Source organism: Geotrypetes seraphini, chromosome 16 (assembly GCF_902459505.1).
Source record: "Geotrypetes seraphini chromosome 16, aGeoSer1.1, whole genome shotgun sequence".
Classification (NCBI taxonomy): Eukaryota; Metazoa; Chordata; class Amphibia; order Gymnophiona; family Dermophiidae; genus Geotrypetes; species Geotrypetes seraphini.
The window spans coordinates 40,037,694-40,108,484 of record NC_047099.1 but is presented as its reverse complement, the minus strand read 5'-3'; the positions used below and the strand labels follow the sequence as shown (position 1 = coordinate 40,108,484).

At 43.1% G+C, this 70,791-nt stretch overlaps 4 protein-coding genes across 4 annotated transcripts; 2 read left to right on the top strand and 2 right to left on the bottom strand.

Annotated features, from left to right (window-relative positions):
* Positions 1-24,110: 24,110 nt before the first annotated feature.
* PEX11B (peroxisomal biogenesis factor 11 beta) lies at positions 24,111-31,946 on the bottom strand. Its single transcript, XM_033923937.1, has 4 exons — positions 31,757-31,946; positions 28,600-28,715; positions 27,582-27,783; positions 24,111-26,342 (listed from the first exon to the last, which is right to left on the bottom strand). Exons 1-4 carry the CDS (start codon positions 31,810-31,812, stop codon positions 25,961-25,963), a joined length of 756 nt encoding a protein of 251 aa, XP_033779828.1. The 5' UTR covers positions 31,813-31,946; the 3' UTR covers positions 24,111-25,960.
* A 107-nt stretch (positions 31,947-32,053) lies between these two features.
* Positions 32,054-44,635, top strand: LIX1L (limb and CNS expressed 1 like). Its single transcript, XM_033923936.1, has 6 exons — positions 32,054-32,432; positions 35,793-35,956; positions 37,343-37,483; positions 39,063-39,158; positions 40,738-40,815; positions 41,511-44,635. The coding sequence occupies exons 1-6, from the start codon at positions 32,204-32,206 to the stop codon at positions 41,751-41,753; spliced, it is 951 nt and encodes a 316-aa protein (XP_033779827.1). The 5' UTR covers positions 32,054-32,203; the 3' UTR covers positions 41,754-44,635.
* A 1,863-nt stretch (positions 44,636-46,498) lies between these two features.
* On the top strand, positions 46,499-56,153 carry RBM8A (RNA binding motif protein 8A). Its single transcript, XM_033924870.1, has 6 exons — positions 46,499-46,671; positions 49,235-49,294; positions 50,887-50,964; positions 54,010-54,146; positions 54,254-54,390; positions 54,946-56,153. Exons 1-6 carry the CDS (start codon positions 46,605-46,607, stop codon positions 54,995-54,997), a joined length of 531 nt encoding a protein of 176 aa, XP_033780761.1. The 5' UTR covers positions 46,499-46,604; the 3' UTR covers positions 54,998-56,153.
* Positions 56,154-58,600: 2,447 nt separating this feature from the next.
* On the bottom strand, positions 58,601-64,895 carry LOC117350552 (gonadotropin-releasing hormone II receptor-like). The gene is made up of 4 exons (XM_033924869.1): positions 64,820-64,895; positions 61,519-62,647; positions 60,324-60,528; positions 58,601-60,009 (listed from the first exon to the last, which is right to left on the bottom strand). Exons 2-4 carry the CDS (start codon positions 62,083-62,085, stop codon positions 59,531-59,533), a joined length of 1,251 nt encoding a protein of 416 aa, XP_033780760.1. The 5' UTR covers positions 62,086-62,647; positions 64,820-64,895; the 3' UTR covers positions 58,601-59,530.
* Positions 64,896-70,791: the final 5,896 nt, after the last annotated feature.

Genomic DNA, 70,791 nt, shown 5'->3' with positions numbered 1-70,791 from the left:
CTTCTCTGTACTAGCTCTTCCTTATTATCTTGTCCTGGGTGATCTAGTCCCCCCACAGTGGTCCGCGCTTGGCACCCTGTGATGACTTTGGATGAGGTCCTTCCTCCACACTGAACTGCCATTCACAAGCACCAGCCACTCTCTCGCAGTGGGATCTCAAGCAAAGTGCCAGGTGAAAATGACTTAGCCTTCTACCAGGATAGTAGGAATTCTGTGTGGGTTGGGATGAACGGGAGACACAGCCAGTATGTGAGGTTTTGAGACCAGGCTCCCGTCTTCAGATGCATTTGTCAGCAGGGCTATACTAAAGAATAAGCAAGAAAAGTCAGGTTGGGCGCCCTTCTGAGTCAGTCTGGTAGTTTGCTTCCACAAGAACCCAAAAAGGAAGGGGTTGGGGCCGGGGGGGAGGGAGATGTCTAAAGCAGCCTCTGCCTAGGGTACCATGTTCTCCAGCAAATGCCTATCACTTATCAGCTGTAAATCAAGCTTTATGTCTAGATTATTGCAATACACTATAGTAAAATCTGGCAACCTTAGAGGCCTAACCTTAGAGCTAATTGAGGGGAGGCAGGGCCAAAGGTTTGCTGAGGGCCTTCAAGTTTATGTGCGACATGGACATATCAATGGGTTCCATCCCTACACCTCGAAATCCACAAAACAATAGGGCATTCGGAAAAACTGAAAGGAGACAGATTCAAGACGAATGCTAGGAAGTTCTTCTTCACTCAGAGGGTGGTGGACACCTGGAATGCGCTTCCAGGAGAGGTGATAGGACAGAGGACAATATTGGGTTTCAAAAAGGGATTGGATGACTTCCTGAAGGAGAAAGGGATTACAGGGTATAGATAGAGGGTTACTAAACAGGTTAGTTAATGATTAGGGTATAAACAATTTAGGTGGTGGAGAACTTACAGGTCATGGACAGGTCCGCCAAGGGAGCAGACTTCTGGGCACGATGGACCCCTGGTCTGACCCTGCAGAGGCAATGCTTATGTTCTTATGCTTAAATGTTGGCAGATAAAGACCAGCTGATGCATCCAGTCTGTCTAGATGATATTCCTTCTTCTTGGTTCGATGACTATATAAATTCCCATATCAAAACCAATGCACTGGGCAACTGCCCCACATGGTAAATGAACAAGCTGAATCTTAGCCTCGAGATACAGGGGACACCCCTCCATGCACCCCTCCAGATTTCGCATCTGGTAAAGGAGGACATGTGGCCCTGCCCCGTTCCGCCCTGGGGCCCGCCCCCTAGGTCCACCCCATTCCATACCCGGCCCCGCCCCATGCAAACCTCCTCTCTTCGGGCCGGGTCTGGAATGCACCTGCACATAAGCGGATGCGATGTGATGACACCGCACGCATGCGTGCATGCATATGATATCACCGTATGGCATCTGTGCATGCGCAGATTACTCGACCCCCGATCTTACCAGCTTTTCAAAACCCGGACAAAGTAAATTCGGACGTCTGGTAACCCTACTCTCAGCATCTCTCCATTGCCAGGCCTGGGAACCTCCTGAGAGGGTGCTTCTTGCCAGCCTCGGCACCTTTCAATCGAGTGAAAGTAAGGAGCCATTCTCTTCCATGCTGAATGAGTAACTATTTAACCAGGAGGAATTCAGCCATCTCCCAGGCAAGCCTGGATGATTTATACGTCACGCAGACTTCGAAATTAATAGCACAAAGAGCAATTGCCAGCTATGTAGACGCCCTAGAAATCATGTACTGTCTTTACATGATTAGCAAGTGTTGCTGGATCTATGGGGGTGTTATGAGCGAGGCACAGAACAGACTATAGGCTACACAAAATGTAAAGAAAACTCAGACCTTTTACCTGGGCCCTGCTGTTTTCAGGGAGAAGGATGGGAATAGCTGGAGGAAGCGGAAAAGCAGTGGGCAAAACTGAAAGGAGATATTTGAAGAGCAAACTCAAAATAGTGGGGAAAATTTTAACTCCCTATGCTGTGGAAAACACCGATAATAAATAATAATTATCTATTTATTTTTGTTATAAAAAAGGAGAGAAAAAAAAGGACTCAGTGGATATCTTTAATCGTAATACTAACAGACCTGACCCCTGTTGCAATCACTGGCCAAAGAAACTTCCATATCATGCAGACTTCAAGAAAACATGTCCGCGTACGAATGTTCATGTATTCTTTAAATAACAACCCCTTTCATGGTACTTTGTAGTAATCACATAAAATATAAGCAAATATCAATTCAGGCAAAAAGACAGCACTTATCTGAAAAACGCTCAGTCCTTTGGGGATCTTTGTTTCACCAAATGGCTTCTTCAAGGGAACTTGTTCAGGGGAAACTTGCAGTCCGAAAAGTCCATGCTGCAGTTTTTCACTGGCAATGGCCCATATGTCATCGTTTCTGTGAAAAAAAGAGGGAATTGTCATTCAACCAGGCTCCAGAAAAAGGAGGACGGATTGAGACATCCGGGTTTTACTTCCATTGACAGCAATGAATGTAAAACCCGGATGCCTCAGTCCGTTCTCTTTTTTTCTGGAGCTATATGGTAACCCTAAACCAGGCAACATTTAAAATGATACTACAGTGTAACCCCCGCAAATTTGCGGTTCACGATATGCGGACTCAGTCGTTCGCGGTATTTTCTGACCACCTCTTCCGGGAACTAAAGTCAGGCTACTCCAATCAGGAGCAGGACATCAGCCTTTTTTTTTTTCAGCACCCGCCACCGCCCCTGCAACCCTCTCCCGCCTCCGATCCGCTCCTAAACCGCATTTGCGGTTTTTCAAAATTCGTGGGTGCTCCTGGAATGATACCCCTGTGAATTTCGAGGGACTACTGTAATGTGCAGCAAACCAGGTCCATATATTCATAAAAACTGAATAAATTGCAAACCGTACCTTACACGGTCTCACCCAGCAATTCATATGCTGAGGGGATCCAACAAAATGGCGGTGGGTTATAAAGATGCCAAAGAAACGGTCGGTCAGTTTTGGTAGTATTACAATTAAAAATATGCACCAGACCCACTGATGCCTACCCCTCTTTTTTTAACAAAAATTCATTGATAGTTATTATCTATTATTATAAGTGTTTTCACAACATAGGGAGTTGATATTGGTTTTTAATTTATTAGGCAGTTTTTCCAACTATTTTGAGTTTGCATTCATATTAGCATTTTTTTTTAGTGGGGTTTTGACATCCTTTTTCTGATTAATTTTGATATTTTAAGAGCAACAAGCTTTTTTGTTAGGAAGACAAAGACAGTGATATCTGGAAAAGCTGGTAAGAAAATCAAAATATAACCAATATGGTAAAAGAGGGGAAAGTAAAAAATGACAAAGACGAGGGGACATTCGATGAAGTTACAGGGAAATATTTTTAAAATTAATAGGAGGAAAAAAATTTTCACTCAGAGAATAGTTAAGCTCTGGAATGTGTTGCCAGAGTTTGTGGTAAGAGCAGATAGCGTAGCTGGTTTTAAGAAAGGTTTGGACAAGTTCCTGGAGGAAAAGTCCATAGTCTGTTATTGAGAAAGACATGGGGGAAGCCACTGCTTGCCCTGGATTGGTAGCACTCCTTGGATTTTGGTCAGGTATTAGTGACCTGGATTGGCCACCATGAGAACGGGCTTCTGGGTTTGATGGACTATTGGTCTGACCCAGTAAGGCTATTCTTATGTAGTAAAGGCAAAAGTGGCAATGTGAGACTCAAGGGTGAAGGGGAGGAATATGTAACAATAATGTAGCCATATTTTAGGCATGGGGTTGCCGAAGCCTCAGCAGCCAAAGAAATGCAGTACCCGAGCTGTTCCCCCCTCCCTTGTACTGATTCTGTAATCAACATTTTATTGAAGATTTTCAAGAAATATGCAAAAAAAAAACCCAACCCATTATCATTACATTGTTAAGCTGCAAACTCATAAATCGGAGCTAAAGGAGTCAGATGGAGCTGACTTTTAAAGTCTTACAGAATGCATCCAGAGGAGCCCAAGTCCTAGAAAACTGGAGATGTTGTTTTGTTATTGAGTCTGTTATTGAGAAAGACATGGATCAGTAGCATGGAATTTTGTTACTCCTTGGGGTTCCGGAATCTTTTGTTACTCTTTGGGATTCCAGAATCTTCCTATTCTTTAGGATTCTGAATGGAATGTTGCTACTCTTTGGGATTCCAGAATCTTCCTATTCTTTAGGATTCTGAATGGAATGTTGCTACTCTTTGGGATTCCAGAATCTTCCTATTCTTTAGGATTCTGAATGGAATGTTGCTACTCTTTGGGATTCCAGAATCTTCCTATTCTTTAGAATTCTAAATGGAATGTTGCTACTCCTTGGGGTTCCGGAATCTTTTGTTACTCTTTGGGATTCCAGAATCTTGCTATTCTTTAGGGTTCCTAATGGAATGTTGTTACGCTTTGGGTTTTGGCCAAAGCGTGAGAATGGGTTTCTGGGCTTGATGGACCATTGATCTGACCCAGTGGGGCTGTTCTTATGTTCTTATCTAGGAATAATTTTGGATTCTACACTATCATTATCATATCATTCTACACTACGCTATTATTTCTTCATATTTTCTGATAACACAAAGATGATTCCACCCTTTGTGGAAGTTGAGTTTGGAGTTGTCTTTCCAATTGCAGATAATATGGTGAGTAGCTAAGGTGATCATAATATCAAAAATATTTTTAAATGGCGATAGTATAGAAATATCTGGATTTGAGGAACGCAATATGATGGACGTATATGGCATCGGCAGATTGTTGTCTAAGTGAATTATTGAGAGAATTCTTGTCCATACGTCTGACCAGTAAATTTGAAGTAAATTGTTTTTCTGCCCTTCTCCATCTTGTTTCTCAGTGCGTTCGATTGTTTGTTGCATTGTTTTTATATTATGTAAAACTACTTTGAATTTTTAAATAAACCAGAAACCTGCTGCCCATTAAGGTGTTTCATATTGTTAACAAAATTGTAAGTGTTATGTCAAACTCTACTTGTTTGTTCACTGCCTTGAGTGAATCTCTTCATACAAATGGTTAAAAAATCACAATATATTAATAAAAATGGTAGCCTAGCTAACGTTGAGAATTAGTATTTTTTTTAGCGTGTACCTATTCTGTAGAGAACGGTGCCGGAATTTCACCGGTTAACCCTTTCAGGACCATAAGGATCGTAGGCCAATTTTTGTGGTTTTGACGACATTTTTATGGTAAAAAGGGCTTGCAGATGCCAAAAAATTGATTTTTTTTGTGAAATATCATTATTTTTTTTAAAAAAAAATCACACTTTTGGCTTATGGACAGTGTGGCAAGTGAATCTTCTCGTCAATCTGGCAACGACGCTAATGAATGAATGTCGGAACCAGTTTGTTTACATAAAGGCAGTATCATATGGAATCCGTACATATCAAATTTAGAACTGTAGACTATCCCAATCAAAATTTATAGGATTTTAAAGTTATGGGACAAATATGTCCCTTGGTCCTGAAAGGGTTAAGCACAGCTCAAGACGTTTGCATTCCTGAAGAGTGACCTGCTTATTCACCCGCAAAGGCCATGTGCCCTATCTCTGTGATCACTTGGCCACTTCCAAAGCCCACCTGCCAGGAGTGCCACCGGATAGCAGGGATGTGGCACTATCTCATCTCATAGTTTCAGGACTGGAAGATAGGTAGCAGGGAGGGGAGGCTGGGAGAAGACATTGTAGTAGGAGGGGTGGAGCGACAGTCCCCCCCCCCCCTCAGAGAAATGGATCAGATCTCTTAGCCGTGATAAGAAACAGAGAGTTCCAGACTCAGTATCAGACTGGGAGATAACTGGCAGAGATGGAGGGTCCAGTCACTTGTATATTTTACCCAACCATGACAGTTTTACCATGGATGTTAGAACAGAGGATAAGTAGAGAGATGTTAACTTATACACAGAAAACAAAGGAACCCTGCCCTACTAGAAAATCTAAAGAGGACACATGATTCCCCACCTACACTCCACCCACAGCCCCCCCTCACCTTGCACCCATTTCCTTAACCCCCTTCCCATCCTCTGTACCCTTTTATTGTTTTTCTCTCTCCCTCCAACCCCCTCTCCCACAGGTGCTTCTCTCTCTCCCCCCGCCCCTGCCCAACCTCCCTCGCCTATGGGTGTTTCCTTTTTTTTTCTCTCTCTCTCTCTCTCCTTCCAACTTCCTATCCCCCCTGTGTGTGCCCCTCTCTCTCATTCCAACCTCCTCTCCTGCTGTTTCTGTCTCTCTCCTCCCATCCAGCACTACCCTAACTCCTTGCTCTTTTCTCGAGCCCTTTCTCCTTTCCATAATGCTTCTCCAGCCCTCCCTCTGTGCTGTTTCTCCAGTCCCTCCCCTCCTCTTCTGATTTTGATTCTTCAGTCCTCCCTTCTCCAACCTCAAAGCTGCTTTTTCAGCCATTTCTCCTCCCACTCAGATGCTGCTAACGTCCCCTCATCAAGTTTTATTAAAATTTTGATTCAATCGCAATATCATAATTCAAAGCGATGTACAATTAAAATGGGGAAAAACCAACATATTCTGGACACACTTAAGACAAAGACATTAACAAACCTACACACGAGGAGAGCGGGAGGAACTACAATAAGTATAAAAAAGAAAGACAAAGAAGGTCGAAAGAAAAAAAAGGGGAGAGAGGTAAATTTTCATTATTAGTTTCCATTGAGAGTGACCTCTCTCTCCAGCTCCCGACTCCCCCACTTACCTCCTCCCCGCTGCTGTAATTGAATCTTCAGGCAGCTGGCAGCAGCAATGAGATGAGCCTGCTGCTGCTGGCCTGACCCAGAAGCTACCTCTCTGCAGCAGCTTCCTGTTCCCACCTAGACAGGACCTGCAGAGGCGGCTTCTGGGGCAGACTGGCAACAGTAGGCTCACCTTGTTGCTGCCGCCTGAAGATTCAATTACAGGTGCCTTGGGGAAGGAAGGTGGGAGAGTCGGGAGAGCTGACCCTGCCAAACTGGGTAGGCTTGTGGATCGGCCCGGAGACTCACCCATAAAAAAAAGTCCAGACACCCGGACAATCATATAAAAAGAGGACATTGTCAGATAACTGTCAGCATTTTCTGTTGGTCTAATGAATGCCAGCAAAGGCCTATGGGAGATTATATCAACCATATCTGATCTTGGGAGAATGGCTAAATTACATCTAAATTATCAGTGCTTAAGAGTAACAAAATAGCTTGGCACAGCCCTGAGGTTCAACAGATATGCTAAGGTCAGGTACTTAAGATAGAGAATAGCCCCAACTGCAAGTTCTGGCACAGTTAGTGTCCATGAAGAGCCATTGTCAGAGAAAGATACTGGAAAATAGCAGTAACTCCAGTCTATGAGGGGAAGTTTCTCTTTTCTCTTCCAGTCTTTCATAGCCCACACACCTTATTTACCATTGTTTCAAACAGTTTACAGAAAGATATGCATGCTTAATCACAATAGATTCTATTTTTTAGAATAAGATTCCATCCTATGAAAGCCTCCTCTCTTCACCCCCCCCCCCCCACACTTCTCTCTTTTTCTCTGGACCCTCTAGCTTCCTCCTCCCTTGATGAATTATCTCTTTCTGCCTATTCACACCTATACACTCATCATTCAGACCTAAGACAGACACACATTCATGCAGCTAAACTGTCCGTTCCCTCTCATTTACACCCACGGAAGCAGCCTGTGAATCTAACTGTATACTCTGTACTTGAAAAGCCTGTTTCTATCTCTGTATTAGAATATTTTTCTGTACTTTAGTATCAAGCGTACAGTATACATTGCATCTCTGTTATATTAAGCCGATTTCTGCATAATATATTCTTTATGTAACCACTCTTGGCTATCATTGTCATTAATTTCACTTCCTGCTGAACCTCCTTTGAGGGCACTGAACCCAGGACCTCAAGTGGATTGTAGGGCTGCCACCTTACATTTTGGGGATTTGTCTAGTTGTGTGCCCTCATCCTTACAGACATGCCCGTGTTTTCCCAGATGTATGGTAACCCTACGAAAATCTGTTCCAGAGACCCTGCAATGTTGCTGGAAATCTCGTTTATGACTTACGTGATTCAGTGGTAATCTTGTCTCCAAAAGAAAATCCCATGGGAATTATTTAATTGAAAGCAGACTCAGGACTCTCAGCCAAGTCCACTCTCAGAAAATAAAGTACAAAAAAATAGTCCCGACTCATGGGTTCACATGTCTGCAGATTGCAACTAAGGAATATTCATTTGTGGTTAAGCTGAAAACCAGACCAGGCCTAGTGCCCCAAAGATGGAAATAGGGTGAACCTGCTGAAGTTGCTGTCCATGTTCTTATCTTGTGTGCACCTTATGCTGGCAGGGGTGAAATAGTGGAGGGGGGGGGGGGAAAGGGGAGATATATTAGAGACTTTGAAATACCTACATGATATAAATGCACATGAGTCGAGTCTCTTTTATTTGAAAGAAAGTTCCGGCATGAGAGGGCATATGATGAAGTTAAGAGGTGATAGGCTGAGGAGTAATCTAAGGAAATGTTGGGGTTTTTACAGAAAGGGGGGTAAATGCATGGAATAGTCTCCTGGTAGAGGTGGTGGAGACAAAGACTGTCTGAATTCAAGAAAATGTGGGACAGACATGTGGGATCTCTTAGGGAGAAGATTATGGAGGCTGCAAATGGGCTACTTGGCCTTTATCTGCCATCATGTTTCTAATTCTTCGCTTACGACCATATTGGAGCTGCCCTGGGGGGTTCAGAGAAGCAAAGAGAGGTGAAAACAGGGAGACAGGAAATTAACCCCCTGTTTTACAAAGCCGCACTAGAGGCTGCCATGCGGCAACGGCCCCGAAGCCCTTTAAATCTCTATGGGCTTCGGGGCCGTTACCGCAGCGTAGCCGCTAGTGCGGCTTCGTAAAATAGGCCCTAAATAGTATAAGAAACATTCTGCTTCAGGTACCCTGCTATCGTGATTTATCTCACTTATGTTACCGATCTCAGCCCTGATGGTTTCTCTCACTGACTGGGCCCCTCCCAGGAAATGAAACCGAGAGGCCACACCATCCTGGCACTCCCTCTGTGCGGGGTAAAGGGGTAGTAAAGGGGGGCAGGAAAGATACGAGTCATACTGCCTTGTGCAGCTGGCAATCTCTAGCTGCATTCCTGACTCCTGTGCTGCTGTTTACACATGCAGAGTGGAATCGGGAAGGACATTCCTAAGATGCCACAAGGACCCCCTCAGGAGCAGCGCAGGTGAGTGTGTGCGTGGGCCAGAAAAAAATGTAATTAAATCCTCTCTTTTCAAAGATGCATTTGAACAATAATCATTTTCATATCTAGTCTCCTTTCTGACATCCGTTATTGCCTCTGAAATAGTATTCCTTTTGAGGAGATTAAAATCTTATAACCTACCCTTCTCCATGTTTACTTTCCTATCATTTTGTAGTTCTACCCTTTTCCTTCTATATTTCTGAGTTTGTTCCTGTCTATGTCATTTGTTTATATACACATCTAAGTTTTGTTTTTAAAATTACATCCTTTTTTATGTAGTGTGCCTGACAGTTCAGTAACCCCAAACCTGGACTATCCATACTGTATCTTTGCTGTGCTTGGCACATGAATCACCTCATTGGGGATCACGGTCTCATCTCAAACACACTTACAAGTTAGCCACACACACTAAAACCAACATTTGGAGTCTCAGAAATAAATCCCGAGTTATGCTAGTGGGAAGCCAGTGGCGGAGCTCACATGGAAGGCTTGCTGATGTGCCATAATGAGGAACTTTTTTTTTTACCGTCTCACCAGACTCATGTGGTTGACAGGCACACAAGGGAGTTCGTTGGGGAGAACGGGATATGTAACCAGGGCTGTGGAGTCGGTAGATAAATGTTCCGACTCCGACTCCTCAGTTTTTTGTACTTCAGACTCCGACTCCAGTACCCGAAATTTCCTCCGACTCCTCGACTCCGACTCCACAGCACTGGTTAATTTTCAGATCGTTAAAATGGAATGTCAAGTTGAGAGAAATGAGCATTTTCGACACCGCCTTCTTTTTGCTTTTAATCAAGGTTCTAAGGCCGCAGAAGCTGCTCGCAACGTTTGTGCTGTGTATATAGTGGGTGCTATAGCTGAAAGAATCGCTCGTGATTGGTATGCCAAGTTCAAAAATGGAGTCGGTAGATAAATGTTCCGACTCCGACACCGACTCCTCAGTTTTTTGTACTTCTGACTCCGACTCCGACTCCAGGTACCCGAAATTTCCTCCGACACCGACTCCTCGGCTCCGACTCCACAGCCCTGTATGTAACAAAAGAAAGAGGAAGGATAGATTAGATCAATGTCTCTCTAACATTTTTTTTTTAGCTCTGGCACACTAAACGGAGCAAATGTTTTTCATGGCACATTATAATTTCAATTATAAAACTGCAAAACCAACCCAAAATTTAATTTGACAGTTATTTATTTGAAGTTCTTTAAGCTATATATGGGTAATTGTAGCAATGGCGAAACGAAAGTAGATCGAATAGAATTGCTAATCAATGCGATAGATGAGCTTGTTTTTGAGGGCAAATTAACTCAAAAAGCAGCTCAATAGTCAATAAGCAAACACGCATTTCATCACTCACCACCTGCAGTTGATCTCTTTTTTTTCGATTTAATTTCTGTCTGAGCTGAAAATCCAAGTTCGCAAAGATAAGAAGATCCAAGTGGTAACAAAGCCTTGATTGTTTTGTTGCTCAAGTTAGGATAACTACTGCATATAAAAATAAAAATGAGATTACTTGCCACTAATTTTCAAGGACCAATCACGTCAAAGAATGATGCTTATCTGGGCAGTTGCATCCTTACGCACACAGTCATAGAAACATAGAAACATAGAAAGATGACGGCAGAAAAGGGCCAAGGCCCATCAAGTCTGCCCACTATAGACCCTCCCCTTAAGATTAGCTAGTGTTTTGCCCTGACCCTCTTAGGGATCCCACATGGGCGTCCCATTTATTCTTAAAATCTGGCACGCTGCTTGCCTCGATCACCTGCACTGGAAGCCCGTTCCACCGATCAATCACTCGCTCCGTGAAGAAATACATCGTAACATTGACAGACATCTATTCTAGTGCATACTTATTAAGGGAATTTTTTTTAATTAAAGCAAAATTCTGGAATCTCTCATGGCACACCCAGAATCTCTTCAGGGCACACAGTTTGAGAGATACTGGATTAGATAGATAGATAGATAGATATGGCTCCAGATAAAAAGAGGACAGATTGAGACATCTGGGATTTACTTCTATCGAAAGTAAAGGAAGTAAAACCCGGATCTTTCAATCTGTCCTTCTTTTTCTGGAGCCATATAGTATCCCTACACACAGGACATCCCTGTTACCAGGCTTTGAGGAGCCTTTGGTTACTGTCCACCAACTGGAGAGTGTGGCGCAGTGGTTAAAGCTACAGCCTCAGCACCCTGAGGTTGTGGGTTCAAATCCCACGCTGCTCCTTGAGACCCTGGGCATGTCACTTAATCCCCCCCATTGCCCCAGGTACATTAAATCAGTGTTCTTCAACCACTGGTCCATGGACCAGTGCCGGTCCACATAAATTTCCTGCCGGTCCACAGGGCCAGCACATGCATCAGGCCCAAAACAGTGTTCTTCAACCGCTGGTCCACAGTGTGATCGATGTGGCGTTATCTTCGAGCCAGCTCCCTCTTCCTCACTGATTCAGTGCACAAAGCCACGGGCAGTGGCTCCTACGGGCATCCCGCACCTGAACCGGAAGCCTTCTCTCTGACGTTGCAATGTCAGAGGGAAGGCTTCCAGATGAGGCAAGGTGCAATTAGTACTATTATGGGGGTGGGGTCTGGGATGGAGATTGGGTAGAGATGGGCGGGATCTGGCCCATGACTTAGCCAGTGTTCTTCAACCGCCGGTCCATGGACTGATGCCGGTCCACAGAATAATTATTTTATTTCTGTTGGTCCATAGGTGTAAAAAGGTTGAAAAACACTGCATTAGATAGATTGTGAGCCCATCAGGACATACAGGGAAAAATGTTTGAGTACCTGAATAAATTCATGTAAACCATTCTGAACTTCCCAGGGAGAATGGTATTGAAAAAAAAAAATATCGATGCATTTGCTTTTTTCTGAAAGACAAGAAACCTCTTTTCAAGTGTACCCAACTTCCCCCAAAGAAACTTCCATTCACAAGTGCAGGACTGATACGGAGAATGATAACAGACTGTCCACAATGCTAGCATACAAGAAATTTTCTTATTTCAAATCGCTTAGTGGACACGCAATGAAGTTACTAAGTAATAAATTTAAAACAAACCGGAGAAAATATTTCTTTCCACAATCTGTAATTAAACTCTGGAAGGAGATAAAAGCAGTCAGCATAGTAGGATTTTAAAAGTTCTTAAAAGAAAAGTCCATAAATCATTATTGAGATGGATTTGGGGAAATCCACTGCTTATTCCTGGGATAAACAGCATAAAATCTGTTTTACTCTGTTGGGATCTTGCCAGGTACTATATTGGCCGTCATTTGAAAAAAGGATGCTGGGTTTTATGGGCTATGTTCTTATGGTTCAATTGGTTAATAGCAGCCCTAGAGGGGCTCAGATTGATGAGGGGCCACGGGATGGGTACAGAGCTAGCAGCTGTGTCCTCTAATTTCATTTTTCTTCCCACCACAACAAAGACCAGAAAGTTGGAAAAACAACAAAGTGGCATGAATTGTTTCCAGAAGCTGATCTTCATAATCTAGATTCATCTGGTCCCAGTAAAGCTCACAGCGATGATTTTTTTTCCCCCCCAGGGAAGAAGAGTAATAAAGGACTGAAGGGTGAAAGAACTCATTTAGGGACGGAGCTGCATGAATCCCCCCCCCCCAACACCATGTGAATCATAGATGGTACATGCCTCAGACCTAACAAAATTGAAAAGAGAAAACATGAGTGCAGGCATGAGACTGATGAAGGGACAAGGAAACAAGTACTCGGCTGTGAGCTGCACGAACACCTACTGGACACCTGTGCATGGCATGGGGCAGTGATTAGAGCTACAGCTGCAGCACTCGGAGGTTGTGGGTTCAAACCCCGTGCTGCTTCCTGTGACCCTGGGCAAATCACTTCATCCTCCACTGCCCCAGGTACATTAGATAGATTGTGAGCCCACCAGGACAGACGGAAAATGCTTGAAATACCTGTGGTAGTCCCTTTCCCTGTTGTCATTTAGGCAGCAACTCAATCAATTGGCACCTAGATATAAGCACCACAATGGGGTGTGTTTAGCACCAAATGGATCGTGATTTAAGGGGTCCTTAAGCTGTTATAGAATAATAGAGCAAAGCTGCATTGGTGCACCAAAGGTTAGGCAAGCTCACTTAAAACCAATCAATGGTTGGCAGACGTAGGCATGCCTAACTGTGCCATGCAACGTGCAGAACCGAAATATTCTATAAAGGTGCATGTGTTACTTATAGAATGGCATTGCGCACATAGATGAGTAACTCCCAGTCATGTGCAAAAGCGGGACTGTTGGTGCCTCCTGTAAAATTGCCTTTTTAGTTTCAAAGAATGAGGTTTTCACCCAACACCTCACCTAGTCCCCTTCCCGGTGCAAAAACCATGCTGCAAAGCTTCAAGAAAACGGAGAGGTGCAAGGAGGAAGAGCAGTTGCTGCTGAACCATTCCCACTTCTGATCAAGGTAAGGTCAACATCTGTAGTTATCACTCAGGCTCCCAGTCTCCTCTTGCTCCCCTCTCTCCCCGTCATCACTCAGGCCCTTTCAGTGTCTCCTTGCTCCTGTCTCTATGACTCAGGCTACCAGTTTCTTCAGGACTGCTCCCCTCTCTCCCAGTCACCATTCAGGCCCTACTAGTCTCTTCTTGCTCCCCTCTCTCCCCGTCATCACTCAGGCCCTTTCAGTGTCTCCTTGCTCCTGTCTCTCCCAGTCATTACTCAGGCTACCAGTCTCACCCTGCTCCCATCTCTCTCTCATTAAGGCTCCATTCTTTCATCAATCACACATTAATGCTGCCATGTCTCAGTCTGGGCAGGAAATAGCACCGATGGCACCAGGGGAAAAGGGACAACACATCCTGCACGTCCGCCAATCTACACACATGCTTTACATGGGGGAGGACAGGGTGACCACGGCCCTAGAAACGTTTTGATTCCTGGAACGAGCAGCTCCAGGGTGTACAGCTGTGCTACCACACTTAAAAGTGTTTTGTTGGAGAGAGGAGGAAGGAGATGGTGTATGCTTAGGCCACTGCATGCACAAACAGTGCCATGCATAGCTCTCAATTCTCCCATGACAGATTTGGAACTGTGTGAAGAATATCTGGAATGCCAAAGATACTCTCAATAGGGACCCTGAAGACTTCCACCCATCACCCATCAGACCAGGGGTCCATCGCACCCAGCAGTCCGCTCCCGCGGCAGCCCATCAGGTCCATGACCTGTAAGTGATCCTTTGTCTAAAACCCTTTAGTCCCTATTTTTCTTCTATCTATATTCTTCCATGATCCTATCTCTACCTCTATCTATATCCCTCCAGCCCCATATCCTTCAGGAACTTGTCCAATCCCTCTTTGAATCCCCTTAATGTACTCTGTCCTATCACACCCTCCGGAAGCGCATTCTGAGTGAAGAAAAATTTCCTAGCATTGGTTCTAAACCTGTCCCCTTTCAATTTCTCCAAGTGCCCCCTTGTTCTTGTAGTTTCTAATAGGCTGAAGAATCTGTCCCTTTCCACCTTCTCTATGCCCTTCATGATCTTGTGAGTCTCTATCATGTCTCCTCTGAGTCTTCGCTTCTCTAGGGTGAAGAGCCTCAGCCTTTCTAGCCTCTCTGTGTATGAAAGGTTTTCCATACCTTTTATCATTCTTGTTGCTCTTCTCTGAACCCTCTCAAGTATCTCCATGTCCTTCTTTAGGTACGGCGACCAATAGTGGACACAGTATTCCAGATGTGGTCGCACCATCGCGCGGTACAGCGGCATGATGACTTCCTTCGTTCTGGTTGTAATACCCTTCTTAATGATACCCAACATTCTGTTTACCCTCTTCGAGGCTGCTGCACATTGTGCCGTTGACTTCATTGTTGTGTCCACCAGTACACCCAAGTCTCTTTCAAGGTTACTTCCCTCTAGTACTAATCCCCCCATTTCGTAGCTGAACATCGGGTATTTTTTCCCTACATGCATGACCTTGCATTTCCCTACATTGAAGTTCATCTGCCATTTATTCGCCCACTCCTCAAGTTTGTTCAGGTCCCTTTGTAGGTCCTCACATTCTTCCGCAGTTCTAACCCTGCTACAGAGTTTAGTGTCATCCGCAAATTTTATTACTTCACACTTTGTCCCTGTTTCCAGGTCATTAATAAATACATTGAACCGCAGAGGTCCGAGGACCTCCGCTCGTGACCCTCCTCCAGTCCAAGTAGTGACCCTTCACTCCAACCCTCTGCCTTCTGCCTGCCAACCAGTGTTTAACCCATCTGTGTACGTCCCCTTCCACCCCATGGTTCTACAGTTTCCTAAGTAGCCGCTCATGGGGTACCTTGTCAAAGGCCTTTTGGAAGTCGAGATAAATGATGTCTACAGGTTCCCCTTTGTCCAACTGGCTGTTTACACCCTCAAAGAAGTGCAGTAAATTTGTTTGGTACGATCTTCCTTTGCAGAAGCCATGCTGGCTCACTTTCATTAGCCCATTTTTTTTCGATGTGCTCACAGATGCTGTCCTTTACCAGTGCTTCTACCATCTTTCCCGGAACTGATGTCAAACTTACCGGTCTGTAGTTTCCCGGGTCTCCTCTCGACCCCTTTTTAAAGATAGGTGTAACATTTGCTATCTTCCAGTCCTCCGGGATCTCGCCAGTTTTCAGGGATAGGTTGCAAACTGGTGGGGCCAATGGAGGGTCAGAATGGATGCAAAAGACCTGGAGAGACAGAGTCCATGGAGGACCTGGAGAATGACCAGAAGGAGCTAGGAAGACCTGGTCAGGGATTTTAATGGAATGTATAGTTTATGTGTTTGTGTTGTTTTAACAGAGAACCAAGATGTTTGGGGGTGGATATGTGATGGGTAATATCACTTGGCCCGGTCACATGATGACACTGCCTAATCTTACGTAGGCCCTGCGAGACCCTCTCTCTGCAAGCTGGCACTGACCCTGCCATTCTAAGCTCCACACAAAGAGGCACAGATCCACTAATCATTATGTGGGATGATCAGGCGTTTGGTCACCTTGATGCAGTGGTTCTCATGAGGTTTCTGGGATATCCCTAGTGAATAGGCATGAGAAAAATCTGCGTACAGTAGAGGCAGTGCCTGAAAATCTGTCTGCTGCATAACTGACTGGCTAGCTGTGCCCTTCAGACCACCGCTTTAATTTAATAAGGCATTCACAGGTATCTTCTCTGTGGATGTGTAGAGATACTTGATTTCTCTCACCAACATCCAACATTAAATAAACCAATTCTTGAAAGAGATCAGTAATAGATGTGGGAGCCTTTTTTCAGAATTCTTTCACAAAAGGAATGAGGCACAGATTTTTTAAAAACCCAAAACAAAACTCCACAAACAAATAGCTGGAGGAAAAAAAAGCCTTCTTAATCTGATCAGCAGAATCAGTGCCGAGCCAGAAGTTTCTCTGTGGATCTGAGTGATATATGGGGTGATAGTGAGGGACTACGTGACCAGTGGTCCATGAGCATAGCCCAGAGCACAGGGACCATGAAGATTCCCAGCAACTGACTCTAGTCACATTAAAACCAAGAGGGGATCCTGTCAGTCAACCATCGTTAAGAAACATATGTCTTCTGGTATAAGTCTTTCTCCGTAGGCTTGGACAGCTGAAGGCATTCTTGAACAACTTTCATATCCAGTAAGAGAAAAAGCTACCATCACTATAAATTATAATCATGAAAGCTGGCATATATTAACTTTATTTAGCTTTCCAATCTTTTTTTTTTTTTTTTTTAAAGAGAGGCTCACCATTTTTCACCAACTTCTTATGTGCTCTGATTCCAGAATACTTCAGATCTCAGCCTGGGACTGGAAGCATTACTCCAGGGCAAGGAGCAGCATTGGTAAACGGAGCAGACTGCTGCATTTCTTAGAGAATCCATATACAGCCAAAGAGAGGGGGAAATCATGGTAAAACTTCCTGATGAGAGCCAGAGAAAACATAAGACTGGGTCAGACCAATGGTCCATCAAGCCCAGTAGCCTGTTCTCACAGTGGCCAATCCAGGTCACTAGTACCTGGCCAAAACCCAAGGAGTAGCAATATTCCATGCTACTGATCCAGGGCAAGCAGTGGCTTCCCCCATGTCTTTCTCAATAACAGACTATGGACTTTTCCTCCAGGAATTTGTCCAAACCTTTCTTAAAACCAGCTATGCTATCCGCTCTTACCACAATCTCTGGCAGTGCGTTCCAGAGCTCGACTATTCTCTGAGTGAAAAAAAATATTTCCTCCTATTGGGCACAAGTAGGAAGGCACTGCAGGTCAGGATAAATGATAAAGAGTTTTACTTCCCCAGTCATTAGTAGCGGTATAGAAGCTTTATATAAAGAATATTTAAAGTGGAAAAATCTCAAGCGGTATACATGTTTTAATGATTACTTTTCTGGCATCACTAGTGCTAACACAAAGCACCAGCTCTTTCAAATTCTGGTTCTTTTGCAGACCCGCAAGCCAAAACATCCCATACTGTGTTAGGGATCTCCAGGACAGCATCCAGACCATAATGCAGCATTCCCAGGAGCAGCCAAGGAGTGAGCTCAGCCTTTCCATAGCAAAGATTGATGGCATCACCAGCAAGGCATGCAGCCTTGCATTGTAGTGGTCCCTGTGTTCTCCTTTTGCTTCCTGGGTACCTTTCCTACACTAAAGGAGGTGGGAAGAAGGAAAGAAACAAAGTTAACACCCAAACAAACCCTCAACTCATCCCTTCCACATTATGTGGCCTAGGGTGACATTTTATTGCACAACATCAATTCATAATGTTACTGCTCATTGACTATTTCTCCAAGCATCTTATATTGGCTCCAGTAGAAATATCCGTGCTCAAATCTGCAGCTCACTTGTATTCTGAAACCTGGCAGAGCAGGTAAAGGGTTTAGCAAAAGCTCCACATTCTTGAGTCCAATCTAAACTGGTCTCAATCTGGTGCCTATTGAACTGGAAAACTTGAAACTCCACTTTCTCTACTTGAGCAGAGAACTACAAGCCCCACGATGCACAGGGAGAGTTTTTCAGCTGCACAAACACAAACCTTATTTTCTAGCACTTGCCCCTGGCTGCTGCTGCAGAAAGGCAGCTTATATAGTAATATCAAGAGTTAATGATCTCTCTAATGTTTAAGCAAAGGCCACATGCTGAAGAAATGCCAGTGTATTAAAAGGAGGTTCGTGTTACAGGCTAAGAAAGATGAGATTCTCCCCCCCATGAACCCTTCTAACGAGAAAACACTTGTGGTATATTCAACCGTTGTGCTCCAGTGAGCTGCCTGTGTATCTTATGCTTCAGAAGTAATAAAATCAAAACAAAGTAGGAAACAGGCATAAACGCTGGCCAGAAATAAACTGGAAACAAGAGTTTGCAGTTGAGCAGAGGGCCAGAAATCAAGTCCTACTCTCCAGCTGTACAAGGAGGCCCATCTCATTGTCACTAAAGATTTCCAGTTCTCTGCAGGGCTGATTATGAGCGTAGCATCTGAAAGCCAGTCACAAAATGAATTAAGTTACTTCAGTACTGGAATAGTAGAGGGAACTGATGATTTAGTGCTGCTAAAGGGATGAGGTGATTTCCAGGTTCCCACTTAGAACTTCTTGCGTGACCCAGATACGTGACAAAGTCCACACAGCCTGCCCAGTGATCACTGACACAATAAGACACTAGTTGGAAAATAATTTGATTAGTCCCAGCTGATGGCTCAGGAGAAGAGGTCTGTCTGCACGAGAAAGTGACTAGGAACGGCGTTAATGGGAGCCCACGCCAGCATTAGACATTCCTAATTCCCCACCCCGGCATCTTTATAAGACCAGGCAATGAAGCCACAGGGAAAATATGAAAGTACTACAAGCATCCTGGCATGGGGAGAGAAAGGGTAAGATCAAGGACACGATTCAGCCTGTCTCAGCCCACTGCCACGCTGGATCCTCTGGGCATACAGTCCATGCCATTTTGAGTTCTAGGCAAAAGATAAGAACATAAGCATTGCCATACTGGGACAGATTGAAAATCCATCAAGCCCAAAAGTATCCTGTTTCCAACAGTAGTCAACTCAAGTCCCAAGTACCTGCCAGAAACTCAAAGAGTAGCAACATTCCAGATCTGAGATTGTGATGTCATAATTCCTCATTCCACCAATGCCTATGAGCCAAACTCATCAGAGATGTCACAATGGCTTGATTGTCCTAGACTTGGCTCTCACATAAGAATTGCAGTATCCTGTTTCCACAGTGGCCAATCCAGGTTACAAGTACCAGCCAGAAACCCAAATAGTAGCAACATTCCAGGGAGAGAAACAAGATGGCGACGAGAGCGGACGCCTGAGAAGGAGGCTCCCTCTTTTTCGATCTGCTGGCGTTTTTCTTTACAGCATTTCTCTTACCTAAGCCATGTGTAAGAGGAAAGGAGCCCTTCGTGGCAACCCTCCGGCAGTGATAGCGGCAAAGGGTAGTACAGACCTTCTCCCAATACACAAAACTTCCAGTTTAAGTGGATTCGGGCTCAGTTTATGAGACACAAGCAACATGACTAGAGAGATCAGCAGTAGAGAATGACACGGTGACAAAATTCATCACCGTCCCCGTCCCCGCAGATAACCGCGGGAAATAATCCCATGCCATTTTCTAGTGTCTATTTCAACCTCAGTCCTTCTACACCAGCATTTTTCAAAGCAAAGCTTGCTGGTCAGTGGTTGTGCCCAATTATACTCTGATTCTTCCCTCTCTCCTTAAAGAATGACATGAACATGGTTTCCCGCAGTTATCCGCGGGGACGGGAACGGTGATGAATTTTGTCACCGTGTCATTCTCTAATCAGCAGCACAGAAATATCCACCAATTCTATGGTTCTGGATTAGCAAAGCTAGCAAAACAAGGATATTGAAAAGAGGAAGGGGACCAGCTAATTTCTACCGAAGTTCTTGCTGTGAATTCATCCATGAAAACTAGCTCACTGCTTTCTGAGGCTGGCAATCAAAAGCAGGCTTGCAGCATCACCCAGTGGTAAAGTAGTATATTGACAAATTTGCTTCCCTATGCACTAGTTTAGGATATGATAAGGAGAGGCTGTTAATAACGAAAGGACATTACCAATTTCTACTAGTTCCTCACCTCATCTGCTGGCACATTCAAGACTGGGAATTGCTTTTTAACTCTTCCACTGCCACTAGCAAAGTAGAAAAAGAGAGAGTCTGCAGGACTTTTGATAGAAATCAGAGGCATCTACTTCAAGTACCTAGAGCTGTATAGAGAGTGGTAAAACAAACACATGTTTTAAGTTATGCCAGTGGTTCTCAATGCAGTCCTCAGGCCACACCTAGCTAGTGAGGTTTTCATGATACCCACAATGAATATGCATAAGATACATTTGCATAGAATGCATGTAGTGCATGCACGGTGGCGTACTAAGGGGGTAGATCCGCCCCGGGTGCACAGCCCAAGGGGGTGCACAGCTGGCCACCCACCGGGGAAAGGCTGCCACTGCCACCATCGGGAACAGGCCGGCGCCGAGTTCGCCCTGCTTCTCTTTCCAGCGGGCTGCCCGACGTCAATCGCTGCCTGGCTGGCCCGGAACGTCCTCTCCGATGTTAGAATTGACGTCCGGTGGCGAGAGTTGGTCGGCCCGCGGGAAAGAGAAGCAGGGCGAACTCTGCGCCGGCCTGTTCCCGATGGCCAGTGGTAGCCTTTCCCCGGTGGCAGTGGCAGCAGCATGTTTCCCAATGGCGGTGGCATGGGGGAGGGCAGGGAGAAAGAAAGAAAGAAAGGGGGGGGGGGTGACAAGGAGCCAGTTGATTTGGATGGCAGATTTTTAGAGATGCCATTTGGCAAGGATGTGTCAGTGGTGCACATTTTTCAATGAGAACAGCTGCAGATGCTCATTCTTCAGGTGTCTGGTTTTGCGTTTTGAGGAGGAAGCTAAGGACCCCTCTCGTGTTGTGGACCCTCTGCTTTGGGCAATCCGATCAGCATCCTGCTCTTTCCTTATGCATCAAAATATTCAGGATATGGTGGACTCCGGACGTGCCTTTTCATTTGGTGCGGTCCATGGCCAGACTTTATCCCATTCCTAATGGGGATAGGGATACTTTTAAGTCTCTTGTGATTGATGTGATGGTTTCGGCTATTGCACATCAACACACCATGCAAATTGAGGGCGGTTCAGCTCTGAGAGACCTTTAGGACCATAAGATGGAGGCTGTCCAGGCAGCGATCTGTGGCAGTCTGGTGGTCCAAGCAGGTCCTTGACCAGGAATCGGCTGACAGGTCTTTAGTGAATCAGGAGGTGGATATAATTGAGCTCGATGTGGCTTCTCTCGGATATCATGTATGATCTTTTGAGGGCATCGGCAAAGTTCATGGCCCTCGCGGGCCCTGTCCCTGTGAGTCTTGTCACTGTCCCTGCCCATTCCTGTAAGCTCGGCTTAACTGCACAAGTTTCAAAACGTATGATTTTAAAGTGTTTGAGGCTTGTGCAGATGAGGACGGAGCTTAGGCATTGGTGGAATGAGGCATTATGACATCACAATCTGAGCTCTACAATGTTGCTACTTAGGATTTGAAAGTGTTTGAGGCTTGTGCAGATGAGGATGGAGCTTAGGCATTGGTGGAATGAGGCATTATGACATCACAATCTGAGCTCTAGAATGTTGCTACTTAGGATTTTAAAGTGTTTGAGGCTCGTGCAGATGACGGAGCTCAGGCATTGGTGGAATGAGGCATTATGACATCACAATCTGAGCTCTAGGATGCTGCTACTTATGATTTTAAAGTGTTGAGGCTTGTGCAGATGAGGACGGAGTTTGCAGGAATGGGGCAGGGACAGGAAAAGAACTCTTCGGGATGGGAAAATTATTTCCCGCAGGGACAGGGAAAAATTTGTCCCCATGTCATTCTCTAGTTTACATATATGCAAGTATTTTTTTCTATCCCTAATAGGGTTAAATAACTTGGGCAGTGTTATGGAGCTTCAGTGGGAATCAAACCCAGTTCCACAGGGTCTCAGCTCTTCCATTTCAGGTCTGAACCAGATCCTTTCTTGCCCTTAACCATTCTGCCTTTCCTAAAATGCTTTTGCGCTTAACACACTTGAAGGTACAGCAATAGCCAATGCTAAGTGCAAACTCCTGACACACTTTTGTAAACGGGAGGCATTAATTTTCATTTCAGGTACAGTAGAATTCTAATATGCACTGTTCCACATGTAGGCTCTTCCCCTGGTGACCTTGATAAAAAGAAATGAGGTGGGGGGGGAGAGATAAAACAAAGAATTCAGTTCCATACAGAACACACACAGGTAGAGGGGAGTTTATGTAGCTAGTCACATGAGAAGTTAGAAAAAAGAGGCCATCAACACAGCCAGGCTTCGGCAGGAGGGAAAAGAAACGTGTCCACTTTCAAATTAATTTGGGAAAAAAGTGTTGCACCAAGGGGATACACAATTGAAATCATGCTGCTTCTGAAAGCATCAGCCCCAGTAGAAGGCAACCAACAGGGGAAAAAAAAGTGATTTTGCATCATCTCATTCAAAGAGAAAATAAACTCCCCTTGTCCTCCTCCTGCCCTACTCATTTCCATGGCATCTGAGTGTACGTAATTGCCACACAGCAGTGCCCCACCGCAGGAATGCCTAGAACCGCAGACAAGTGTATGTGCACGTGTTTCTGCCACCACAGGGTCTACTTTGTCTCCAGACAGCAGTGTCAGGCTTTCAAGCTCGTGTTTCACTGTCTGGTCACTGGAACGAGTCGTGTGCCACAGTCTCTGGCCACACATGAAAGCCCCTTACACTGGCTCTAAGATACCGTGTTTCCCCGAAAATAAAAGTGTCTTATATTCATTTGGGGCTCAAAAAAGGCACTAGGTTTTATTTTCAGGGTATGCACATGATCATCTCTCCCTCTCCTTCACTCCAATTTTTCCTCTTTCCTTTCTGTCCCCCACATATGCAGCATCTTTCCTCCCCTCTCTCCCTCCCATCCCCCTGTGCAGAAGTTTGTCCAGCTTCTATCCTTCCCTCGTGCAGCCTTGCCCAGCTTCTATCCTTCCCTCACTCCCATCCCTTATGCAGCAGAACCCTTGAGCACACCTCCCTCCCGCCCCCACGGCGCAACTGAACCCCTGCTGACCCTCCATCCTTCCTGCTGACTGCGAGTGAGCCCTACCTTCAGCCGAAGCAGCCACAGGCTGCTTGGCCTTGTCCGTCGGGGATTTAATTCTGCCGCATTACTGATAATGTCATCCTTGAGGCACCCTGTTATAAAATTACCCCCAAGACCAACTAAAGACCTTCAGGCCCGTCCCCTCCCTACTGTCATCCCAAGATTCCCACATCATCTATTAGATTTCCCCCCAACTAAGGCTCCTTTGGTCTCATCTCATGTTTTCTGGACTTGTTACCCTTTCCCCCCATCCCATCCACTGGGAGATTTTTAAAAACATCCATAACCTTCTTTGTGAAGGAGCGGCCTCTAATGCGCCTTGTAAGTCTTTCTGCTCTTTCAATGATAAAAGCTGGAGGCATGGCAAACCTAGAACACCCTAGTAACAGGCTGACGCTGCTTGTATTACTGATGACAAATAGATTTAAAGGCTCTCTTAAATGTTTTCTCTTTAATATGATTCGAACATCAATAATACTCAGCTTACTTGCTTAACTTTTATTTTCCTCGTTTATTGAACCCTCCTTAAATGTCTCCTTTTCAATAAAATTGTAGTTCTTCCCTCTTTTTCCACTTGTCTCTAGTTAGTCTAGTTTAGTGAATGTCCATACATGAAAGCTTTTAAGTGTTCCCCATTTTTAACTGATGTACAGTATATCGCTTAGAAATATTTATAAGTGTTTTAATCAAATTTTAAAACAAAACTTGATCACCCCCTGCAACTACAATAAAGGCCGAGAGGGCTCAACATTCATTTTTCAATTTGTTATTCCAATGATTTATTTAAACATTTGGATATTTACAGCAGTGTTTCACAGAAAAGGCTTTAATGGCAAGCTGTGGCACTGACCTGCACATTTAAGGGATCACCACAATAAGCATGTAATGAGCATTAGTACCGTTGCCTGACATTTAGGGCTAAAGCATTATGAAAGCAGAGGTAAATTCTCCCAGCTGCAAGACCACATATTGATGATCCATAAGTATATATGTTTTCCACAGGGTTTTCTAAGAGACGGGTATTAAAAGCAAATTAATGCATAATCAACTGAAAAATAGGTCTCACAATTACGGTGAAGCATGCTACCTAAAGTCACCTGATTTTTGACATAGCCTGGAAATGGACAGAGCCTCCACAATGGTACTGGATGGTGAACAGACTTGTTACTGGGGAGGACATCCCTTCTGGAACTAGATTTTCTGATTCTTTTAAAAGCAGAAGTTCTTCCATTGAACTATAATTAAAACAATTGCCAACTGCAAAGATTTTTCCTTGGACTATTCAAGGCTAGTCTAGGATCCTTTGTAGAACTTGCAACATCACTTTTAGAAAGAAGTAGGACTATGTTACTGGAGGACAGAGTCATGTCCTAGATGTCATCTTGGTTCTTGGAGAGATTCTACAAATCACTGATCAGACCAAAAGGAGAATAAGCCAGAAACAATGATGGGCACGTGAATGTCACTGTTATTATACCATCAGGGTATCACAGCTTGTGAACAATCTTGCATAAGGTCACAAATGTGAGACTACTGACAGCCTGGTAAAACCCTCTTTCATCATTATTATAATAATGGAGATGATGTGGAAAAAACATCAGTGGCACATAGCATTCATTATCACTACAACAGTTAGAACAGTAAATGTTATTAGCATGGTAAGGGAGACAAGAGGGGCAGGGAGCAGGAAGAGAGTGTTAATCCTACTATCCCTCACCAGAGAGAGCTGTGCATCTTATGCAGGAAGCCATAACCAGAACTGCCACCTCAACCAGGTGAGTCCAAATAGGCTTATCTAGCCCCTGGTGTACCCACCGGTATACATACAGACCCAAAGTTCCTGCTGATCTCAGGACACAAAGGAACTACAACTCCCTGCATGCCACAGTGCAAAAATCAGAATGGCTCAGAACATTCCAGCTGACCTGGATGAGGCAACTGGCAGCAGTAGCTGTGGGTCCCGTTACTACACATCTCACTGCTCGCTCTTTTGAGCCAAGGCTGCCAAGGCTTTCAACAGTGCACACCTGTAAAGCAGTCTCCGCCTCCAACCATGGATGAACTCAACAGTCGGTTACAAGGTGCACCAGAATAAATCAAATGAGAATAAAGCCATGCAAAAAAGATATAGTAACAACATTGATTGTTACTATGTTATGGAATCTAAAACCTTGATCAACTTTTTCTGGAAGACAAAAAGGATTTGGATTCTGCCACAAACAGTGACTTCATGTCCTGTTTTCTGAAGAAATATTCAGCTTTGCCTCATGCACAAGATAAGAAAATATGTCAGCTTATGCCAGTAATATACGCAGTGCAAGATGCTAACATAAAAGAAGCTGCTGGCTCTATTGAAAATCCATATATAGCACATGGGGAAACAACTTCAGAAATATGTCTCCACTACCCAGTGAAAAATTAGATGACCAGTGCTTAATCATATGCGTCAGATCTTCATAGACAGGTGGTATGATTACCCCAAACCATACAGAAACCCTCTGTGGCTGTCAGGGAGCTCTGTGGGACTATTCCCTGCTTCTAGTCCTTGGGCTTATAAGCAGTCCTCAAAGCAGGTCACTATGATCAGTGTTTCTGCCACTTCAAGGTTTCAGTTTCAGCCAGGGGTGAAGGATTGTCAGGATAGAAAGCACAGAAGAAGTCAGGCCGCAAAGCCCCACAAAGCCGGCATTCGTCCTATAAAGACCCAGCTTGTCCAGTGGAATGAAAATGTCACAGGCGTTCTTCACAATATCTAATAGCAAAGGGGGGTTGCTGCGCAGTACATGGCACAGGAGGCGCAGCTGGATTTGGAGGCGCAGCATCAGCTCTCTCATACTGCCATGTACAGCCTCCCTGTCCTCATCACCCCTTTCCACCACTAGTGCACTCTTTTGCCGTTTTCCGCAAGTCTCGTGCTCCATCAGAAGTTTGAGTTCATAGGCATCGCGGCTTAGGTTCATGATCAATGCGAATAGGTAATACCTGCATGGAGATGAAGAAAACAGCTAGCATGAGAAACTTTTAGCCTAGTCCCTGGGTCCCTACAGTAGCTCAAGGCAGATTCTGTAATTGGCTTTCTCAACTTAGAACAGAGTTTGGGACTGTGATCTGTGGTTTATTGTTTTACTATTAGAATTGTTGCTGTTGAGATATTTGCTATAATATTTTATGGAAACCCCCCCCCCCCAAAAAAAAAACTTTTTAACTTTTGTTCTTAATCTTTCCTTTTCTATTTCTTTTCTTGATGAATATGAATTGTGTATTGTAAACCGCTTAGATCCTTTTAGGCTGTTATGAAGTATATAAAGTTCTTAATAAACATAATGTATTTATGTTCACAAATGTTCTCCATGAGTAGTTCTTTCATAGAAAACAAAAGGGATTTTTGCACCTAGTTAAGGCAATCATGATTTTTCTGTCTGTCCAGTATATTGAGATCTCCTTCAACCTGTCCTGTGTAACCTCTAGAACAAGGGTGGGCAACCACAAATCGAGGGTCACAACCCAGTCTGAGTTTCAAGATTTCCACAATGAGTATGCACGAGATTAAGAACATAAGAATAGCTTTACCGGGTCAGACCAATGGTCCATCCTCACGGTGGCCAAGCCAGGTCCCTAGTACCTGGCCAAAACCCAAAGAGTAGCAACATTCCATGCTACTGATCCAGGGCAAGCAGAGGCTTCCCTCATATCTTAATAACAGACTATGGACTTTTCCTCCAGGAATTTGTCCAAACCTTTCTTGCATACAATCGAAGTAGTACATGCATGTCAAATGATCTCGCACATATTCATTGGGGAAATCCTCAAAACCTGACTGACTTTAGTTGTGTCCATTGAGAATCACGGATCCCACCCCTGTTCTAGAAGTTCTAAGCAGTTTAAAGTAGAAGATTCCAAATCACATTTCTCTTTCACTCAACTATTAATGAATACAAAAAGAATGTTAAAGGAAAGATTGTGTGGCAATTTCCACGTCTAATGAATCACTGATAACAAGGAACCTGCTGAATAATGCAGGGTCCCCAAATAATCTTGGTGGTCTCCCCAATCCTTTGCATTGTGGCCCCCCACATCTGCACACCAAACAGTAGACTTTGCATTAACATAGCTTGCCTTTCTCACATCTTAAACACAGGCAGATATAAGTTTAGAATAATTGTTCTACATTGCCTTGGCCAGAGGAAAAAAAAAAGAAGAAGAGAATGCAGACACTGTCACCTGAATGAGCGCTGGCCCCACTTATCTTGGTCCACATGGCGAACCAGGCCAGATCTCCCTGCCCACAGGATGTTGTCACATGCAAAGTACATGACCCTGTTAAGATGGCTGACAGTGATGCAGAAACGAAGGACTATGTCCGACAAGTGAATGGCACGCTTGGCTGCCTCCAGGGAGTCCACGGAATTACCAAGTCTGAATACTGAAAGAAACCCAGGACAGCCAGGTGAACAGTCAGCAAACAATGCCCAGTACCAAGAAAATTGACTCTCTAGAGCAGAACCTCTCAAACCTTTGTAGCTCCGGCACATTATAATTGAAATGATAAAATTGCAAGACCAACAAAAAATTAAATTTGAGGGTTATTTCTTTAAAGTTCTTTAAGCTTTATATGGGTAATTGTAGCAATGGTAAAACTAAAGGAGATAGAATAGAATTGCTAATCAGTGCGATGGATGTGCTTGTTTTTGAATGCAAATTAACTCAAAACGCAGTTCAATAGTCAACAAGCAAACACGCATTTCATCATCCACCATCTGCAGTTGTTCTCTTTTTCTCAATTTAATTTCTGTCAGATCTGAAAATCCAAGTTCACAAAGATAAGACCCAAACGGTAACAAAGCCTTGATTGCTATGTTGTTCAAGTTAACTACGGCATAAAAAATAAAAACATCAAAGAATGATGCTTGTCTGGGCGGTTGTATCCTTATGCACACAGACGCTCATAACATTGACAGACTTTTGTACGTGATGTACATGTCATCTATTCTAGTGTATACTTATGAAGGGAATTTTTAAAAATAAAATAAAATTCTGGAATATGTCATGGCACACCCGGAATCTCTTCGGGGCACACAGTTTGAGAGACACTGGTCTAGAGACACATGAAATCCTGAATCTCATTGTGTGAAAATAAGCCCTCTAGGCTAGGAGGGGCCCATTGAGCCTAAGCCCAAGAGACCCGCTACAATCTTTTACTCATTATTGCTCAACTGGAATGGAACAAACTCCCACTTACGCTTGCGCCCCAAGCTCAGGTGCGCCTCCAGCTGTTTGATTCTGGCCACAAGCTCGGCACTGGCCCCATTCCTCTGCAGCATGTGGCCAAGGAATGTGCAGGCATACTGACCTGCCCTGAGGAAGAGAAAAGAACAGTCAATTAAACAAAGAACGTTCCACTACATTACCCTGCAATGAGCCTGTGGGCTCTGTGTTACCTCCCAGAGACTAGAGAATGACATGGGGACAAATTTGTCCCCACAGGAGCTCAATTTTCTCGTCCCCGCGAGTTTTGTCACTGTCCCTGTCCTTTCAGCTCTGCCTTAACCGCCCAAGCCTCGAACACTTATGATTTTAAAGTGTCTGAGGCTTGTGCAGATGAGGACAGAGCTTGCCGGAATGGGGCAGGGATAAGGAAAAGAACTCGTGGGGATGGAACGGGAAAATGAGTTCCTGCGGGGACGGGGACAAATTTGTCCCCGTGCCATTCTCTACCAGAGACTCCTAGTACATGAGCAATCTCTCAAAAAGGTAGCAAAATCCCTACAGGATGGGGGAAGGGATAAGCAAAAAACTTTCTACTATCATAAGTGCTTCAACTCCCAACCCAGAGTCACTCTACTTCCCTTCTTTGCTGGACTGGAAAATAAGTTCTTTGCTCTCAGGCAGTCAGGAAAATGCTTTTGCTAATGGGGTATGGAACCCTCGACCTGTCACAATAGCTCTCGTTCTGTAGAACCATATAAGCAAAAGACACAGGCAGAGCCATCCTTCCATGTCTTCCACATGTAAGGAAAAACCCTAATTGGAATTAAGCAGAGGTAGTGTGCATCATTCAAAAGAGGGAGAAAAGTGTCTGCAGCAACAGACTGGCTAACCTACTGAATAAGGCTTTAAACTAGAATCATTGGGGGCTGGGTGATCAAATACCCCTGGTAGTGAGTCATTAAATATTTCGACACACATGGGGAAAAGGGGTAATGTCTGTAAAGCAGCATACAGTAATGTTTGAAAAATGGGTAACAAGGTTCTGGATCTTAAGGCTGTGATGGAAGAGGCTAAGTTGGATTTAGTGGTACCTGATAAATTTTAATCATCGATTCCCTCAGTCTTCAATGCTGTGCTGGAGAAACTGTGGAACCAAAAGGTACTATGGGACATATTTGGTGGACTTGCTCCAAGGCAGTTGTTTTTGGAAAGCTATTCACTTTCAAATACTAGAGTTACAGGACTAAAGATACCATGGGATCTTCCTCCTGAATGGGGCCATCCCTGGGCTACAAAAATAAATATCAGACACTTTTAGTCTGTGAACTCTTGCATGCAGCAAAACTTATGCTTGCATCTGCATAGAAGAACCAATTTTGGAAAACTCGATTATACTGGATTTATAAATTAAGAGGATAAGGGCCTCTATACATCATTTGAACTCTGTGGGTGAATAAGGCCTGCGTCTCAGACTCATGATTTTCTTTTGTTTTTACTTTTAAAATGACATGCATTTACTAGGACACAGTATTCTGGAGTGTTCTTTCTTCCATCCCTTTGTGCCTCAGGTCTTAGAACTGGTTCTGTTTAAATATTTACAGATAAGTTAGATTCCATGCCAAAAAAAAAAGAACTGGAGAATTGTGCATAAAACTGCAGATGCGGACATGACAAGAAGAGGAAAATATCAACATATAAAATCAAAAACCAATAAAAGCAGAGATACCAAGGAGCTCATTTTCATGGCACTTAGACACACAAAATAAACAGCACTGCTATCCACTTCCTCCTCCCCTGATCAGCACTTTACTTACCATACACATGCCATGGCTGAAAGAGGCTAATGCCGCTGTTCTACACTGGGCCAGTTCGGGGCCTTGAACATCTGTGCATGCTCAAGATTTTCTGGATCCTGCTCTCGCTGAGATTCTCAAATGAGAATGAGAATCTCGGAGAGGGTGGGCACTGGAAGGCCTTGAATATGCGCAAATGCTCAAGGCTCCACACCGGCCCAGCGTAGAACAGCGACAGCATCAGCCTTTTTCAGCACTAGCACGCATTTAGCAAGGTGCCGGTTGGGGGGAGGGGGGGCAGGTGGACAGCAGTGCCATTCATCTAAGGTAGAGTGTGGCACAATAGTTAAAGCTACATCCTCAGCACTCTGAGGTTGTGGGTTCAAACCCTTGCTGCTCCTTGTGACCTTGGGCAAGTCACTTAATCCCCCCATTGCCCCAGGTACATTAGACAGATTGAGAGCCCACCAGGCCAGACAGGGAAAAATGCTTGAGTACCTGAATAAGTTCACGTAAATTGTTCTGAGCCCCCAGGGAGAATGGTATAGAAAATTGAACAAATAAATTCATCTTGGGTGCGGAAGGGAGGAAAGCAACCTCAGTGGCCTTGGCACCATGGACAATGCCCAGAATGATGTTATGCGGCGCCTACCTGTACCACTATTTTCAACTCCTAGGTGGAAATTTTACCCAACTCACTCCCCACTCAGAGGTTCCAAAAGAAAAGCCAATATCATTTAATGCTGCCTCAGTTCGTTTACAACAGCAATACTACATTTAAAACCATTCTAGATTTTTATCCTGGGTGTAGCGTCTGAAAAAAAATCTCGCTCCTTTGGGATGCTTCACCCTCGGGGCTCCTTTTCCTAAGGTGCGCTAGCGTTTTTTAGCGCACGCAGGAAATTACCGCGCGCTACGCTTCTAGAACTAAGGTGGTCTCCAACTCGCGGCCCGTCGGCCTCTATTTTGAGGCCCTCAGAATTTTTATCATCATCACAAAAGTAAAATAATAGTTTTTTTGATCATCTGTCTCTTTAGCTATAAATAACCATATTATTACTAAGACTTAGCCATAAGGAAAGATTTATAAACTCTAAAGAGTTTGACCTCATTTCTTTAATAAGACATTAACTATTTTTTTCTGAGGCCCTCCAAATCTAAAATGTGGCCCTGCAAAGGCTTTGAGTTGGAGACCACTGCGCTAGCCCTAGCGCACCTTAGTAAAAGGAGCGCCTGGTATCTCTATAAGAGATTAAACCGACCGTGTATACCCCACACGGTATAAATGTATTTAAAATTATTTATAACCCGCCTATCCACAAATCTAGGCGGGGAACAAAATACTATAAACAAATACAAACGAGCAAGGAAAAAAAAAGAAGCGAGCAACGTCACCTGAAGAGTCGCTCTTTAGCCTGGCTCTGTACATTGAAGCGCACCCAAGAATCCATCCTTTCTTCCCTCCCGACGTCCCTCGTCCCCTCACTTCCGGGATTGTCACGGCGGCTCGCACGGGGTCAAACTTCTCGAAGCAAAGACGACGACTCAAAAGGAACCACGGCCACGTTTAACGTCGCCCAGAAATCTTAACGTTCAACGTAAAATCCAGCCAAAAAACACTTGAACCAGAGACGTCATTGACAGTGGCATTGGCCCCGCCCCTCTCGCATTTGTTTTCGAGTTCGAACCTTCTCGTTCTCCCCCGCGTGCTGGCGTCCCGCCCACCGCCCTCCCTTTGGGCGCCCGCCGATTGGTCCGTTCGGGGGGAGCCACGTCCAGGGTCTCGCGGCCTTTGAGGGACACAGCTCGAGGCGTCGGGCGCCTCTTCACGGTCTCCCCATCATGGAGTCGGCGCGGCCTCTGCGGCTGCAGCCGGGGATAGGCGCGGGCACGGGCAGCCTGCGTTCCGTGAGGCCCGGCGTGACGGGCCAGGCCTCGCCGCCCCCTCCGCCCCCGCCGTTGCCCCCTCCGCCTGGGGGCCCGGGCAGCCCCGGGAACCCGGTCGTGCTGCGGGAGGCGGTGGAAGCGGTGGTGCGCAGCTTCGCCAAGCACACGCAGGGCTACGGGCGCGGTGAGTACCGGAAGAGAAAAGCCTGGGGCTGGGACTAGGCCAAAATCGTGGACACGCTGCGTTTTGGCCATTATGCTGACCCCCCCCCCCCCCCCAGCAACAGGGTTGCATTTGAGGCGAACGTTTTCCACGAATGGAAAATCTGTCATCACTTAACAAGACTTTGCATAATAGCGGTGCAAAATGGAAATGATAAAAACTTCATTAAAATTTGGGAACCACGATTGATGCCATTTTCCTAATATTTCTATATTTAATATGTAAGATAAGGGTGGGGTGGGGGAGGGTTATATTTACAACTATAAGTTATAATGATAAGATGTACAAGTGGTTACATCTATGTTATTGTGTTGCAATTTTTGTACACTTGATGAAAGTTTTCAAATGAATAAAGAATTATATATATAAAAAAATAAAGGCTTGCATAATATTTGGCCCATTTCACAAAAGAATGCAGGAATCTAAGGCTAATATTGGGTGGATCCAAATGATGAACAGTTCAAGTAGACCAGTGGTCTCAAACTCGAGGCCCACAAACGTGGCTGAAAAACCACATAAACGAACCAAATATGACTTATAATGCATTCCGCAAATCGATCAAAACCACCCTATTCGCTAAATTCATTGACTAAAACGGTCCCCTCCCCCACTAAGACCCCCCTCATGGATGTTCTAAATCTTTCAGACACTCATTACCCTTAGATCTCCAATTAATATGTAAGCTTACCATTTAGACTATTGTACGGCATCTAGACTCTTTGTTCGGTACTGTATTTAAACTTATTGTATAGTATTGTATTTAGACTCACTGTATTGTATTACCATTGTACTGTACTAAGACCTTTGTTATTCGCTGAATGTCCAGCCTTCTTACATTGTAAACCGCCTAGAAGTCGCCTGATTATGGCGGTATAGAAAAATAAAGTTATTATTATTATTACCAGGTATTATTTTGAGGCCCTCGATATATTTATCATAATCACAAAAGTAAAATAAAACCGTTTCTTGATCATATGTCTCTTTAGCTATAAATGACAATATTATTATTAAGACTTAGCCAAAAGGAAAAATTTATAAACTATAAAGAGTTTTATCGCATGCAAAATTGTCATTTCTTTAATAAGACATTAACTATTTTTTTCTGAGGCCCTCCAAGTACCTCCAAATCCAAAATGTGGCCCTTCAAAGGGTTTGAGTTGGAGACCACTGAAGTAGACGAATAAACCATCCTCTCCCTATATCCTTTTAAACGTCGTGCGTCGCGGATGACGGGACGTTCCAAAAATGACATAGACGGTGGATGAACTGTCTGTATGGACTAATAAAGAGCCAGGAACACACAATATTTGAGTTTACGTTATGTTTACAATAGCCGTAAATGATGACGGTGAATCATGCAAAACTTTGCTAAAATAATTACGATTGGAACCAGTGTAACGTAAAATCTATTACCATAGGAAAAGGTTAATACATTATGGGCTCCTTTTACAAAGGCGTGCTAGCCGCTACCGCCTCCTTTTAAGCAGGCGGTAATTTTTTGGCTAGCGCACCTTAGTAAAAGGAGTCCTGTATGTGCTCAGAACCTGCAGGTAAGGAAGCTGCAAAAAGGGGACAAGACAGACTTTCGGTGCAGGAGGAAGTGCAGTGATGGATCAAGAGGGGGGTTTGCAGTTTGGGGCGCGTCCCCCTTTGCAGCTTCCCTACCTGCGGGTTCTGAGCACTTCTGAAGTTAGTTCACATATAATGTATTAAGTTTAAAAAAGATATAGGGAGGGGATCGGTTATATACTTGAACAAAATAATGCTGTGCATAAGCTAATATGGAGCCAGCTTGACTCGCTTATCAGCCTACCATATGGACTTTCTAATCGGCCTTTTTTTATCTACGTATTCAGTATGTGGTTTATATACCTTTAAGACTCCTGAGGAAGGAGTTTCTTTCGAAACGCAGACTGTCGGGTCCCAGTTCATCACCCTTTTTGGACCATATCTTGGAGACAAACTTGTTTTTGTCTAAGCAATGCTTGTTGAATAAAGACTTTTTTTAGTGTTAACACTGCATTTTAGACATTACGCTAAAAAAACACCCCAACAACAGGGTTATAAAATTGAATTTAATGCATACGTCTTAAACAAATGGAAAATCTGTAGTCACTTAACAAGAATTGCATAATATTTGGCACATTTCACAAAAGAATGCTGTGCATAAGCTACCCAAGCTAATAAGGATAATTTGTCCACTTATCCAATGACTTCGTCAGTCTTGCTTGTAGTGCATCGATATTCTCTAGCCTTCATTACTGCCTCACATCTTCTCGGTACGCTGTCCACAAGTCTTTGGAGATTATTAATAGGTGGTGTTATGTGGAACCAGGAGGTGATTATTGCTGCTATCAGTATTATAACCTCTTAGTATGTAAACCGAGTCGTGCCTCTGTTTGGAGGATGATCCAGTATATAAACTGAAAGATTGGATGTTTGGACAGTCGTTTTGCCTTCTGCTGCTCTCTTTAATCTACCCCAGAGGTTTTTAATGGGGTTGAGGTCTGGGCTGTCCAGCAATTCAACCCTGTTCTTTTTGGACCAGGTGATGTATTTCTTAGCTGCGTGGCATGGGGCGCCATCCTATTAAAAAATGGTCAACTGTCCCAAAGATGTCTGGGTAAGGGCAGGACCTTGTGCTGAAGAACCTCCTTTATGTATTTGTTGGCATTTTTCACTCCAAGCACCTGCGGTTAACCCACAGTATCTCTGGACATGCAGCCCCACACCATCACACTTGGAGGATGCTTTATGGTGGCAGTAGTACCCTCTGGCAAGCAGTCATTTCCCAGTCCCTGACAACATAGCAGACACCTTCACTGCTAAATATGGAGATTCAGGTTTCATCGCAGCACCTTCCTTTGCTCTGTGGTCCAAATGACATGCTCTTTAGCACAGTCCAAATGTTAACAACACTGAGCTGCATTGAGTAAGGGCTTTTACTTGGAATTCTTGCAGGCCTGCTTTCACCAGTCTCCGACGAACTGTCTGGCCTGACACCAACTCCCTTGTTAAGGCCTGTGACTGATGTCAGCGGCAGTTAATTTCCAATTTTGTAGAGCCATTCTCACTATCCTATCAATCTGAAGTATTGTATTCATTTGCTGGCCCTTTCCAGCCTTGTTTTGCAGAGTTTCAGTACCCTGGCAGTTGATACACCTTGACTAATTTTGGCTGCAATCTCTTGGTAACCGTAGCCTTCTTTTCTTAAGATTATGGCTGTTGCTCTTTAAGTGACCAGTTAAGTCTCTTCTGCAAAATTTAGCATACAGCTATAATTTTTTGTGGACTTAATCTATTTATACTTTCTGTTTCTAGTAAATGTGGTAGAAGCACTTCAGGAGTTCTGGCAGATGAAACAGACCCGTGGTGCTGACTTGAAGAATGGTGCCCTTGTTGTCTATGAGATGGTTCCTTCCAACAGTCCTCCTTACATCTGCTTTGTCACTTTGCCGGGAGGAAGCTGTTTTGGCAGCTTCCAGGTAAGGAAGGCATGAATGTTTTAGATGCTTTCTAAATGTAAAGCAGGAAAACATATATATACCATATATTTTTATACTTTAATAAAATAAGTTCAGTATAAAACTATTCAAGGCTTGTGTGGATGGAATCAGATGGTTTGTAGGGGTGGGAATGGGGACCAGTTTTTTTGTTGTTGTTGTTGTTTTTTCCCCCTCTGTGTCACTCTACTGTGATACCCTAGAGGCAGAGTGAAAAAACGTATAGTTCTTTTCTGCAACCAGTAGGGGTTGCAGAAAAGTAACCCTATGTTCTAGAACAGTGGTTCTCAACCCTGTCCTGGGGACCCCCCAGCAAGTCGGGTTTTCAAAAATTCCGTAATGAATATGCATGAGAGTTGCATATAATGGAAGTGACAGGTATGCAAATCACTTTCATGGCTAGGGGGTCCCCAGGACAGGGTTGAGAACCACTGGTCTAGAATGTCTCACCTGGAATGTTTCACTGGAAATAAGCTTTGAAAGAAATAACACGTTCTGGCTACTAAACTAGAGAAAGATCTTCAGCTGGCAGGGCTTTGTTTATAAATGTTTATCAACGCAACTAATATACTACTTTATACAACGCAACTAATATACAACGCAACTAATATACAACTAATATATAAAGACTTTTTTTCTACATTTTTGTTGTCTGGTTTCTGCTTTCCTCGTTTTCTCATCATTCTATTCCTTCCATCCACTGTCTGCCTTCTCTCTGCCTCTTCCATATGGCATCTGCTCTGTTACTGAGCCTCTTCCTCCACCCCCCCCCAATTGGTCTGGTATCCATCTTCTTCCATCTGCTCCCCTCATAGTCTGGCATCTGTCTTCTTCCCTTCCATCTTTGCCTCCCCTCAGACCTGGTATCTGTCTTCCAATACAGCATGTACCTTTTTTTGTTTATCTTTGCCTTCTATCCAGTTCCACTCTCTCTCCTACCCACTTTTCTCTAGCATTTTCTCCCCACTCTCTCTTCCCATTTCCTTTCAGCGTCTGGTCTTCTCCCCACTCTCTTCCCCATTTCCCTTCAGCGTCTGTTCCTCTCAAACCCCCCCTCTCTCTCTCCACCTCCTTCAGCACCCTTTGCGCGGTCCAACAGCTCCCTCCCTCCCTGGCAACTTATTTTTCTCTCAATAAGCAGCCGGAGCCTTTTCTGAAGTCATGTGCAGGTGCTGGAAATTTCTTCTCTGATACAACCAGAAACAGAAAGTTGCATTAGAGGAGAAGTTTCAGGCAGCAGTTCCATTGGGGTTTTTTTTTTTCCTGCCTGTTTGTGTTCCTGTGGAACGTCTTTGGACTTTTGTTTTTCCCCCACACACTTGAGTTCTGGTATATAATATTTTTTTCTTCTGGGTTATTTTTCACCAGTTCTGTCCTACCAAAGCAGAAGCTAGAAGAAGTGCTGCCAAAATAGCTCTAATGAACTCGGTCTTTAATGAGCATCCATCGCGCAGAATCACTGATGAATTTATAGAGAGGAGTGTCTTGGAGGCCTTGGCTACCTTTAATGTAAGAGCATCTGACAGTTATCAATTAAACTTCTTTGCCTAGCTCCCCTTCACATGTAGGATATGCCTCATCTAGAAATCTTTATGGAAAACATGGTTCCATGGAACATGCAAGTGTAACTTTCTAACTTTTTAGAAAGCCCCTTTCTGTGTGCTTGAGTTCCAGCACATGCCCTTTGTTTCCAGAAAGTTTTCTCCAGTTCACTTTTATGTTTGATTCACCTTTAAAAAAAAAAAAAAAGTATTTAAATGTTGAAATGCTATAATTCTGGCTTTTTTCCCCCTTCCTTCCTGCCATTTACTGCCACTGTTCCCTGTTATTTTTCTAAAACTTTACTTTGATGCGTTTTTTTTAAATTTTTGGTTGGTTGTTTTTGGAAACAAATGCAAAATTAGCTGTGTCTTAGCCCATATCTGTTCTTGTCATTACAAAAAAGATCAGATGCTGAAATATGCAGTGCTATAATTACCAGACCATCTCTATTATATCAAAAATTTATTTTAGGGATGCTTATTTTGAGAATCTGCTATTAAGCTTACCAGTTCCGTTAGGTTGGAAAAAATGAAAACATGGTATAGCATGGAAGTTGACAAGAATTACATGAGGAGCCAAATGTCTGCCTAGGGGCTAACCCTTGTCTTTAAGGCATGTTGTCTTTCAGCACTCAGCACCAGACTGTTAACTATCTCTGACACCTTATTTACCAACACGTTCTCTATACTCCTCTCAACAGTCTTACTGTTACTCTAATCTTGGTACTCTGACTAGACCAGGGTTGTCAAACGTTGGTCCATAAGGGCTGCAAGCCAGTTGGAGTTTCAGGATTTCCCCAATGAATTTGCATGAGATCTGTTAGCATACACTGTATCCATTATATGCAAATAATCTCATGCATATTCATTGGGGAAATTCTGAAAACCTGAACTAGCAAGGGCCAATGTTGGATGCCCCTGGACTAGACTCTTATGATTCTACATTTTGCTGTATTGGTCACAAACTCTGGAACTCATGCTTTTTCCCCTCCAGCAGGAACCCTCCTACTTCAGTTTCCAGAAACTACTAAAAACCTGGCATTTTTCAACAAATCTACCCCTCTACACAGTGACTGTACTTTTCCTCATTACTCTTTCCCTGTCCTGCTACTACCTCCATCTTTCTCTCTTCCTGCCTCTCTCTCTTACAACCCTCTGTATGCCCTTCTAGACTTTTACTACCTTGATGTGACATTGATTTTGCAATTGGTGATATATCAAGGTATTATAAAATAACTTCAGAGTTATTTAACAGCACAGAGAAAACTGGTGAAAAAGAGACAAATGAACTTTAAGAGTAGGTCGTCATCAGACTGGATTTCAGAGAAAGTAAGCTCTTCTGCAACAAAATGGCCCAGTGCAATTCTGTGAGAACAAAGTGCAGCTTTTGCAACATAGAAACTTAAGTACAGTGATGCATAGCTGTTAGGGAATTACTCCCCCATTTGCTCCCTCTGTTATCTATGTTAGAGAGAGAGCCCAGCTACTCACATCCACACCATGGAAGGACTGGAACAAAACCATGTTTTTTGTCGTGCTTATTTCAGGGTAACCGAGAAGAAGCTGACAATCCAAACACCGGAATTGGTGCTTTCCGCTTCATGCTGGAATCGAATAAAGGAAAATCCATGCTGGAGTTTCAGGTATTGTCAGAGATGGAGGTTTGCCATTTATTCCTCCCACAGCATAGCTGTAATTAAGGATCCATCATTCATACCCTATAATAATTAAAAATTTAACACCTATACAGATTTTAGATGATATTTCAAATGGTAAACTGCTTGAATTTTCACAGTTGCAGCATAAATTTGGTTGGTCTTTATAAATCACAAAGTTTTAGATGGTTGCAACTGAAGCAAGCCATTAGGCAGGGTTCCCTGAATGGAAGAATCTTAATACGCAATATAGTTTAGAATTTTTGTGCTTTCAGGTGGACTTCTTGGGACACCAGGCCGCACAGTGGTATAAATTGATAAGCGGATTTGTAAATAAAAAACCTAAAACTGGACTTGGGGACATTTGGAGCATTGAGATCAAACATCAAATTAATGCGTCTCAATGACCACGTATTTGGTCTTGGAGGATGAGATGTACAGTGTCCGCATCTATGAGACAAACTTGGTTCTTTTTGTTACATAGAGCATTTTGGACACCAGTTAGGTTACAGAAGTTAGATAGCTCTAAGTCTAATAGATCCTGGCATTGTAATCTTGAAGCAGGGACATTAGATCATTTATTATTCTATTCCTTTATCATGGTCTTTTGGAAATGGAAATCAATTTGGTCCCAAATGTGGTTCAATCATAAAACTATAGAATTATTTTTCTTACATAGAAACACAGAGTATGACTGCAGAAAAGGGCCGGCGGCCCAGCAAGTCTGCCCACTCAAGAACCCTCCCTCCCTTGAGAATCCATCTTTTAAGCATAACTCTGTAGCAACCCCACCTGTTTGTCCCATTGTCTCTTGAAGTCGAGCACGCTACTGGGAAAGAAGAAAGGGGAATCGGTCTATGATTCTTCAGATCCTCTGCTTGATCTCTCAGTTAAGTTAGATGGGAGCAGATGCAAAAAAGCTGGGCTATAGTAATAGGAAATGGCTTGCACTGAGTAGTTGTGCAAGTTTTGGTGGGGGGGGGGGGTTGGGGGTTTATTTATTTATTTTTTTGTACCTTTTGAACTCTTAAATTTATGTGGAGAATTCTCTTGGAGGCGCAAGTTTTGATGGTGTACTTGGATATACACACTTTATCTGCTTGATTTGTTAGCAAGAGTTGAAGTGGGTAGAGAGCACTAGTAGCACATTGTGGCAATTCTTTTTATCTGCCTGCTCAAGTTATATTGGTGGCTGGCTGAGTGGGAATGGCTAACTAGGTTTTTTAATTTTACACTACTTATGAGGCTGAAAACTACTTTTTAATAGTTTTGGGTTTTTTTTTAACCTTTGGGATTGTTTGCTGTATTTTGTCCTTTTTACTGCAAATGTTGGGACCTTTTGGTTAAATCTTTGAGATTAAAGAGCATAAACCTATTAAAATTTATTTAGCTTTTGTTTCATGAACTAGGACTTTATTTCAAAATGACAAGTGTATAATCCTGACTACTGATTAGTGTTTTTCTTTAGAATGTTATTAAATAAAGTGGCAAAAAGATGTTTAATTTTTTAATTTTTATTTTTTTTTACATTTATATTGCCTTAATCTGATGTGTGCTTTCCTTCTAGGAACTGATGACAGTTTTCCAGCTGTTGCACTGGAATGGCAGCCTTAAGGCTATGAGAGAGAGACAGTGCTCTCGACAGGTACGAATTGTTTGCAGAATGGTAGAAAATGGGGAAAACTAGTCCTAGTGATGGAGCAACACAAACTAAAATTCTAAAGTCATCGCTTTAGCTCTAAGTCTTTACAAGATTTTAAAACTCTTGATTTTAGAAAGTAGAAGTCCATTTTTAAGCAGGTATTGCGTTTCACTGGGTATATCACATTTGGCAGTCAGGCTTGCTGCCTCCGAACAGAACAAAATGAATCTCAGTCCTTGGGGTGGAGGCAAGAGGGATAATTGTTCTCTTTGTGTAATTTTACATACACATTCCTTCAACCAACTGACAATTTAAAGCCTCCAGCATTTCAGCTTTCCTGTGGCTAAACGAACCATACTGAATTTGATCAAGGTCCGTGGAGCCCAGTATCCAATTTCTCAAACTAGCCACTGTCCAGTCATAAATAACTAATATAGCAAAAAGTACATCAGACATATGATGTGAATTCTGAGATATGCCATGATGTAGCTTGTGTTCTCAGAAACCATATTTAGAAATTGCAATTTTTTTTGTAGGCTTAGCCAATATAACACCAAAGATCCTGTAGCTTTCTAGACCACAACAGATCCTGTGTTCAACTGTGCCTGGAAAGCTTGTTCCCCTACAAGATGTTTAATTTTATCAAATATAGCTAGCAAAGAATCCTGATTGGTAGCTTCTGGTCTCTCCTCAAACAGGAAGTATTGGCCCATTACTCACATCGTGCTTTGGATGATGACATGAGAAACCAGATGGCTATGGACTGGGTGAATCGTGAGCAGGACATGCCAGGCACCCTGACCAGAGAACTGACATCCACAGAACGGGAGCTTGATGAAGCACGGCTTGCTGGCAAGGAACTGCGCTATCACAAAGAGAAGAAGGATATTCTAATGTTGGCAGCTGGTCAGCTGGGGTCCCTGCATCCCCCCAACTGCTAATCTTGCAGCTCAGCAAAAGTCCTCAGATGTTTCAAATTTTGGATACAAAACACTAATCATTTTGCACATTTTTGCTTTTCTTAAAAGGTATTTAAGGCAAAAGAATCTGTACAGACTACTTAAATATTTTAACACTACATTTGGGTACTCAGTTTTCTATTGTATTATTTTTTAATATGAATAATCAGTTTGCATTTTGTGCATCTGTGACAGTATTAGTGAGGTGTGATAAACCCAGCTCCAGAAAATGTTGAGGCATTTTTGGTTGTGTGGGTTTTATCCTGGTAATGCTGTTACTCATTTAATTGTTAACATATTGCCATTTTGGAATTTTAAATAGAGACTTAACATTTTTAGTATGTTAGGATAAAAATGTATTTACTTATACTATTGGAGATCAAGTTTCCCAGTTTATTTCCTTAAGTTTGTTTCCCTCCCCTCTCACACACACACACTTTGTTTTTTTAAAACAGACTTCCTTTCAGAGCTTTTGTATTTTTTTAGGGGGGGGGGGAGCTTGATAGCCACTTCATTTGAGATTTTGGGGTTGTGATTAGAGAATGACATGGGGACACATTTTTTCCCATCCCCGTAGGAACTCATTTTCCTGTTCCATTGAATTTTTGTCCTGTCCCTGCCCCATTCCTGCAAGATCTGTCCTCATCTGCACAAGCATCAAACACTTTAAAATCATAAGTGTTTGAGATTTGTGCAGTTAAGGCAGAACTTACAGGACTGGGACAGGGAAATTGAGTTCCTATGGGGGCAGGAAAAAATGATCCTGGGCTTTTCTCCATATTCAAGTGTGAAAGATGCAGGCTCACTTCATGTCATCTGATGGATCCTATATGCCAGAACATTCCCTTTAGCTGTAGTAAAGACTTTAGCCTTTTCAGCATGTGTGGGCAGTCAGAACTGCTCTTCTTCCTCTCTCCCATTTTTTGTTTTCATGTCAGCTCCTGCACAGTCATAGCTCTCCTCCTCTCCTGCACTACCAGATAAAAATAAAGAATTAACAAAGATCAGAACTCCAAAGACTAACGCAGAAGACTTCTCACTGCTTAGGTTGGTAGCTGACGGGGCATAAAGGCTTCTCAAGCCCAGATGCACAAAGCGCCGACACAAGCTAAAAAAATACCATGTGGGAGTGATTTTTCTTTTACTAGCACTGCTCAGCACAATAGCATGCAAATTATATACTGTACATGCTATTTGGGTGGAGAATTGCTGGTAAAAAGATAGAAGAATTGTGCCTGGTGCCTTCTCAGAAGAGCACCCTTAAGGTGAAGTTCACAGCAGTGCCCCCTAGGGTGCCCCACTGCTCTGCTGGCATATCTATGTGCCAGTCTGTTAAAAATGCTGGCTCTTCTTGCATGCAAATGTTTTGTTTTGAACTTTTTAATTTGGACAGTTTTTTGTTTTAAATTGTTTTGCTATATTAAAAAAAACAATGTCTAGCAGGGCCTTTTTCAGGATAAAGAGACATCTTGCAGGTTCGAAAATAGACATTTTCTCCACCGATGTTTGGATGTGTTTCTCAAAATGTCCAAAGTCAGTCTTAGATGTCATATTGAAAATGCCCCTCCACATTTGTCTTATTATGTGTTCCTCCTTACTTTGCATAGGAGATTGCCAAATTTCATCTGATACTCCTGGGTCTTTTGTTTTAAAAAACAAAACAAAAACTTGTGCCTTAGTTTTTTGCATTTTCCTATGGTACTTAGACCAGGTTCTCAACCCTGTCCTGGAGGACCACCAGGCCTGTCGGGTTTTGGGGATAGCCCTAATGAATATGCATGGGGCAGATTCGCATGCCTGTCACCTCCATTATATGCAAATCTGTCTCATGCATATTCATTAGGGCAATCCCGAAAACCCGATTGGCCAGGACAGGGTTGAGAACCACTGACTTAGACCACTAGTATTCAGTGATCTTCATATTAGAAGATCAACAACCAAGAAAGTAGGTTATTTTCTTAATATGAAAACCAAGAATTAAGCTATTATGTCCAATGTGTCACATAAGTCAAAACAGAAATGGTAAAGAACCACAAAAATGGGAGTGATAACACACTTCAGAGACCTTTTCTGGTATATAATATACAGTGTTGTCAAAGAGAAAAATGCCAGGTCTGAACTTGGGTGGTGCTGGCAGGCCTGGCAAATGTTGGCAGGAAAAGCAGAGTATTTAGAGCTGAAAATCCTAGTAGAAGGATCTCTGTGTGCCAATCTTGGGGTACCCAGCTACTCCAGTCCATGCTGCTGCTAGCCACCGAACCCTGACCACTTGTAAGTTATTGCTTCTGGTATCTAGCTAGCTTCCTTTTTTTGTCCTAACAGGATAGTGGATTTGAGGCAACGGGACCAAAAGTCACGTGGGTTCTGGATGACAACAGATCTCATGACAGGCCAGTGGCTTGGGGGGGGGGGGGGGTGCAGCACCCTTCCTCTCTGAATCCACCCCTTGTCTTCCTCTGTACCCCCTTTTTTTTTTTTTTTTTAACTTCCCTGGCGTGAGGTTGCTGTCCACATAGGCATTGGTGCTCTCTCTGAAGTCATTGCTGGGACCTGTGCCTAGGAAGTGACATCAAAAGGTGAGCTGACACTGACGGCAAACTGCTCACACTGGAGAAGTTAAAGGTACGGATAAGGGATGTGCATGGGGGGAGGGAGCGGGTAGGGGCACTACTCACCTTACTACACCACTGTGACAGGGATCATACTTTTTTTACTTCTTGTATTATACAATGGCCACATACCTTAACTACTGCTTTGTCCTTTTTCAGTTACATTACATTATGATGCTCAAATATATTATGATTTGAATGTTTATTTTAAACTGGTATGCATAATTTTATATAATAAACGCTTGCTAAAGAATTTATGGTTGTAACTTGTGCTTGTTCTTGCACTGTACAGAGACCACCAGCGTCATGTGTCTACAAACATGTCACTTTACAGGAAGCCATGGAATATGACCATGTTTTAGTAACACAAAATGAGGTTTTAATGAAATCTTAGAGCAAAGAGTTTGAATTCCTATCCTTTTATGCAAAAAAACAAACAACTTATTTTTTTAGATAGCTTATGGACTTAAGCTTCTGGTGCTTGAAATTTAAATGATAAAAGCATTCCTTTTTTTTTTTTTTTTTTACTCATTCTATTCATGTTTAATGGATTTTTTTCTTTAAAATAAATATAAAAAAAGTTGTTGCATACACTTGGTAAGATGTGTGTTTTTTTTTTTTTAAATCTTTATTGAAATGTTTCAATATTATACAAAGAAACAAATCTGCAGGAGCAAGGACTGCTGTTTTCAAAAGGCTGCCCTAAAGGAAGGAGAGAGTGGGGGTGGGGGAGGTGTTGGACCTGGCCCCTTCGACCACTATGCTTTTTTTTTTTTTTTTTTTTGGGGGGGGGGGGGGAGAGGAGGAGAGCTGGTGCCAGCGGATCTCAATTTTGGACCCTCCCCTGCCAGCAAGGCTACATCCTGTTTTTAAATAATGCTATTCCTGTGTTGTGCGTATATAATGGCATATCTTTTGTGCATTGTTAGGAGATCTCATTTAAATACTAATGAGCTTCTAGTGCTAAATTTGTATAGGGTTCTGGGGGGGGGAGGGGGGTAGACACACCTACCCTTGCATTGTGAGGTCTGCAGTAAAAAAAAAAAAGAATTCCTGTGGACCCCTTGCCAAAACTGCTTTTTAAGGCCATGTGCTTTTAGTTCTGTTGGGTCGGCAAGATCCTTTTTTTTATAACTTTTACCTTTTGCTGGCTGCACATCTCATGCATCTTAGCCACATGCTCGGGGCCGCAGATATCCTTGTTTTAGCTCCTATGGATTTCATGGATCCCAGTCACCCCTGAGGTAAGCAGATTTTTAAGGCTGTGTGATTAAGATGTGCCAGGTCTGTGTTTTACCATCCCCATAGGAAAGGCTCACATAAGGACAAATGATGGCCACAAGGGTTGGATACCATCAGGAATCAAGCACTTGAAAGAAACCAGGGAAGTATGGCTGGTGTGGCCTGGCCTACAGAATATACAAGGGTGGGTCAGCTGCAAGCTGTGTGTATGAACCAGCAGCTGTGGCTTTGCAAAGTGTGCCTTGCTGGAGATAGCCAGAGGAGGTAAACAACCATGAGAGGCACGAATTTGGTACACTGAATGGTAGGAAAGATGACAAGGGGTGTATTGGGACACTGAAGGGAGGAGGGTTAAGTTTTAACAGGGAGGAAGAAGGGGCATGTTGGGTCAGGGTGGGACACAGAAGGAGGGAGCATGGGACAGAATCGAGGGGGAAGAGATGCTGAGGTGGAGGGAGGGAAGCATGAACTTGGGTCAGGATGGACAAATGGAGTGAATGAGAGGGAAAGAGATGGGGCACATGGGGAAATGAAAGCAGTGACTTGGGCATAGGGAGGAAGAGAGAAATATTAGCAACTGCTGTAAAACCAGATGCTAAAAAGAACATTTTCAAACAATGTAGGAATGATAAAATAATTTTGACGCCCAGCAGCCAGGACTCAACCAATATCTCGGCTTTCTATCGCATTACAAAGAATCACTTGGTCACATTTTTATCACCCATTCATCACTTCAGCACCTATGCGCTCTGGCCATTGAACCGCTATCCGCCCCTCAGTATCCCAGCGTTCTCCGCGGTTCCGCCCTTCAGTATCCCAGCGTTCTCCGCGGTTCCGCCCTTCAGTATCCCAGCGTTCTCCGCGGTTCCGCCCTTCAGTATCCCGACAGCGGCCGCTCTCCTCGCGCGTCAGCAGCCCAGAAGTCGTTGGAGCTTTTTTTTTTTCTCGCATCTTTTTTTTCGCGCGTTCGGCTCGTGAGGCGATGGCGGACGTGCTGGATCTCCACGAGGCGGGAGGCGAGGATTTCGCTATGGACGAGGATGGCGACGGTGAGCGGCTAAGGCCACGGTGGAGACCCTAAACGGGAGGCGCCCTCTTCCCCCCCTTACCTCAGGCCTGGTTCGGCTTTTCAGGAGGGAACAGGCCCGGCTTCCTTTCTGTTCAAAAAACATGTTTACGGAAGGAAGAAAGTAAATGCGCATTTAGAGAACGCAAGTTTTGGAAAATTCCAATCCATATATTCTATTAAATACTATCATTCCACCCAAAAAATGTTTATGTGACCAACCCTAACCCCTCCCCCCCCCCCGAGGTAGATTGCTAGGTTTTGGGATACCATGAAGGCATCAAAAGCTTCAATGTAATTCATTAAGAATCAAACTTCGTGCTCTAGGACTATAGGGATCCCAAATTTGCATCAAGAGACGAATTCGTCTAGGAGATCCTCCTAGGTTGTTTTTTTTTTTTTACTTATTATACACTTCTCCCTCCGTATTCGCTGTGATAGGGGATTAACAGAACCGCGAACAACTTTTTCATATGTTATTCGCTGTTTTCTATTAAACACCATCGTGAATAGGGTGAAACCGCAAATAACACGGTGGGAGACCTGGCCTGTTCCAGAAGGAGAGGCAAAACACGGTGAAGAAAGTGCCGGGAATCGGCGATTTTCTCTATGCAAGCTGACGTAATTTGGGTGGGGGGGGGGGGGGGAAGGAGCCAGTGAATAATGTAATGTAATTTATTTCTTATATACCGCTAAATCCGTTAAGTTCGAAGCGGTTTACAGAGAAATATGCATTAAAGGATACAAAAAAAAATAAGGTAAATAAAGAATAGGTACTTGAAATTCCCTTACTGTCCCGAAGGCTCACAATCTAACTAAAGTACCTAGAAGACAGTTACTGAGCAGTAGGAGTAAAAATAAAGACAGAGATAATAAACAAGTAGTTCACCAGAAGGTATTATCTCCTTGCAAATGACACTGCATTTCTAAAATAATTCACTGAACAGCTTCTTTTAGTTGTATTTAAAGGCTGTTTCTAGTGCAATGTGTGTAGTGATCATGAACACTGTAGTTTTGCATCTGAACCCGCAAGTTGTTTACAGAATGCTGTCAATCATCTTTTAAATAATAATTGAAACCACGATTGCTGAAACCGTGAATACGGGCGGAGAAATGTATATTTAGGACCAGACTAAGTTATAATTATGCCTTGTGCAATTGCCCACTGTTACTGTTCTGCCGGGAGGGGGTAAAACACGGTAGGCTTACGATATGGCTCCAGAAAAAAAGCAATGGAAGTAAAACCCGGATGTCTCAATCGGGCTTGTTAATTTCCATTGCTGTCAATGAAAGTAAAACTCGGATGCCTCAATCCGGCCTGATAATTTCCATTGCTGTCAATGGAAGTAAAACCCGGATGTCTCTATCCGGCTTCCTTTTTCTGGAACCTTATGGTAACCCTAAAATGCGGACCTTCTGGATCTCCCACATGTCCTTAAAAATCTACTTACCTCAGGGGTGAGCCAGATCCATGAGGTGAGCAAGAGTTAAAACGAGGATCCCCACTGATCCCTCCCTACAACTACTTTCTTTTTAAGGCCATGCACCTAAGCTCCATGGGATCTGTGGGGCCCCAAGGTAGAAGGCATTTTGAGCACTGGTGTGTAGAAAATCTGGTCACAACAAAAGGGAGAGAGCTAGGAAGAGACAGCAGGAAATTCATACAGTATTCAGCATCAGCAGTCCCAACCACAAACAGAAAAGAAACCAGCATGGGTAGAAGTTAAAACATGGACCCCTAAAAGCACATAGCCTGAAAAAGAAAGTGGGTGTAATGTGGGGTCCCTAGGGATCCACATTTTTTTACTTTTGCGGACCTCATGGATCTTGCTTCATCTGCAGATCCTCATTTTGACTCATGTGGACCTCAAGGATGCTACTTGAGGTGGTTAAGATGAGGATATATGGGGTGAGAAGGATCTGTGAGGTCCACGGAAGTTAAAGCAAGGATCCCTGCAGACCCCATGCCAAGGCTGCTTTCTTTTTAAAGTGGTGTGGTAGACGTCTGCGAGATCCATGGGATTTAGAGGTCTGTCAGAAATAAACTGAAATTACAAACCACAGCTGTCAAAATTGAGGTAAACAGATTTTTAAGTGCTTGTGTTTGTGATGCGTAGAATCCGCAAGGTTCACGTTTTACCCCCTCCCTGTCCTGCCTTGCCCCGTCAGCAGTTTCTGTGCCTTTCATAGTTCTGCCCTGTGCAACCTCATTACTTCCATGGCTTTTACTAAGGTAATGCTCATGCCTGTGCATTGCAATTTTGTTATTGCACATTAGAGACCTTTAACATATAGAAATTAACTACATGTGTTAATCTGCTTTTCCTTATTATTATTTACATTTCTTATATTAGGGCATGCTAAAAAACTGAGCGCACACTAAGAAGTGCCACTATTGAAGTGCCACTCCTGGAAACTTGCTCAAACATGTGCTTGCTTTACTGGTGCCTAAAGTTGGCTCTGGGAAGATACTTTTAGAGAAGTTATTTACCTTTTTTTCACTTTAGTGCAAAATACTTATTTAAATATTAACTTTGCTTGTACAGAAAGCATTCACAAGCTGAAGGAGAAAGCCAAGAAGAGGAAAGGAAGAGGATTTGGTTCAGGTGAGCATGTTTATTTTATATTTACAAGCACTCTCTTAAATATTTCAGGCTATGTCAGTTTGGATTTGTTACCACCTCAATCTTAGTCGGTCCTTTTTTAACATAAGGACATAAGCAGTACTTCTGCTGGGTCAAACCAGAGGTCCATCACACCCAGCAGTCCGCTCACGCGGGCGGCCCATTAGGTCCAGGACCTGTATAGTAATCTTCTCTCTATACCCTTCTATCCCCTTTTCCTTCAGGAAATTATCTAATCCTTTCTTGAACCCCAAAACCGTACTCTGTCCTATCACACCCTCTGGAAGCGCATTCCAGGTGTCCACCACACTTTGGGTGAAGAAGAACCTAGCATTGGTTCTAAACCTGTCCCCTTTTAATTTTTCCGAATGCCCTCTCGTTCTTGTAGTTTTCGAACGTTTGAAGAATCTGTTCCTCTCCACTTTCTCCATGCCCTTCATGATCTTGTAAGTCTCTATCATGTCCCACATCTTCCCCATTTAACATTATATTGGTACTATCTCTTCACTGTCCTCCAAGTTTTCATTCCCATCTCTGTACTCAACCTGCATATTCTTAACTATACATTCTGGTGGAATTCGTTGTGCCACATTTACAAAATGGAAAGAACAATTGCCATACAAAAAGGGTATTATAATAATTTTAAAAAGATTTGGGGACCATTGACAAATTATTGCAATGATTAGACATCATTTTCTACTGAAAGTACATTTATATTTAGGGGGAGGGGGGATGGTATAAAGTTCTATTAAAGATTTAATTAATAGATAAGAATATAATATTTATATGCTATTTTTGATTAAATTATTTGTGGGAAGGATGGGTGGGGAGGGTATAAATTTATGTATTTAAGATGATATAAGAAAGAAATTCAAGTGTTGTATACAAATTTTACCTGATGTAATATTGTGTACTTGATGTAAGTTGGAAAAATGAATAAAGAATTGGAAAAAAAAAAACCAACCCCAAACATTTTTTAAGTAAACAAAAAAACTTAAGCAAACAAGAAAGTACCGGTAAGTCAACTATTTTCTTAAATATCGACTGCTTTAAGGAAAATCTCAACCACTTTAAGGGTTTACTTAAGAGTCATTTTGTCTTGCCCTGGTCCTTTTGTTCTTTCCTTAAATGTTCTCCATTTCTTTTGCAATTGTATCTCACACCTCCAAACTTGCGTTTCCCATTAGTCAAATGTCCAAATTTAGTTTTCTTATCCTAAAATCTTTTTATTGTAACTCGCTTAGAAATCTTGATAAACGATTTTAATAAAACTTGAAACACAATGTTCTTGCTGTTAACTTCAAGTTGACAGGTTTTTTTTTTTGGTTTTGTATTTTTATCATCTGATAAAATTTGAGACTTACTCTAACTGGAAGGTGTCACTGTTTTGTATTGAATGGAATAGCCGTGTCTTGAAGCAATCAGTGCCACTTCCACAGTATCCTCAGCCCCAGTGGCAGAAGACTTGAGCTACCTGAGCTGAGACTTGAACCTGGCACTGTGGCAGCTCTAGCATATTGGCAAGCAGTAATGTTATAAAAATATTAATTTGGGTGTTCATACTTATTGTTCAGATGAAGGTTCCAGGGCCCGGGTGCGTGAGGATTATGATAGTGTGGAACAGGATGGAGATGAGCCAGGTCCACAGAGATGTAAGTATATGAAATGCTTGTGGATATTGATAACCTCTAAGAAGATGAGCCTAGAAGCCTATCTCCAGCAGTGGCTAGTCCAAGTCAGAAGTACCATGCAAGTCCCAAAAAGTACATCTATTTTCCACTGTTCATTTCCAAGGAATTAACAATGGCTCTCCCAAGTCTATCTAGCCAATAATTTTATATTGAATTTTTTCCCAGAACTTTTTCAAACCTTGCCTTGTTAGTCAACTTGGATCCCCACCCCTCCCCCTAACAGATTTTAGAGCTTAATTATTACCTGCTTTAAAAATATTTCTTCTACAATTTTATTGTCAATCCATTGGTTATATTTTTAGAATTTTATATGTGCCTTAATCCAGAGAATGTGGTAACAGCAGTTAATAGAGCTGGTTTTAAAAAAGGTTTGGACAAGTTCCTGGAAGAAAGGTCCTTAGAAACATGACTGCAGCTAAAGGCCAAATGACCCATCCAGTCTGCCCATCTGCAGTAAACATTATCTCCTCTTCTCTCTAAGAGATCCCACGTGCCTATCCCACGCTTTCTTGAATTCAGACACAGTCTCTGTCTCTACCACCTCTTCTGGAAGACTGTTGCATGCATCTACCATCCTTTCTGTAAAAAAGTATTTCCTTTGATTACTCCTGAGCCTATCGCCTCTTAACTTCATCCTGTGCCCTCTCATTCCAGAGCTTCCTTTCAAATGAAAGAGACTCGACTCATGCACATTTACATCACGTAGGTATTTAAACATCTCTATCATATCTCCCCTTTCCTCCAAATTATATATATTGAGATCTTTAAGTCTGTCCTCATAACTTTATGATGAAGACCATGCACCATTTTAGTAGCCTTCCTCTGGACTGATTCCATCCTTTTTATCTCTTTTTGAAAGTGCGGTCTCCAGAATTGTACTCAATATTCTAAATGAGTTTTCACCAGAGTCTTATACAGGGGCATCAATACCTCCTTTTTCCTACTGGCCATACCTCTTCCTATGCACTCTAGCATCCTTCTAGGATTCACTGTCACCTTTTCAACCTGTTTGGCCACCTTAAGATCATCACATACAATTGCACCCGAGTCCTGCTTTTCTGTTGTGCACATAAATTCTCCACCCCCTAAACTGTACCATTCCCTCGGGTTTTTGCAGCCCAAATGCATGACCTTGCTTATTTTAGCTGCCAAATTTCAGACCATTCTCAAGCTTCACTATATCTGTCTTCATGTTATTCATACCATCCGGGGTGTCTACTCTATTGCAGATTTTGGTATCATCGGCAAAGAGGCAAATCTTACCTGACAGGCCTTCAGCAGCATCGCTTATAAAAATAGTCTGCTATTAAGACAGACAGGGAAAGCCACCTCTTGCCCTGGGATTTGTATCTTGGAATGTTGCTACTATTTAGGTGTTTGCCAGGTACTTGTGACCTGGATTGGCCACTGTGGAGACAGGATACTGGGCTAGATGGACCTAGTATGGAGATATATACATACACACACACACACATCTATTTACTTACAGCGTGCTTTAATATAGCTCACAAGACCGATCAACAGAACAAGAAAGTAGATCATAAAAGTGGGGTTTACAGTTTGCTTTAAAGTTGCTTAGCCGTATGGTCTCATGAATTTCTGGGGGGGTGGGGGGGTGGCAGTATCCCACAGATCAGGAGATGAGTGAGGAAAACGCCCAGAAGTAGGGTGATGATTACTGACCACATGGCAGTGCAGTAGTTACAAGGTGGGATATGCTAGGCCCTGTGGGTACTTGAATTGGCATTTTGTGGGAAGTCAGTGTAAAAAGCGGAGAGATGAGAGTCGGAAAATTAAACAGGCAGTTGAGTTCTGAGGGAGTGCAGGAGGAATCAGGTATGTTGGTGAGGAGATGGCAGCTTGTCTTAGGGATAGATTTTGTATTTTACAGTTGGTGACTGAGGGAAAAATGCAGCTTAGACCTTGTCCGACCACTGAGCCTTCCACATCTTTTTGTTTCTTACAAGTTCTAGCAGAACTGGAGAAAAGCGCTAAAGAAATTAAAAAGTGGTGTGGGAAACAGGAATATTGGCAGGGAAGAATGATTTTCTGTGGCATTCATTGTGAAACAGGGAGCTCATTTGTGGTACAGAAGGGTCACAAATGTGATGCAGAAGAACAGGTTACCTGAAGGTAGGAAAGATAACCCACTGGATTAGGCAAAAGGGAGTAACTTCTAATAAGGGAAAGAGGTCTCTGTGTCTTTGGAAAATAGAAATAGATGAGTCCACACCAGGAAAGTGGACAGTAAATAATGAAAGGGCCCAGGATAGAACTTTGAGAAATCCCCAAGAGGTAACAATAGCTGAATAGCAAACATACATGATAGAGGCTGAAGTGCCATTTTTATCACATCAGTCGGGTATAAACACACAGAATTTTCCCATATATTTGATGTGAGCTAAAACAGAATTTTCAAAGAATTCTCACCATAGTTTCTGGGTGTTACAGCAATAAATGCAGCACACGTGGGGCTCAAGTGAATCCTGAAATTCACATGTGCATGCTTTTGTTTTTTTTAATTTATGGGAAAAATGTATGGCTGGCCTGGTGTTCATATTCAGTTGGCCCATAGAGTCAAGTGAAATTGTTTTGTCTGCATTACGCATCATGGCTCCTGCAGCCTTATTTATTTATTTATTGAAAAAAAATGTATCAACCGCATATTCCTAGGCGACATTACAAAGGTAACATACACAAAATGAAACAGACAAAAACTTATACAAACATCTCAAATTACAAATGAATAATTACGGTGCATCTTTTATTGAAAAGCTTCTAGAAATAAAGTAGTTTTAAGAATTTTTTTTAAACTTCTGAATATCAGATAGCGCCCTTATCGGTCCAGTTAATTTGTTCCATAGCGTTACTCCCATGATGGAAATGGCAGACGTTCTCGTATTCTCATAATGCATTTTTGAGAAGCCTTTTCTTTGAGTGGAAAGGAGTGCATGTTACATAGCATGTGTCAAAACTTTGGGTTTTCTCATATCTGTATGGCCACAGCGGTTGAAGGCTGGATTCTGTTTGTAACGGGAGTGCATGAAGAAGCCACAGAAGAGGATATACACGATAAATTTGCTGAGTATGGGGAGATAAAGAACATCCACTTGAATTTGGACAGAAGAACAGGTTATCTGAAGGTAGGAAAGACATCCCACTGTGTTAGGCAAAGGGGAGCAACTTCCTCTAAGATTCTTGTAAACCTAATACATTGCCTCCTTTTCCCTGCTCCCCTGTCCTCTTGCAGGGGTATGCCCTAGTGGAATATGAAACCTATAAGGAGGCACTGGCCGCTATGGAAGGGCTGAACGGCCAGGAACTGATGGGACAGGCGGTCAATGTAGACTGGTGTTTTGTCAGGGGACCTCCAAGAGGAAAACGAAGGTGAGACCCTAAATTATTGCTTTCCTTTTCACCATGGGAAACATGGGGCTGTTTGGGAGATGGAAAGATGGTTCCAGCTTGCACTGAAGTTGCATGTAAGAGAGATGTATGCAGTGTGACTAGGATATGAAAACTTGCTTCTGCCAGTGAAAAGGAGAAAAGCATATGAAGAGTGAGAACACATTGAATAAAGATGAGTTGAGCAAACTGCACCCAGTAGCATTTAACCTCTTCAACTCCATTTCATATCCTTTTAACAGGGTTGATCTTCATCCTCCATGTAGATCATAACTAATTTTTTTCTAAGCCTGCACCTCCAGTATTGCTGGGGGAGGGGTCACTCTGCATACCACTTCAGGACCCTGAGTGTGTCACTTTCCCAGATTAGTTCCCTCAGACCAATGTCCATTGTAAGCTTTGAGTTACAGTTACACCAGCAAATCACCTGACCCTGTTAACTATCCTTTGACTTAGAAGCCCTGGCTAGAGAGGTAAAGGGAGAACCTGACACTGGTAATCAGTCTATGAGAGTGTAAACCCTTGTTTCTCTTTCAGGGGAGGACGCAGACGGAGCAGGAGCCCTGATAGGGACAGAAGGCGTCGTTAAGGTCTTTCATAACACAGCTTTTCCTTTTGGAGATTGAATATGAATCCTAACTGATGCCTTCTCATCTTCATATGTAGATCACTGTATAATACATTGATTCAGTTTCCAGTTGACGGCTTTTCTGGGTTTTTGTGTTTTTTGTTTTGTTTTTACAAAAAGGACTTAGTAAAATGTCTCTAAAACAAACATTGATTTTTGTGGTGAATGTTAGACCTGACTACAGATATTTTCCCAGTAACTCCTTCACGTACAGACTGGGAGTTTTGTATATAAACATGTAGATTTCCTGCATTTTGTGATCAAGGTGGAATTGGTTTTACAACCATGTGCAGAGCACTATATTTGGCCTGTTGGTTTTTCCCATGACCCCACCATATTTAGAACAAAACTATGTAAAATGTTTTTATGTCCTTAATTAAAATGTTAAGATTACTACGGTTGTCTTAGTAACCATATACCAATCAGTTGGTATTCAAAGTAAGACCTTACTGGATGAAGATTAAAGCTGCCTGTGCACTGGGTCAGACCAGTGGTCCATCGTGCCCAGCAGTCCGCTCACGCACGGCCCCCCGGTCAAAGTCCAGCCTCACCTGCATACTTTCCAGTTTAGCAGGAACTTGTCCAACTTTGTCTTGAATCCCTGGAGGGTGTTTTCCCCTATAACAGACTCCGGAAGAGCATTCCAGAAAATGAGCACAGGCTAAATTGAGCCACACATCTGGTCTGATCATATATGTTGTCCAAGTAAAGTGTTATTTAGCAGTGGTTGATGGGGATGCACAGATTATGGAGGCTCAGGAAGAGATCACCACTATTGGAAAGATGGATCATTGGTCTGCATACTTGGTATATAAAAAAAATTACTTGAACCAGAAACACCTGTTAGGTTTATTATGGCATGCAAGGGTGCCCAGTTCAAATCCCACCACTGCTTCTTGTGATTGTAGGCAAGTTACTTAATCCTTCATTGCCTCGGGTACAAAGTTAGACTGTAAGCCCTCCAGATACAGGGAAATATACCCACTGCATCTGAATGTAATTCACCTTGAGATACTACTCACTCCAAACAATAAATAAAATACAGGTATGCACTGCATTAAGCCTGGATGATTTTTATATGTTGGATTTAAATAAATACCTGCATCAAGAGCATCTACTCATAGTGTTATATATATTTTTTATTTATTTTTGGTTTCTGCATAACGTCATTCCAGGCAACATCCTTTTGTGTTAATGTTTATGGTGCTAAGGCCACCAGCACTGCTGTCTTCCCTTCCATACCCAATATGAACAGTGCTGCTGTCCATCTCCTCCCTCCCCTCTCAACTGGCACTTTACTTACCATATTCGTGCCGGTGCTGAAAGAGGGCGACGCGCTGTTCTACACTGGACCACTACAGGGGCTTGATTCCAGCTCCCACCCTCTCTAAGGCTCTCAAATGAGAATCTCAGGGTGGGAGTCGGAAGATCTTGAACCTGCACAGATGCTCAAGGCCCCACACCAGCCCAGCGTAGAACAATGGTGTCAGCCTCTTTCAGCACCAGCACGTGTATGGTAAGTAAAGTGCCAGTCAGGGGATGAGGAGCGGGGAGATGGACAGCGGCGCCATTCATCTTGGGTACAGAAGGGAGGAGAGCAGCGCGTGGGGTTTAGAGTAGATGATGGTGGTGCTGGTGGTCCGCAGGGGGGAGGAGAGAGTTTTAGAATAGAAAATAAGTCCAAAAGACAACGTCCACTTTTACTGAATGTAATATGGACGTTATGTGGCGCATCCCTGTAGCCTCTTCAGGAAGCAGAAACTGGGTGGTTTCTCACTATGGCCATTAGGTGTCAGATCTACTTCAGACTGCAGTTGGGCTGCATTTTGATTAAAATTTTAATTGCACATCCCTAACAAAATTAAAGAATAAAAAGTAATGAAAAGATAAGAAATACAAATGGAAAAATTACAAAGTAAAGAATCTAAAACAGCCTTACAGTTTTCACTGACTACTTCAGCAAAGTAACCTATGATGTTTTTTTCTTGTTTATGTAGTCAGTTTGGGATTGAGTAAAAATGCTCCTTTTCTGAGTGGAGTGGGTTGTGCTCATTCTGCTGATTTTGGGAGAGTGTCCAAGATGGCGGCGGGAGTGATGCACTGCTAGCGGATCGTTGTTTGTTTTTCCTCAAGCGCTCTGCCACTACAGAGCGCAAAGGCACAGTCTGTTCGAGACCCCCCACCAGCAGACTCTTCAACGCTGATGTGCCAGACTACGCTGGATTTTGCTGCCAGAACTCTTCCAATAGTGGGAGTGCAAGGCTTGCAAGCGTTGGCGTCCTGGAACTTGGCCGTCACGCCGGAGCCGAAAGTTCCCTCTCGCCTCTTGACCTGGTAGTACCTCCGTATCCCGCAGCCGCATCGTTCAAGTTGCAGAGTGGCCCCGATACCGAAGTGTTGCAGGAGCCAACTCGCTAGAGGGGAGCAGGACGGAGGAAGGAGTTACAGTGACGAAGAGTCAACTAGAAGTCGAAGGCAATATTCCGACCCCCTCAGAAGTAACCTCGTTGGATGTCTGGAGGACACGCCAGAGAATGGACAGTATCGTGCAAAAAACAGCATAGGAAACTTTGTCATTGGTAAGCAAGGTAGACTGTTGAAGATTTAAAAACGAATAATGAGGCTAAGTTTGTCAATGTGAATCAAGAGATAACTGCTCTTAAAATCTGTATCTGAAAGTCTAATTAAAGATAAATTACTGATTCATAAAAAGATAGAGCAATTGGAGAACCATAATAGAAGATTGAACTTGAGAATTAAATTTCCTGAGGTCATTAGAGATTTCCCCAGTGGAATTGTTACTTACTACAAATATTGAGTTTTGCTCCTGAGGCTATTCCTCCATTGAATAAAATTTTTCAAGGTCCTCGGAATCAACTCTTGATCTGGGGGAATATATCAGCAATCCTGGAAACATCTGTAGTAACAACTGAGGAGAAAGCTACCTTGTTTGTTTCATTCGTTTTCCAGCAGGATCTCAGCACTGTTCTAAAATTGTATTTTCACAATGCTCATACTCCTTTTCTTGGACAATGTATTTGGATCTACCCTGATACTAAAACAACCTAAGAAAGGAGGAAAATACTCCAGCTTATTCAGATTACAGCAGCCAAGCTGATTTTTGCAAAATATAAATCTGACCACGTCTCTCCACTCCTGGCCAATCTTCACTGGCTTCCAGTGATTTCCAGAATCCAATTCAAATGCTCGTGCCTGGCTTTTAAGATTATTCACGGCATCTTTCCTTCCCTAATCCCACTTTCCTTCAACACCTCGTGCCCTGACTTCATCAGGACCACCCATAAATTAAAACTATCCTTCCCCTCCCTACATGGTATTCTCCACGCAGGTAAACTGGGTAAATCACTTCTATTCAAAATCACAGGTCTCTGGAATGACCTTACCATCCCGCTGCGGAACCTGAGCTCCCTCTATTTATTCCGCAAGCAACTAAAAACCTGGCTCTTCTCTAACATGTAATTTCTTTTTTCCCTTACTTTTTCCACTCAACTTATAAACTTATGTAAACCTTTTCCTACCCTTTCTCATTTTTAAGTTCTTGTAAACCGTGCCGAGCTCTACTTCTGTGGAGATGATGCGGTATATAAACTTAAGGTTTAGTTTAGTTTAGTTTAGTTTAGTTTTAACAATGAGGCAAGAAACAAAAGATCTAGGTGCCACTTTTCAACCGGCATAACCATGCAAGTGCCTCATTAAACATTTAGGGACAAAATATACCTTTTTTTGTTCCAGACCATCTCCAGAGCTTTCTGGACATGAAGAAGATCTCCAGGGTTTAAAGGGTGTGATAATGTAAATGAGGAGTTGTTCCTGTTAAAGCCATTTCTTTATGGTTTTCTTGAAAGTTTATGTTTCTAAATTTCAGGGCTTCTCCCCACCAGGTTTTTGGGGTCTAAGATTGTTAATTGTTACTTACTTTACTCGATTTCCTCTTATGTATTGTTACTTTTCGTTTTATTATAACAAGTGTGTTACTTGTTAATGATTTTCAAATAAATAATTATAAAAAGAGAGATGACTGCATATTTTATTTCTGACCCTACATGAGGGAGATACAAAACTAAATTTAAAATAGGCCATTTTGGGTTAGGCGTCTGAATAATTAAGTAAATACATAAAACTGACTGGAAATGAGGCTTACTTTGCAACAGAGAAAATGTTTGCAGTGTTGGCTTACTGCTAGAAGGAGGTGACATGTTGTCACAGTTTGGAGGTCGAAAATAGTTGGAGCTTAGTCTTGGGTATTTGGAACAGCAGTTGGGTTGAGAGCAGAACTTAACACTAGGCTTTTCATGAGAGGAAAAAGTGTAAATTACGACAATTTTCTTTCAGTTCAATTACTTTTACCCTGTATGATAAACAGAATTACTATGCAGAAAGGTCATTTTTAAAATTATTATTATGGTGGTCTCTTCAGCTTTATGCCTTTTGGGGTGGGAGGCTTATAGGTTTGTTTGGTGCAAGAGGGACAGATTATAGGAAGCTCTCTGCCATTTTCCTCCTGCATTGCTCGCACTTTCCAGGTTGGAGACCGAGTCCAGTGACTTCCAGTCCATACTGAGCCCCACTAACCTTCTTAACAGGCACCACAGAGGTGGAGACACGGAAGGATCCAGTAGCCATGGAGGCTGTGTTCAGCTCCTTGGACCCTTTGCTGCAGCGGCAGACCCGCCGGATCTCCCTGCGGAAGTGGATGGTGAAAAGACCATAGATGAGGGGATCCAAGGAAGCATTAAAGAGTCCAAAGAGGAAGAGAATGTGGCTGAGGGAGGGTGGCACACGCTCTCTTGTTAGCATCTCCGGAGAAAACCAGTACCAGATACCCAGCAGGTAGTAAGGAGTCCAGCACACAATGAATGTAAAGACAATGACCATAGACATCTTCAGTGTCCTTAAACGAGCTTTGGGGATGTTGTTGGAGGATCGTCTGAGATGAATCTCTTTGGAAGACACTGCAAAAAGGAACAAAGGCAAAATGAAAACCTGAAATTGCTTCTGCACAAAAGTGGGTAGATTGAACCTTAAAACTGTTTTCCAAAAGCATATAAAACAAAACACTTTTGTATAAAATGATTAATAAACACCTTAGCATTGCTCTAGGCCATGTAACTAGCTGCGGTTGGGGTTTTTTAAAATATGTTCTCTGCATGTTTTAAATATATTCTCTGGTCACATAGCTTGTTCATTATCAAACACCTGGCACAAGCTTTAAAAATTCAGACTACTAAAACTAAGATGGGGGGAGGTCAGGTTAAAGTGGACTCACCACAAGCTTTCTTCATTTTCCGGGAAATCTCGATCAGGATGCGAGTATAGCAGAGCACCATAATGAGAAGGGGCAACAGGAAGAGGCAGGAGAAGGTGAACATGTTGTAAAGGGTCTCCTGCCAATGGGCCTGGAAACTGCCCACAGTGGCGCATTGGATAAAGTATGCAGACTGTGAAGGACTCACTGCGTGGAACACGAAGAGCTAGAAGAGACCCCACCCCGCAAGAAAGAGGATTAGAAAACTATATAGCAATATCGCCCAGAAACACAATCTTCTAAAAGTACAGACCCTTTAGCAAGACAATTATTCCTAGGTACTGGACGGAAGATGCAAGCTGCCAGCTGACTGTATTGCCCCGGTTGTCTTATCTCCTCCAAGTGGAATCTACTCCAGCGCAAAACCTGCAGAGCCTCATCCAACCTACTAAGATTATACCAGCAAGTATGAGTCTGTAGAAAACCATGATTTAAATCGAGTCTTTCTGGTACTGAAAGGGCCACATTGCCTCTGTTGTTATTTTATTTTGTTTATTTTCTGCCTTTGGTTTTATGGGAAATTGTCCTAGCTTTGTTCAACACCCACAGTTGGGGGAGAGGACAGGGGATTAAGGGGATGCATAATATATGTTTAAATTTAATACTGTATGGAGGAGCATCTAAATATTGAAGGTAGGGAACTAGTGAACAGAGAGAATGCTGGACAAATAAGTCCTGAGAAAACATAGGCACAAGTAATCCTTTCTATGATTTCATAGAAGATAATGAATCCCAAAAATACATCCAGAGCTTTGCTCAATCAATATAGAACTGGAGCTCCAATTGTTTTGTGGTTGTTAATATCCTTAATCCTTGTTAGCCCAAAGATTAGAAACCAAGCTCTGGAAATAGAATCAGCATCTCATGCAAGACAACACTCATACCAAACTATTTGACCAATGGAAATGATTGCTATTGGAACATTAAGTGGTTTTACTTGCTGTCAGCATGAGATATATCTGTGGTTAGAGGGAGAGTAGGATTTTCTGTACCTTGCCTTAAAATTTTTGACCATGTCTCCATCCTTAAATATTCTCCTACCCCAGAGAACTTTGATGGGAGATTAGCACAGCTTCTCAGTGAAAGCACTGTTGCTGGCATGTGGAGCTGTGCCCAGCTTAGTGGCAGATAAAGGGCAGTGAATGGAGGAACCTACCTGTGGAACTGCAAGTAGAACACTCAGTGCCCAGGCCACACACAACATGATTTTATTCTTCTTTTTGGCATCCCCTATGCCAAGTGGGTTCAAGATGGCTGACTGGCGGTCCAAACTGATCACCACAGTGACAAATGCTGATGCATACATGGCCACTAGCTTGAGGAACATGAGGACCCGACAGACCAAATCTCCAGCATACCATTGCACAGTGATGTTCCAGATAGCATCGAGGGGCATCACTATGAAGGTCACCAGGAGGTCAGCTACGGCAAGGTTGCAGATCAGGATCCGAATGTGTGACCTCTTTCTGTACTTCCGGGTGATGGTCCAGAGGGCAATGATGTTAAAGCAAGCTGATGAAATGAAAAGGACAAAGGTGATGGTCACTCTGACCTTGGCAGCTGCGGAAAAAGTGGGCAGCACAAACACCTCCTCATTGGAGTGGGTTGTGTTGGGCTTTGTGGACTCAGCTGCCACCTCAATTGGTTTCCGGCTATAGTTGACCCTTGTCAAATGAGTTGGGTACTCTGTCTTCAGAAGGAAACTAGAATTCATCTTTTCCATCTAGATAGCTAGAGCTCCCATGAGCCCTCTTTTTCCAGCCAACACATGTTTTCGGAGGAACTCAAAACTGGTTGCCAAAATAGCATATTGTTATCAAACACTGAGGTTTGGAAAAGATCCAGGTTTTAGAAGAAGACAGGGACACCTGATCTAAGCAAAATATTCCCTCTAAAAGAAAATCCAAAATGAACACCTCTTCTGTCAAAGTCCTGTTCTGCTCCAAGCTTTCAACTACCATATTCTGTTGGTACTGTGGAAGGCTGCTGTAGCTTTAATCTGGTTCATGAGCAGCCTCAAGTCATGTCCTTCCCATACTGACCTCACCTGGATGCTTCTTCCTGGAAGAACATTGCTCTTGAATAGGTATCATCTCCATTCTCGTGCTGCTGCCTCTTTAGCTCTTGATTGGAACCCCAAACCCTGTGCATGGTTACCAGGATGTCATACTATTAGTCTTGGCTGCAACCCAGCATTTAAACCCAAAGTGGAGTGAGAGACAGTAGAGGTTCGTGGCTTCAGAGCTTTCTGTATTTCTTAAGTTTCTGATCTTGAAAGAAATATTCTGCGAAGAAAAATGGGAAAGGGAAAAGGGTGGTTACAAATTCACCGTAGGATTTCACTTTATTTTGCTGTCAAATGCTACCCTACTACTAACTACCCTACACCCCAAATCAATCACTTCACTTGCAAGAAGAAACACTATTACGCACACCCTTGGGATGTGACCTCCACCTTGAGACTGTCTGAAAAAGATCTTAAATGCACTACCTCCTGCACATTTTGAACAAGCTACCTACTCATATAAGATCATTAGAAGGTCTACTGAACTTCATTTATTTATTTCAGTTTCTATCCTGTACAGGAAGCTCAGAATGGGTTACAAAAAATAACATACACAGGAAATTAAACATTCAACAGTAAGTCAAGGACATGACTGGACATGAGACATAGATAAAATGAGGTGTCTGTCTGCTGGCATCCGTTTAGTTGAAGAGGAGGGTCTTCACTGCTCTTCGGAATGTCATCTGCGAGTTCTGTGATCTTATCTGTTCAGGCGCTTACAAGCAGTTTCCATCTGGAGGGACCTTCCCAGGGAATGCCTACTCTCTGCTTCAGAGCAGGCGGTTAGGGGTGTAGCTTGGATGTAATGTAGGTGGAGGTTATGTTGTGAAATTTTTTATGAGCTATTACCAGGGCCCTGAATATGCAGTGTTTTTTGACAGGTAGCCAGTGTTCCGCGTGGAGAGCCGGGGGCCACATAGGAGGCAGATTACTGCATTTTCAGGAAAGCAATAAAAACCCACCTCTTCCCTTGAATGCACGTACCCAAATTCCCAAGCCTTAAAAAGAAGAGCACCAGCCCTTCGCCATCATGGGTCTCAAATGCTGATGTGCTTTGCCCACCACACTGTTCCCAAGTCACCTGTGCAAGATCCCACCGTTCTATCTACTATTTGTCATCACACTGCGCTTTTTCAGACAACGCTTTGCCACATTTTGTCATAGGGTGTCACTTTCTCATTGTACTATACTATACATTGTATCTTTCAAGCTGTGATTGCCACACTATGTCTACCGTGCTACATTCCCACTACCATCTCATGTGTACCACGCTACATTCTACTTTGGAACACACCATACTGTCATGTCATACTAGGCTAGCCACACTTGTATACTATATCTACCATGCCATGTTTTGTACATATAATACTATGTATGCCAAGCCATGTATGTCTAGGTTTGCCAAGCTATGTTAACCAAGCTTGTAATACAATGTTTGTCATGCTATGTTTCACCATACCATGTTATATTATGTTGTGTTTTGCCATCTGCCATGTTTGCCAACACCTTATATATAAACACTAATATGTATGTAAACTTGTAACCCATTCTGAACTGTCATGGGTAGATGGCAAAGGTCCATCAAGCCCAGTAGCCCGTTCTCACGATGGCCAATCCAGGTCACTAGTACCTGGCCAAAACCCAAGGAGTAGTAATATTCCATGCTACCAATCCAGGGCAAGCAGTGGCTTCCCCCATGTCTTTCTCAATAACCGACTATGGATTTTTCCTCCAGGAATTTGTCCAAACAAATAAGACAGAGCATTTGGTTGATATTACTCTGCCAAATAGAGCCATGAAGTGCTTCAGAGGGCTGCTGTGAGAAATTTTTAACTAGCCTTGGTGGTGTCAGAATACCCCTTTAGAGCAGCAGCGGCATCAGTCAGGGCTAATGGGCAGGAGGCTGGGCAGAGTCCATCTCTAAAGTTTGAAGCTGATGGTGCCCTGTCCACCAAGTGATGCTGACAAAATTTAGGGCAGAGGCGTCTCCCCAAAATAGAAGAGTTGGATTAACAGAATCAGGGTTTTTTTTTGGGGGGGGAAGTCAATTAAAGAGACCCAGTTAATATGCATGAGCTCCATTTGAAACTCTTCCCTTTCACGTGTTCATGGCTCTCAAATGAAAAGAGCTCCTGGTTTTCTCTGCAACCTGCTATTTGGGATGAGTTTTGCCTCTGCCGCTGCATTCGTTTGCATTTATTGAAGTCTTTTTCTCCACTTCTATTGCCTGCACCTAGCTCTCTTTTCTCCTGGGGGGGGGGGGGGATGTCATGCATTCCTCGGAAAAAGGGTCCCAGCCCTGTACTGGCAAGAAGAAGAGCCAAACTCGGTTCACTTTCCCGCATTCTGCCTCCAGTCCTAGCTTTTCATGCGGGAGAGAAGTTGCCTTTACCTTGGTGCAACCGGGACCCACCGATTGCCCCACTGCGTCTCCTTCATCCCCGGGCCGCCGCTTCCTTGCCGCGCTGCTGCTCTTTGCCCAAGGTCGTCTTTTGAGCTCACCGCCGGGATACTTTGTACTACATCTCCATACCCGCAGTGGAGGAAAGCCAGGACTGGAGCAGCTTGTCCGGGGAACATGGAGCCGGTTGGCCGCCCCACGAGGGGAGAGATGTAATCAAGGTTTCTTAAAACGGGCCGGCCGTTCCTTCAAAGCAGCTGTTGTGGATTCGATCAGCGGTTAAAGAATTCGGACGGTATTGAATCTTCACTGGGAGAAAAATCAGATCTTCTTTAGCAATCCTTTTCAGTTAAAAAAAAAAACCTTCTACTTAAAAAAGTTGAGTTTAATTCTAATCTAGGCTCAATTAAAGGGTGAACAGAATGTGGGATGGACTCTGGGAAGCTCCAGTCCACATAAGCTTTCAAGGCAACATCAAGAGCCCCCTGAGCCTTTTGGAGAATAATGATTCCTTGCCTCTCCTTTTTATAATATGAATTGCTAGAATCTTAAGATATGTAGCACAATGGTTTTTTTAAAGAAGGAAATACACCCCCTCCTTTACAAAGCTGTGTGGTAACATAGAATTCCTATGAGCGTCGGAGCTGTCACTGGTGGCCAACGCTAAGGAGGGGTACAATTCATAAATAAGGAAATACAATTCATAATACACATCCTGGGTTGTTGGTTTTTGTTTTTTTTATTATACCTTCCACAGAACTCTGATGCTTATGAAATTTAGGGCTCCTTTTACAAAGGTGCTCTAGCGTTATAGCCGAAAAACTAACGCCTCCTTAAAAGGAGCACTTAATATGTCCTACCCTGAGGGAAGCTGATGTAAAATGATGTAAATATTTCCCACTTTACCACAGCACTACCTTGTGAAAATGCTTTGTTTCTATTGGATTCATGCAGAAACAAATGCTAATTTGTAAACAGTCTGTATCAAAATGGTTTTCACTGCAGAAGACCGAATTCTGATAAAGAACTTGGTACTGCTAAAAGGTTACGGCAGTCAACGATTGTTGAAAGAGTTCCCACAGAAGGGTCGCACCAAAAACAGTCTTGATGGGCTGCTACGCAAGATCTGAGCAACAGGCACTGTGGATTGTAAGCCAGGCAGCGGATGACCACACTCAATTCGATCTTGTACTGAAGCAGGAGGATGAGTCTCAAACACATTGACCAAGGCTGAAGGTGTGCCTTCATGCAAATGGAGCACACTTCGAACATATGATTAATTGAACATTACTATATGGCTTTAGTTTTTTGTGCAAGATATGCCATTTCACACTTCATTTTCAAAAGGTAGTGTTGTGGTACAGTGCAAAATATTTACATCAACTTCCCTCAGGATACAACACACTAAATTTCAAAAGAATCGGCTGAGTTCTGTGGAAGACACGACAAAAAACATTAGGGTGTGGGGTTTGTTTGGTTTTGATTGACAGTGTGTACATACATATTTAAAAAAAGCATCAATGAGTCCAGTAATATGATTGAAGTCTACAAAATCCTGAGTGGAGTAGAACGGATACAAGTGGATTGATTTTTCACTCCGTCAAAAATGACAAAGACTAGGGGACACTCGATGAAGTTACAGGGAAATACTTTTAAAACCAATAGGAGGAAATTTTTTTTCACTCAGAAAATAGTTAAGCTCTGGAACACGTTGCCAGAGGTTGTGGTGAGAGCGAATAGCACAACTAGTTTTAAGAAAGGTTTGGACAAGTTCCTGGAGGAAAAGTCTATAGTCTGTTATTGAGAAAGATATGGGGGAATCCACTGCTTGCCTTGGATCGGTAGCGTGGAATGTTGCTACTCTTTGGGGTTCTGGAATCTTGCTACTTTTTGGGGATTCTGCATGGAATGTTGCTCCTATTTGGGGTTCCGGAATCTTGCTTACTCTGAGATAATGGAATGTTGCCACTCTTTGGGGTTCTAGAATCTTGTTACTCTCTGGGATTCCGGAATCTTGCTATTCTTTGAGATTCGGTATGGAATGTTGCTACTCTTTGGGTTTTGGCCAGGTACTAGGGACCTGGATTGGCCACTGTGAGAACGGGCTACTGGGCTTGATGGACCAATGCATTTTGTCTGGGTTTTGAAAAGTCTCCTGAAATTGTGTTGGGCAGGGAGGAAATCCGTGCATGCGTGGACTTCCTACCTGCCCGACAAGAGCAGGCGGTGGAGGGCAGGATCGGGGGCGGGATTAGAGCATTACAGGGCAGGGATGGGCGGAACTGGGAGGGCCTGGGGGCAGGTCTAGGGGTCCAGATTTTCCAATTGGAAAATCTGGCAACCCGATATATAAGTAACAAATAAACTTAGAAACCAGGGAGGGTGGCAGAGATTTCAGCTGTGGGAGGGCTCCCTGCTGATAGTGCAAGGTTCAATGGCCAGCAAATGGTCAGTCATCCCAGCAAGACAAAGGACTCAGAGGCCCTTATTGACCCACCCACCTCCGCCTCCCCCCCTACACAAGATTAATGACACAGTACTCACAGATTATTTGCATTTGTTTAATTGTTCAACAATATTCTAATGATATCATTAATTATTCCTAAGAACATGATATAATGAATTCCTCCCCCCCCCCCCCCCCATGGTCCACAGACCAGTAATTGCACGGCACTAGATAACTTAAAAGTCATATTTCTATCACAGATCTTCTGTGGTGAACCTCTGGCTACATCCAGCAGGAAAAAGTAAAAGGGAGCCACTCTACCATCTGGATATTGCCTAAAGCAGACCAGAATGTTTACGGCCAGATGGTAACTTGGCAAGACCACAACACAACCAAAGTCATACAGTGTGCATGTGTGTGTATGTATGAGCGTGCATGCATATGCATTTAAGTGACATCTTTCAACCCAAACTCTAAAGCATGTGCAGCCAGGTCTAGGATTCACCTTTTTCTCATTCACTTGTTACTGCTTTCTGCCATAGAAGCACTTATGCAACAATCTTTATGAATCTGGCATCGTTGCACCCCTGAATTCAACTAATAGCTGTCTTTCCAGAGCAGCAGCCGGCGACGTCCCATTGTCTAAGTGAAGTGGGAGGGAGAAGGGGGCCGAGCAAGGCTGTCTTGCCAGGTTGTAGTTGCAAAGTGTACTAAGGTCCTTGTTTGAAAAGCAATCACTTAGGGTGCACCCTCAAAAGCACCTTCCATTTCTCGTCCTGCTCGGCTGCTGCACGCCAAGAGCCTAACTGTATCCTATTCCATTTATAATCTGCTTATTCCTTGGAAATGTTGTTTTCCCAGCTAAATCAGTTAGTGCACCTTAGTAAAAGGACCCCTAAAATTTCTTTCTGGGGTGACCTAGACATAATTGATTCACCCTTCCTGCCCCCTCCCCCATGCCCAATTTTTTCTGTCTATCTTTGGATTCCTAGTTATAGCAGTGTCTCTTCAACTGTGTGCCATGGCACAGTGGTGTTCCCCGAAAAGATGTCGGGTGTGCCGCAAGAGATTCCAGAATTTGTACTGTATCTTTTTAAATTCCCTTCATAAGTATACACTAGAATAGATGACATGTATGTCGCATACGCATGAGTTTGTCAATGTTATATGTGTGTATGGATACAACTGCCCAGATAAGCATCATTCATTGACGTGATTGGTCCTTGAAAACTGACGGCAAGCAATTTTCTTTTTTGCATGCAATAGTTATCCTAACTTGAGCAACAAAGCGTTTGGATCTTCTTATCTTTGTAAACTTGGATTTTCAGCTGTCATAGAAATTAAATTTAAAAAAAATCAAAGAGAACGACTGCAGCGGTGGATGATGAAATTTCAGAAAGACCTTAGGAAATTGGAAGACTGGGCATCCAAATGGCAGATGAAATTTAAAGTGGAGAAACGCAAAGTGCTGCACATTGGGAAGAATTACCTACTTAGATCAGATCACTGGACTCATCGATGGCCTTCTGAAAAGACGTGAAGGTCTTCCTCTACTGCTAAAACAGAGTCTGTTCAAGAGGACTTGATGACCAATAGGTGTCAAAGGCAGCACTAAGGTCAAGTAGGATCATTAAGGCATCATTTCCTTTATCTGTACCCTTCTCCTGTATGGCCAACTCCAGACTCTGTCACTTCTATTTTGCTGCACCATATGCCTGGAACAAACTGCCTGACTCAGTACGTCAAGCTCAAATCCAGACTCAAAGCCCACTTCTTTGAAAATGCTTTCAATTCCAAACTCCAACCCACCTTTTAAACCCCAATATCGGTCTTATCATTCCTTCTGTAATTCCCCCACTTGAGTACAGTGTATTGATGCACCTTCTTGTCCAGTTTGTCTGTCTTGACTAGATCATAAGCTCTTTTGAGCAGGGACTGTCTCTTCTATGTTTTGATGTACAGCGCTGCTTATGTCTAGACAAAAGTAGTAGTAGTAGACCCAAGAAAAAGATCTAAGTGTCATTATAGACAATACGTTGAAACCTTCCTCCCAATGTGGTGGATGCTAGGAATTGTTAGAAAAGGGATGGTAAATAAGACTAAGAATATTATGATGCCTTTGTTATTACTCAATAGTGTGACCTGACCTTGAGTATTGTTTTTAATTCTGGGCGCCGTATTTCAAAAAAGATATAGCAGAATTAGGGGAGATATGTTCATCGCTTAGAAATTTGAGTAAGCGATTAATCAAATATACAAGAAACTTGAACTTGATATGATTGAAGTCTACAAAATCCTGATTGGTGTAAAATGGGTACAAGTGAATTTTTTTTACTCCATCAAAAATTACAAAGACTAGGCTAGGAGATACTCCATGAAAATACAGGGAAATACTTTTAAAACCAATAAGAGGAAATATTTTTTCACTCAAAGAATAGTCAAGCTCTGGAACTTATTGCCCGAAAATGTGATAACAGAGGTTAATGTAGATAGGTTTAGAAAAGTTCCTGGAGGAAAAGTCAATTGTCTACTATTGAGACAGACATGGGGGAAAGTCACTGCTTGCCCTGGGATCGGTAGCAAAGAATGTTGCCACTATTTGGGTTTCTGCCAGGTACTTGTGACCTGGATTGGCCACTGTGGAAACAGGATACTGGGCTTAATGGACCTTCGATCTGTCCCAGTATGACAATTCTTATGTTAAGGCAATTGGACATGATTCATAGCATTGGGTCTGGCATGTGTTAGCAAGTGCTGATAACCATGAACCCTTTAAAATACAATGGCACCTAATTAGTGCCTGTTCAATTGAACTCTTCTCACAGCATGTCATTAATCCCAAATTGAACTTTGGGTTTCGCCTAGAGATTTTATCTTTTTATCACTGGCGTTTTCACTTCAGTTTACTGCTGGTTTCGCCATCTGGGAGGCTGTTTCTGTAGAGTTGCCAAATAATGACCAACACAGTTACCGACAAGTCAGTAAAAGAAAAGAGAAAAGCTGAACCAAACAATGACTGTCTGGAAAATTAATTTCAGACCAGTAAAAATGTCCTATTTGGAGCTACAGGCTCAGGCGCAGGCTCAAGGATGCAGTGTGTGGAAATGAGGATCTAGAATCCTATCACAAGAAGTCAAACACGGCATAAAATAGTGATACTATTACCTGTGTCTGACAATAAAAAGCTTTAGGACTGTCTATAAACCCCCCAAAAAACAACACTTCTCATGAGATGACAACTCCGTGTTCCCTATATCCACCACCTTTTTTTGTGAGGCTGATTCGGTTTGTGTCCAGTGACAAGAAACCTCTCAGCCCATCACAAGGTTCCATTCGCCAGTATTTCAGATACACCTTATTACTAGGGTTATCAGATTTTCCAGTCGGAAAATCCGGACCCCTAGACCCTCCCAGTTCCACCCCTAGACCCTCCCAGTTCCACCCATCCCTGCCCTGTAACACCCTAATCCCCACCCGGCTGCTTGCTCTTATCGGGCAAGGAGGAAATCCATGCAAT

Coding starts and splice junctions, on each gene's coding strand:
- LOC117350552 (XM_033924869.1), bottom strand. CDS start 62,085: ATGGAAAAGATGAATTCTAGTTTCCTTCTGAAGACAGAGTACCCAACT. Junction 60,529..61,518: donor TTCTACTTGCAGTTCCACAG/GTAGGTTCCTCC, acceptor GGTCTCTTCTAG/CTCTTCGTGTTCCACGCAGT. Junction 60,010..60,323: donor GAAAATGAAGAAAGCTTGTG/GTGAGTCCACTT, acceptor TCCTTTTTGCAG/TGTCTTCCAAAGAGATTCAT.
- PEX11B (XM_033923937.1), bottom strand. CDS start 31,812: ATGGATTCTTGGGTGCGCTTCAATGTACAGAGCCAGGCTAAAGAGCGA. Junction 27,784..28,599: donor CCTGAGCTTGGGGCGCAAGC/GTAAGTGGGAGT, acceptor GGTTTCTTTCAG/TATTCAGACTTGGTAATTCC. Junction 26,343..27,581: donor TGGGGCCAGCGCTCATTCAG/GTGACAGTGTCT, acceptor ATCTCCATGCAG/GTATTACCTATTCGCATTGA.
- RBM8A (XM_033924870.1), top strand. CDS start 46,605: ATGGCGGACGTGCTGGATCTCCACGAGGCGGGAGGCGAGGATTTCGCT. Junction 49,295..50,886: donor AGGAAGAGGATTTGGTTCAG/GTGAGCATGTTT, acceptor CTTATTGTTCAG/ATGAAGGTTCCAGGGCCCGG. Junction 54,391..54,945: donor CCTCCAAGAGGAAAACGAAG/GTGAGACCCTAA, acceptor TTTCTCTTTCAG/GGGAGGACGCAGACGGAGCA.
- LIX1L (XM_033923936.1), top strand. CDS start 32,204: ATGGAGTCGGCGCGGCCTCTGCGGCTGCAGCCGGGGATAGGCGCGGGC. Junction 32,433..35,792: donor CACGCAGGGCTACGGGCGCG/GTGAGTACCGGA, acceptor TTCTGTTTCTAG/TAAATGTGGTAGAAGCACTT. Junction 35,957..37,342: donor GCTGTTTTGGCAGCTTCCAG/GTAAGGAAGGCA, acceptor ATTTTTCACCAG/TTCTGTCCTACCAAAGCAGA.